Raw genomic sequence first — 70,567 nt, 5'->3', positions numbered from 1 at the left:
GACTTGGTAAACGGAGGGTAACCGATTCAAGTCCAGCCATGACACGGAGCGTGGACTGGAGGTTGCAGACTATGTGGCAGCCCCATCACTCTGGCACCTCTCCATAACTAACGCATGTGCGTGCATTTTCTGTGTGTGTGTAATGAAAACAACAGTTCAAACGTTTTATTTTCCCAAGAGTATTTGAACAAAGTACTTAATAAAGTAGTAAACTACAGGGGAAATTATGGAGACATTTCTGTTTGTAATTTGTTGGTCTGAGTGCACATGAACTGTGATGATAGCAATAGCCTTCTCCTTTAAGATGCTTTTGAGATCAACTCCAGTAGAAAAGTTGGTAAGTGTGTGTGCAGTATCATCCTGGGTGAATGATAATACTGACTATACCAGTACTACTGCTTTCAATGCTATAAACTAGTACAAATGTGTCCCAACTTTTCAGTCTGAAACCTTCACTTGAACAGGACATTGATGTAGAGAGAATTAACAAATATAAAAAAATTCAGCAAACTAAATTCTAATTCTTTGACCAAACGCTGCTCCACTTCAGCATTTTGGTTAAGAGGCTAGATATCTTATTATGTCTCTCTTTGAAAACAAAGTCACATTTAAAACATGTAGACTTCTGTTTAAAACATTTAGAAAATCTGTTTATAAAGTTTTAAGAAGGTCGTATGCACAATGTATTTTAATTCTGTTGAACAGAGACTTTTGTTACTGCCAACATAAGTCTTTGCTGGATTATTACATGTTACAGTCAACTTCTGGTAAGAAGACAATTCAGGTCTGCTCCCAAGTCTCCTCTTCAGTAGAAATTTCAGGGTGGCTCTTTTGCTGGTGTGTTTTCAGGTTTCTTATCCAGGCGAATCCCCTGCCACACATCCCACAGTTGTATGGTTTCTCCCCTGTGTGAACCCTCTGGTGTTTCCTCAGGTTCCCGGCCTCGGAGAACTTCTTCCCACACGTGGAGCAACTGAAAGGCTTCTCCCCTGTGTGGACGCGTTGGTGGATCTCCACCTTTTTGGGACGGTTAAAAGCCTTGCCGCAGTAGTTGCAAACAAACAGTCTTTCCTTGGTGCCCGTTCGTTGGTGCACTTTGCTGCTGTCACTGAAGGGCTGGGATAGGGGGAAATTGGGGCTATGACGGATCCAGCCGTTAATACTGGAGGAGGTTGACGGGAAATCAGCCGCTGCCATCGAGTATGAACAAGACGGCTTCCTCCCTTCCACTCCCACCCCAGAGTGCTCGTCAAAAATCTCCTCAACCAACAAGTTTGCACTTTTATTGTTGGCACACAACACGTCAAATTGTGAATCATTGCTGCCGTCATCAATATACTGGTGTGGGTTTATTGTGTCCTGCAGTGAGTCTCTGCCCTCAACATAGGCACTGAGTTCACATTTAAGGAGAGGAGAGGAGTCACTGACCTCCACTCCTCTGCTGCTGCCGGGATGCCTTGTCCTGCTGCTCTGGATCTGGGACTGTCTGGAAGAAGACTGGGTGTCATGCTGTCCCGCAGGTCCACACTCCACCACTCCTTTAGAGAGACGACGGGGGGCAAAGAATGAAGATAAAATAGAATAGTTAATACTTTAGTCTCTTGATACAGACCAAATTTCTTACACACAAGATATACATGCTTTGTATTATTGATTAATCAATTAATCATCACTCATTAATAGCTTTCTATGGTTAATTCATTATAATGTACATTTCCAAAGCACTACTTCAACTCACTTTCTGTTAACAGAAATACTGTTTTCATTCTCTAATTATTTTCAGTGATATCTATTTAGCCATTTCTTCAATCACTGTTAGTTTACCCTCTATAAACCTCAGCACCTCATGCAGCTGTTTCACTTTAAAAGGTCTATTAACAGCTCAAAGGCGATAATCTCTGACCTTCCTGGAAGCTGTTTTTTGTTTAAGAAAGACAACCAGAGAACTGCAAAGTGGTCTCAAATAGCCTCTTAAATAAAGGCCCAGTTCTCTCTGCAGTGGAGGACAATAAAGGCCTGCCACTGTTTGAGGATTTAGGGTAAACCAAACTTGCTTGACTGTTTTCCAGTCAGTGGCTCAGTACTGGAAAAGTATTGATTTCTATTACTCAGCCTTACACACATGGTAATCTGTCTGTACTCACCATCATCTCCTATAAGCGGCACGTCTTCCTCGATTTCTTCAACCCGTGACACGTTTGCCTCCACCTTCTCCTCCTTCACCAGCATCGCCTCTGGCTCCACGTCTGGAGACTGCACAACAAGACCGGTTTGTCAGCAAAGGTCAGTTTCATATGTATGTAGCTATAGTACATGCACTCACCCAGAACAGCTGCCTAGTACAAACAGAACCCTCTGCTGCTTACAGACAAGTTACCTTTCTAAGTATCATTGTTCAGCAGCCAATCTGTGCCATCCAGTTTGTTCCCAGAACTCTGATTTTCAACATCCATTTGTGTCTACACAAATCACAGTCCCCTTCCCTCCCTTGTGCAGTGCTTACCTTACTCTGGATCGGTTCAGAATGGATCGGCCTGCTACTTGCCTCCCATGCAGCAGCTCTAGCAGACCACAGAGCCACATCCATCCGTCGGTCGAACACACCACCTACACAAAAACAAGAAACATTTCTATATGGAAACACTGACAGTACAATTCAAAGGTCGCTATTGTCACTACAGTGGAAGCAAAGATGGAAAAATACACAATAGTATGTGTACTGCCCATCATAACACAGTTGTCTTTAAACAAGTATCCAAATAAAGCCTTGCATAGGAATGTTTATCAATATTTTAAATTTAACAGTCGATCAACTGTCAACAAATTCAACAGAACAACTTTATAAGCCGCTGGTATTGTGCAACTGTCAGAATCTTAAGAAATTTGTTTGTGTTTTTTTATTGAAAATATTTAAAAAGTATACAATTTAAAAGTTAACTTCAGTTAGAACGTCAGTTCTCTTGGACTGTAGAAGAGGAGGAGAAACTGGTGGAGTAAACAAGAGTGCCTCGTTGGAGTGTCCTTTCATTTGTACCAGGATAGAGTGGAGAAGAAGTGGACACAAATTGCTCATCTCTTGACATCTCCTGTTAGTATGACATAGCTAGCTAGAATAGGGTTGGTTGCAAGCTAATGTTAGCTACAGGAATGTTTGCTATTAGCCTACGAGCTAACCGTACGTTTAAGTTAAAGATTGATAGCTTAAAATCATATGAATCTGGCTGCAGTGCTCTCTTTCTCCCCTTGTCTCAGACATACACGGGTTTTGATTTATATGATGATTGAAGCTAACAATCTTAACTGAAATGTACGATTAGGTCGTAGAATAATATTGCAAGTCGACCCGTTCGGTACAGTTGTAGCTTGCTAGCTTATAGGTATGTCGAGTGCTGCAGGAATCTTTTTTAGTACAAATGTGACACATCAAAGAGACACTCTTGTTCACTTTACATCCAGTTTTTTCTTCTTGTAAAATTCCACCAGGAGCAAAATGGGAAATAATCTCAAAAGCAATCAAGTTGTAGTCTTGGTAATAGATTGTGTGCATGTGACGTCACGCTTACGTCCCAACCCGTAAATCAGCCATGTTGGATGATATACACAACCAAGACGGCGCCAGTTCGCGTGGGAGTTGCTGCAACGCTTCGTAATTTTCTTTGTATTTAAACGTCTTAGATTGAAAGAAAATGCCAATCGTGTGCACAGTGTATAATTGTGGTCATAACGCTACTCGTGACCCAGAGAAACGGTTCTTTAGATTTCCTAAAATCATCAAAAACAACAATCCACAAAAGAGGGATGAATTGCTGTCTACCGTAAACTGTGGTTTAGCAACATAACTTGTGAGGATTTAACAGAAGAAAAAGCACAATTCACCCGTGTGTGTGGCGTACACTTTATATCTGGTAAGAGCTCATGCTAAAGCTATGTTTTCAATGTTTACGTTAAACATTTGTGCTTATGATATACCTGAACACTGTAAGACCTTACTTCTCCATATCGCTGACTGGTAAATAAGGCACTTTCTTTACATGTGATGGCAGCCATTTGCTCTTTTCTTCTGTGCATGTTTTTGTTTGGCTTATTCTTGAGACTACTTCACTTGCGAAAAGCAAAGCACCAATGTGAGAACATGCTTCGCTTAATCCAGCCATACAATCACAGTGTGCGAGGATAACATCGCCGCTGTTCTCACTCACAAACCACGGCTTGAGCGGTGTATCTCGAGATCTTTGAGAGTGATTTACACGGGCATGGACGAGCACCCTGTCATCTTTCAGTGGTTTGGTAAGAAGACTACCAACCCAGCCAGAAACAAAGACATTATAAGCATCTAAGCTCTTGTATGCCTTCATTTGTGCGTTGGTTGCCCACGACGTTTGTAGCACAAGGTAGTTCACAATATCCAGATATTCAATCGGCGGTAATGAATCTAAATCCTCAATATAATCCGACGGCTTTAGCGTGTACGGGTCACGGCCGCAAATTTGGACCTTTTCTCTGAATCTTGCCTTTGCAGAGGACTCCACAGAGTCACAATACTTTGAAGAAGTCGGAGTTGTATTGCTGTTGTTCGCTTTAGACGGCATTGTTGATTTGTATATCATCCAACATGGCGTCGCACGCATACGTCACACAGTTTTGTTACGCGTTTGCACACTATCTATAGTGACCCTGTAAGATAGTTGCACAATCATAAAGTATGTGGTTAAAAACTCTGTGACTTATGGGCCTCATTCAGCAACAATCTTTAACCTTTATTTTTCTCTTAATTGAACCACTGATTGTCATCCTAGAACTACTTTTACAGTTTGATTTTACAGTGAGCATTAAGTATAAAAGGTTTAAAACATTTTTTTTTTTTTTTTTAAAGGTTACGGTGAAAAGACGTTCAAAACTGGTTAATGTGTAGTCACAGCTGAATGAGGCTCCCTTCTCTGATGTGTAGGGTGTAAATAAAGCGGCAAACTTCGGGAAGAACTTCCCTCACTGGCAGAAACAGGAACTGTTGTAAGTGTTCCTTACCATGGTTACGTTTTAGCATCTCATGGGGAAAATAAATAAATAATAGTTAACCTCCAAATTCTTTAGTGGTATTTCTCTCACTTCGTAAACCTTTTCTCGTTTTTAACTCTGATGTTTATAAGTTTCTTGGTTTTTTCCAAAAGTCCCTGTAAATATACAAAGGCAGGGGAGGGCCGGGTGGGAACTGAGCCTCGGAGTCAGTTCACGGGGACGTACAGTGAGGCGATACAAGCCACATTTTAGTTACATTTGAAGTTAATCAGTTGGTTTAACTACTATGCAACACACGTATTCCACCCAAATACATTCTGGCAGACAATAGTTATCAGTATGAATACATTTCACACACTGATATTATGTTGAAGTGTTTCTCTCATGTGAATGCTGAGTTTAGTTGGCTGGCTGGCTCAGCAAATAGTTTGTTCAACTTGGCAGAATAAACGTGTTAACCTTATTAAAAGGTGTGTTTGAATGAAAAGACGGACATGGTTTTATTCTTAAGTGATGCACTCCCCTGTGATAGTATTGTCGTACCGGTGGATGGTGAGCAGTCTCGGAGCCTGTCGCTGGTGTTTATCTGCACCCTTGATCGACTGCTGTTCATGGCGCTCTCCCGGAGCCTTCTCTCGGCGTTTCCCCGGGCCATCTTCAGCTCCAGCAGATGCAGCTTTCTCTTCAGGCCTTTATTCTCTCTCTGACATTGCGACATTTGTAAACTCACCACCGCATAGTCGTCGTCCACCAGTTTACATATTTCCGCCACTGCTGCATTAGCCAGGACCTCCATGATGGAGGCCAGCTGTGTCTGGAAGGCCAGACGGCTGGACATTCTTCCGACAGTCAGTGGCTCGCTGGTTGATCCTACGTTTTAAAAATGTCAATGTTTAACTCCTCTTTCAGAATTAGGAGATGTTGGAGGTTTGGTCAAACCATTACAGTTATAGTGAAAATTAAACGTGTTTTAATGTTGAGCTGGTAAAAAAAAAAGGTAAGACAAAGTAGCTTCTCCTATACTCAAGCTCCGACCGCAAAGATATGAAAATGACGCTGGTATGTGACGTAATTTCCGGTTTACGAAACGACTCTTCCTCTTTGGGATTTTACGGCATCCGACATTGCTGCCACCTTCTGGAGCTAGTCATTTACTGTGCCATCTTCATTCTAATCTTTAACTACACCAGTGTCTCTCAAGAAGACAAACAGCCATTTTTTTCCCATTTCCCTTTACCGTCATACTCTAGAATACATTGTAATGGTACATTTCATGATATGCTTTTTGTGCTCTTATATGCATATATTGTAGATGAGTTTGTCTCAGTAGTTTTCCACTGTACCAGTCAGGTACTTTCCACTGTGCTAACAGGAGATTCTTAATTGTATCACAACTTCTTTTGGGAGTAGGTTTCGGTTGCATTAAATCAGTTTCATTAATATGATTTATGCGCACCCAACTACTCTGCGCAGTTTCTGTTTTGTTTCATGTGCTGATAAGCTGTATGACTCTTCCACCCCTCCCTCTCTACTCACTGTCTTTAAAATGCATGAACACGTATATATCTTTGTTCTTCCTCACCCAGACTGCTTGCACTCTATATGACGATGGAATCTTCTCTACGCAGAGAATAAATACTTCAAAGACAAGTTTATTTCTCAAGAATCTTCATTATAATATTGATACAAGACTTCATTCAAACCCCATTTTCCTCATTTCAGTTATCATCACCTACCTCCTACATGACACAAGTAGATGCTGGACTGTCTGGCTCGCACAACTTGCTTCATCGCTTCCCCGAGATGAATAATGTGCTGCTCAGATTGACGTGTTCCACTCTGGGCAACTTTACCTGTCCCCCTATCCACTCTGCTTTGTAGAGATAAAGTTGTCTCGTTTTCTTTTATGTAGTGACTTTTGCTAGTCAAATGAAAAATGAAAAATTTGCTTTATTGGCATGACTATAATGACATACAGTATTGCCAAAGATTTGTGTGAATATTTATAATTACAGCAAACATAATTACATATACATGTTTTAACAATAGCAGAATTAGCATGCTTTCTTTAAAAGGAAACCCAAGTACTTTTTATTTTACATGAACAAAAAAATAAAAATGATAAAAGGAATCATATAGGTAAATGAATGATAATCGTATACATTTTTTACGTGGTTTTATCTGTTCAATCTACTGGAGTGCCATCAAAACAGCATATAGCTCTGCTGTAAACACAGTCAGGTAGTTGGATGTTCTTTTGTAAAGACCCAAATTCAGCCCCTGGACATCCGATAGCAGCTCCTGTTGCATCAGCTGCTGGATCCACCGTTTTATCCCTCACTCTGGCCTTGTGTAGATCCAGATCAACTTTCGGGGTCTTTAGCCGCCATACTGGCACAGCTACAATACTGCAGGGCAGAATTCTTGACCAACATCCCTTGCCATTAAGACCCAAACCCACGCAAAACCAGTGGTCTGTTCCACCCTTCTCTCCCAGCTCTGCCCAAAGTACTTCAGTATTTCTTCATATGAATTCATTATTTCTTTCAGGTAAACTAATTCTCTCTATAAAGGCTACATTTTTCGTTGTATTTAACAAAGTATTCCTAAAATATAAACTGTTATTTCCAATAGTATTTATATGTAACATGTTCAACTGTGAGTTAATGAGCAGGGACAAATCTTCACAGCCTGTAGTGCCCTGTAGTTGCCACGCCAATCAATCTTTTTACATTAACAATTGTGACGTCTTGAGAGGTCGGGAGCTTTCCTCTGGGAGCTCTCGAGGTACGGTGCAGGAAATGAAGACAGCCAACACATAGTTGTCAAACTTAAATCCGGTGTATTTAGTTTTCTTATACAGGTTAACTTATTTCTCTACAGACAAACAAAACAAAACAGGTATTCAAATCAAAACCTCTAGTTGTCTTCTCTTCACCTCAGGCACTGTCTCTTCTCGCTCCACTGTCTCCCTCCCCTTTTAGCTGCCATACTAGGGCACTCAGCTGATATGGTACAGCTGGGCAGCAAACCTTGTGCTGACTGCCCTGCTGACTGTTGGTTTTGCAGTCTGGTGGCTTGTAATCCCTGGTGCATCCACCGGGAGGGAATGTATCTCCCATCTATGACCCTCCCTCTCATGACATCACACTTCCCCCTCCCCTGGCTTGAGGCCTCCAGACGGGTGAAAGAAGCCCACAGGACATCTCTTCTGGATAGGGCATCTGCATTCCCATGGTTCCGACCTGCCCTGTGAACAACAGATAAATTAAATGCCTGTAGGCTGAGAAACCACCTTGTTACTCAACCGTTTGTTTCTTTATTCCTTGCCATCCACTGCAAAGGGGCATGGTCTGTGACCAGTGTGAATTTACACCCTATGAGACATCAAAAATCAGCCAGACATTCTTTTTCCAGTGTAGAGTATCTTTTCTCATAGGACAGTAGCTTCCTACTACAGTAGAAGATTGGGTGCTCCTCCCCCTTCTGCACCTGGGAGAGTCTGTCCCAAGACCTACCTCTGAGGCGTCAGTCTGAACAACAAACTCCTTGTTGAAGTCTGGGACTGCCAGCACTGGGTGGGAAACATAAGGCCTTCTTCAGGCTTCAGGCCATTTCACCTTTCGGGTTTCTCTCTTAGTTGTCAGATCTGTTAGGGGGCAATCAAATCCGAAAAGTTAGGAACAAAGCGCCTATAGTAGTTTGCAAGGCTTACAAAAGATTTCACCTGTCTCTTTGATACCGGGCGTGGCCAATTTTGGATGGCCCTCAGTTTAGCAAATAGCAATTGCGCCACTCTTTTTCAATTGACTTCCTTAGCATGGATTTTAGTGTCTTGTTGAACCTCTCTAGCAGACTGTCCGTTTGTGGGTGGTATAATGATGTTCTGAGGTGCTTGATCCTTAGGAGAGAGCACAGATCCTTGGTGACCCGAGACATAAAAGGGGTCCCCTGGTCTGTCAATATTTATTTTGGGATCCCTACTCTACTGCACAGGAGGAACAGTTATTTGGAGATATGCTGGGCCGTAGCCTTTCTGAGGGGAATAGCTTCTGGATAACAGGTAGCATAGTCCACCAGGACCAGTATAAACTGATGCCCTTGAGCACTTTTGGGTAGGGGACCAACAATATCTAAACCAATCCTTTCAAAGGGGATTTCAATAATTGGGAGTGGGATTAGGGGATTTCTGTATGTGGGCCGGGGTGCAGTGAGCTGGCATTCTGGACAGCTTCAGCAATAATTCTCAACTTCTTTGTGAATGCCTGGCCAGAAAAAAACTGCCGTTCTTTCTGCTTCCTGGTAGATTCCTTGAAGCTCCTTGCTCTCCCCTTCAGAGGCTTCAACAGTCTCACTGGATGATGCCGCAGCGCCAAATAAAGCGCTCACTGGAGAAGAGGTTGAACTAGCCCTGGACATAATCTTAGAACCGCTTCTCTTATGCTTGCTCTTACCCCTGGGCTGTGATATCTCCCTGGATCGTCTCTCTTGTATTTCCCTTCAGAGTCCGTGGAACAGGGGGCAATCTCAATCTATTAGGAGTGGGACTGGCAGGGCATCCCCCGCATTGACTTCACACATGCCTTGTGTTGTGACCAGCTTCAAAGTACTAGTAGGGTGCTGGCCAGTGTCACCATGTCCCTTTCTGTGACTCCCCAGTCAGGAACGTGGCTAGGATACCGACCCACTGGTCTTTAGGCCATTTTCCTCTGGTAGCTGTCATCTCAAACGCAGGGAGATAGGACTCTGGATCGTCGGTGGGTCCCATTTTAGGTAAAAAGATCACTGGCCCGGATTATGAGGTTGGAGGCTGATGGCCTTGCTCCTTGAAGCTGGCTCTTCTGTAACCTGAATTCCTCTTCCTTTAACACATTTGATTGTATTTGCTCCTCCAACAGAGCCCGGCTAGTCTCTACTTGGAGCTGGTTGCTTTGAGCCAGCATCTTCAACATTTCCTCCATCTTGTTTTCACTGATTTCCAATAGTGTAAAGGAAATGGTCAAATCCGTAATGGATATTCGTACTCTTAATTTCTCTAAACCATTTGTAACTTCTTCTTTGCATAATAGTAACATTTGAGTTTGTCGGTATTTGACCATTTTAGATCCCAGCGTGTCGCCACAGAAGCATCATCACATCTGATGGGAGCTTATTGAGAACATTTATTTAGATTTTTGTTGTAGACGCCTGTTTGTGCCAGAATACAGAAAAGTAAACTAGGGGGAAGAAGAGAACAGAAAGACAATTGATGCCTTTCAAAGTAAAGGTTGCCTTATTTTGTTTCAAACTAAAAAATAAATAAAGAATATTAAAGAATGATATTGTCCAGATTGACGCTGAACAAATGGCACATTTTAGCAGAGCATGCCATCTACATTTTAGAATGAAACAGGAGACCTGACTGAACTAAAGACAAACACAATTAAAAGGTGTCTTTAATTCTAATTGTAATTGTTTTTCTTCCTGACCCTTATTGCTCTGTGTGTGTGTGTGTGTGTGTGTGTGTAAAAGCATCAAATAATAAAATCGACTGCTCAGCTGTTAGACACTTGTAGTGTGAGTGAAGTCTGAGATAACAGCGGTAGCATCTACTGAGTCATATTTACGTTTTGTGATAATCAGGTTTACACATGTATCCATTTTGTATCTTTTGTCACTGTAGAAAAAAACTTTCAGTCAAGTCAAATTCAAACATTCATTCTCTGTCAATTGTAAGACAATTTTCCCCACAGAGGAGTCTAGATGCTAAAGAAGTTCCAGTTCTTTACAGTATATATGATATTACACCACAGAAATGATGCCAACAGCACAGCCAAGTTCATTGCAAACGTTTTACATGTTTAATGATACCAATACATTTTTAAACACATGTCTCAAAAGAGTACTAAAAGGCAAAATATGTGTTAGCTGTGCAAGCTACAGCTAGTGCCAATTACATACAAACACCTACACAGACAAACACTCTGATATATAAGTTTTTACTTTACATCTTTTTACAGGCCTTTGTTCTTTCATTTTTAATTAGGAAAAAATATGATTGACATTAAAAAAGACTGTTACACCTCAGGCTGAAGGGGAATTAAAACTCTGCAGGGCCTGCATCTACTGGGCTTTGGGTCTAAAAAATAAAACATTCTGATTCCAATTCTGGAATCAGACCAAGAGGTCATCTTCTGGACAACAGCATGTTCCCGCTTCTATTCTTAAGAAATGAGGAGCAAATAAATATACTGACAAGAACAAAATCATGAACACATGAATCGTACATAAGAAAGTGCAGGCCTGCACCACATGATTTATTCAACAAGTGCCAACATCAACCATTCAACATCGGGCTGCCTCGAGAAGGCCACTCATAAAGGATACCGTAGCAATATGAGTAACAGAGTAGACTATATATGATCAAAACATAAAGAAAAACAAATAGTGTGTTAGCACTGCCTCCGTTTTTTGTCCATAGCTTTAATGACATGGGAATATTTAAAGTGCTTTAAAAGGAAAAGTCTGACATGTTGCAGATTATACTACTACTTGTCTTCTTACTTGTCAGAAAAGAAGAAGATATGGTATTTACAGATAGGTCCAGGGCGTGGTTAGTCTAGTTTAGCACAAAGACTAGAAGCAATAGCTTGTTAGCAAGGTCGTCATAACTTTAAAAAAGAATTCCCAACAACTCCAAAGCTGCGTTATTTTTATGTTGTATCTTATTCACTAGCACTTGACCAATACATCTCAAGCTGGGGTTCATAGTAAAGACGGTGCTTAAGACTTATTTATTCATGATTTCAATTGGCTTGATTAAGGATGCTGGGACAGCTGACGCAAACACAGTTTTCTAAAGTAAAACTAAGAAATGTTGTGTGCTGTCATTGTTCAGCTCAGTAAAGGCTCTGTAACACATATCCGTATGGCGGAAACGTATACGGAAAATAGCTCACAATTTGTCAGAGTCCAAATACGTCCAACTTTTCATCGGATCGGAAAAGTGAATGTATACAGATATGTATGTCTAACCTATTGATAAGCGTATCACTTACTTATACAAAATGTATCAGATGAATGCCCAACGAATGCATAACGTATACAAAAATATGGTGTATACAAAATATCTGCAACACGCTGGTGTACGTTGATATAAGGTAAGGCATAAGTAGTATTTGTTAAGAGCACGCTGTGTTACGCTGGAGTACGTTGTTGAACGCTGAGTCTGTGAAAATGTTTTGAACGTGTTCAAACTTTTCGGACGTACCCAACGTGTGCTTCATAAGTTATGCAGATGTTACACATAAGTTACGTTACGTTAGACATACGTGAATACGTTAGAGGTACGTTAGATATAGGCTACGTCGGCTGACGGTGAATCCTACAGCCAACTTATTGATAACGAGTGGATAACCTATTCATAACCTATGTTAAACATATGCCTGACGGAGGAGTAACTTATTAAATGTGTTTCTACAGTACAACTAGCGTTTTGGGGACTTATTGGGGTTTGAATATAGTGCTCATCCTCACTTCAGCACGTCTTGATGAATACATCAACCCATCATCAGAGAGCATGGAGGATGCTGAGAGGCTGCGATAAGAGTACATTCTAGCTGTTCTCCAGCATCAGCATGACGTGAACCAAATGGCACTTTTCCAGCTCCGTTGGCCAGACGCTCTGATACGTTTTGTATAAGTAAGTGATACGTACACTACATATGTTGACATAAAATACAACATGCCACTAAGACAGCTTTGGAATTGTAATATGTAGCTGTTTCCTGTTTGAATGAGCTAGGATAACCAAGACATCTCAGCATCCTTTGATATTGCACTTTGCAGTGTGAGAAATTAAATCTTGTAAAGCCAGCTGTCCTAAAAAAACAACAAAAGCTGGAAGTGTCTGGAAATTTGAATCTGGATTTAGAAATCACAGTAGAATAAGGCAATAATAGATTTTTGTTTCTAACACGTGATTAACGTCTGAGGATTTAAATGTATTTTAAGTCAATTTTATAAGTTCATCTCGTTATATAAATTCTATAAAAAAAAAAATAGAAATGGTTCTGTTCATCCTGTTTCACAAGGTGATCAGTGGACAGTGCAGGTACACCGTGGTGTTAGCTATGTAAACACAAACAGACCAATGACAAATTGATGTATAAAGTGTTATCAACACTGTATCAGGCACTCTTTTACAGTCTACTCTGTGATCTTCTCTCAGTTTGAAACAAGGAGTAAGATAAGGTTGAGAGGACTTTAGGGGAAATCCTTTCCTCCACAGAATTCACATATTACTGCTATGATCTAGGACAAATATCAACTCTACGTGCCATGATATCACAGGATACAGCTTGCTTCTTTGTTTGTGCTGCTAATAAGATGCTAGAATTCCCATGTAAAGAATGTTGGTCTGTCTACAGGCCACACTGGGACTGCTGCCGGTGTCTGCGAACGCTACACATTTGGCTGAACGACTGTCCGCATCGTGAGCAGCTGTAGGGTTTCTCCTGCGTGTGGACTGTACGATGCCTCTTGAGGTGGCTGGAAGAGATGAAAACTCTTCCCGCACAGCGTACATCGATAACGCCTCTCCCCAGTGTGAATAAGGAGGTGGACCCGCAGGTTGTTGGGTTGGGCAAAGCCTTTTCCACAGTGGGGGCAGGAGTAGGGCCTCTCTCCTGTGTGCACCCGTTGGTGCTGCTCTAGGGCAGCTCCGCTGGGGAAGACACGTCCGCACACAGCGCACACCACAGGCTCTTTAGCAATAGCAGCGCCGCTCCTGTAAAGCCGCCTCTGGCTGGTCGTGGTGGCAGAGGGAGCTGTAGGAGGAGGAGGTGGTGCAGCTACGACAGCAGCAGCGGCAGCGGCCATATCAAAGGAGGCAGCAAAAGCAGCCATTTCATGAGCGCTACTTGTGAAGAGCATGGTTGGAGGGCCATCTAGACTGTCTCCCCCTCCCTGCGAGGTGAAGGAGGCGGAAGGGTGGCTGGTTTCTGTGTTCCCTAAACCCAGCTGTGCTACTGCATATGCTGCACCAAGATGGCTGACCCTCTCCTGCATCCAGGCCAGGTCCAGGCCCAGACTGTTGAGGCGGTCGGGGCTGGGCTCATCTGAGACTACAGGGGCTGACAGCTTGGAGGTATGAAGTTCATCTTCTGTAGCATCATCTGTCTGGATCTCTGGCTTCAGATCACCGTCTGTTAGGCTCTCTCCAAGGTCCCTGCAAGGGGCTTCGGGGGCCGTGACTCCTGCACTGCTGACTGTCAAACTGTTGCCCAGAGGCATGGTGGCTTTGCGTTTCGCTCGAGACCTGCAGGTTAGGTCCATTGTGGCATCAGTGGGAGAAGAGGTGGGCTGGGTGGTGGAGGAGGTGATGTTGGTGACATTGGTGTCAAGAACAATTTCACTTGGGGGGGGATCCTCACTGGGCTCCATGGCTGAAGACGGACAGACAGGCAAAGGGACACAGGGACACAGAGTGAGTGGAGTTAAAGGAAAAAAAGATAAAATCAAAAGGGATTCAATCAGAAAACATTATTTCTGTTGGATTTTATAAAGCCAGACAGAAAGGTGTGATGAGGGTTGACAGGAACAGTATCAATTTAGGGAAATCAAAAATTTGAAATAAATCCAATCCCAATCATGTGATCTGGTTAGCCAGCTAAAAGAAGAAAGCCATGGTAAAGTAACTTCCTGTTGCCAGTAGGTGGCGCTATGACTATTATTCAAATCTGGAATGTATATGTCTTCAGGCCTTTGACGTGTGAAATTTGGAAAAGATTTGACCATGAGGAGTCGAGTTACAATGGTTTCTTTTGTTATGCAGAAAGCGCCGCCCAGCAACGCCGTTCAACGAAAACTCAATCTTCTCTACGAAGAATCCAACGCGTCTGTTCAATCTGCGAGGAGGAGGTTGTAAAAGTACACAACCTGTAACTTCCAGTTGCCAGTAGGTGGCGCTATGACTATGAGTCAATTTTGGCATGTAGATGTCTTCAGGCCAGGACTCTTATCAGGCTTTGGAAATTTGGGTGGGAAACATTGTTTGCTCAAGTTACAACAACAAACTCCTCCTGGACATTGAGCGAGGCGACGGAGTGATGACTGCAGACAGAGACAGGCCTGGCCAGCGCATTTATATATTTTATCAGCAATTGGATTTAAAAATAAAGATTCCGGTCGTAAAACAGCTGAATATCGCAGCTGATATTTGGTCGATCCTTATGCTGTGTTCACACCAAACGCAAGTTTGACTGCGGCATCATTAGTGTTTAGTACAACAACAGGTAATTTAGCAGACGCTCTTATCCAGAGCGACTTACAGTGAACTAACTACAGGGACACAGTCTCCCTGGAGCAACTCAGGGTTAAGTGCCTTGCTCAGGGGCACAATGTTGACAGCCCTTGTATTGAACTCACAACCAGTTTATTTATGTCAGTTGCGCTAGTGGCTGGAGAGTAGGAGGGGCTTACCTCTGTGTAGTTACCAACAACGTTTCATCGTCCATAAACAAAATAACCACTATTGCTGCACTATTGCTGCTTTGTATAGTCCCAGATACTCAGGAAAACCAAACGCCGTCGTCTCTTAGCTCTAGGGGTGGGCGATATGACCTAAAATTTGTATTTGTATTTTGTTTTTTGCAGTGACGCAATTATATCACAGTTTTACAAAATTAAAAGAGACATTCATTTCAAAACAGGATTCTACTTTTTTTTCAACTCTATTGGCAATGCAAGAAAACATATCTTAATGAGTTACTGTAATGTGATTCATTCTCAAAGTTAGTAATAACAGCCATGCTGTTGTTTTGAGTTGTGAGTGAAAAATCTGTATCTTGAACATCACATATCTGTTGTTCTATTAAGTTTTTTCACCTCTGACATAAAGGTGCCACATCATATGTGATCTTTTAAACTACAAATATTACCAGCCTGAAGAAACTGAATGCTGACATAACCTTTTACATACTAACTCACATGAAGAGTTTGAAAAAAAAGACACACTTTGCGCAGCGTAGACGCTGTTGGACCAGTACTATAGAAAAAGAGAGCAATAAACCGTCAGCAGCGTGGTCCTCAAAATTATCTGTTGAGGGCTAGCAGTAGCAATGCTGTATGTATGGACACCACAAGGATACAATCTGCAGCAGTTTGTGATGATGAAATATGTGTACCGCCCACCCCTACTTGGTTCATAACTTCATTCGGAGGTGCACACAGCTCGGTGAATTAAATAAACTAATCAAACAGCTCACCTGATCAAGGCCAAAAAAAACTACTCGGTGAACATTGAGTTTAGATTGTTTTATAACAAAAATGTCTGCTGTGTATAAAGGTGTATTAACGTGGAAGATTGACTGATCATCTAAGGTGTAAACCTTATATCAGCATATTTTGCTTTGTAAACATTGAAACCATTCAGAGCCACACTCACCAGTAGAAAGCCCACACTCTGCCCTGATGTTGACCTCAACCTTGAGGTCCAGGTTGCAGTCATCTCTTTCCATTTTCTCCTGCTTCACCAGTGGCAACACATTGGTTTCCTCCTGCTGTTAAACAATGAAAAGCAGATGGAACATGACATAGACATATTTGCACTTATGAGATTTAATTTAACATTTAGCGACCATGGCGTATGCAGATTTATACACTAGCCAGACCACACAAAAGCCACAGAGGTGTAGTGACCGCTCCAGTAGGAGGGAGGAGAGCAGAGATAGAAGCTAAGCTAACCCAGCTAGTACCTAAGGCTATTCCACTATCCAGCCTGCTCCTGGCTGATGTCTGGTCGTATAACATGGAGAAAAGATGGATGAAATAAGACTCAGGCTAACCCGGCACCGTCTGAGACAGTTGTGCCCACATCTTACAGAGACCTGGCTCTATCGTGGCATGGTAGAGTGTGGATGAAGGTGGTGTTTGCTCCCAGTTGTTTTCAAATAGTTTAATATATTAGGGCAAGTTTTTAGTGGGGTTTTTTTTGCCGGATTTGTTCAAAGAAGTAGCCGGGGAAACCCTGGTATGTTTGTCCAATTTACTTTCCTGCCAGTAGCCGTCTGCTCTGCTGCATCACCCGGCTGGTCTCAGCTCCACTGACGATCCACCTCTTTGTTCCATTTTGAATTAGCCGGGATTTGGCGGAGTCACCACTAGGGGTGGGCGATACTGCAAAATGCAGGCCCAAGTAAATACAGGGCCAGTATTGCCGATTCCGATACCGATTCCGTTACCGATACCAATTCCGATACCGATACTTTTTTTGAAAGGCCTCTGCCAGTGACTTCTGTCTCAGTGCCGGGGGTCTGTTTGTGTTTTGGGCATTCCCCTCCTCCTCCCTCCGTTTACTTTGCAGCTCGGAGTTCTCTTTTGGGTGTGTTTTTAGATGTTTGTATAAATTTGTGGTGTTGCCACAGTACCTTATTTGTTTTCTGCAAACATCGCAGCTTGCAGTATTTTGGTCTGCAGCTATAAAATAACACCAAACGGTGCTCCTCTTCTTCTCTGCCATCATGCAGCCAGCAGTGCACTGTTGAGTGACGTGACTGCATGCCGGCAACACTCACAGTATAGCAGGGGAGGAGGGGGAGGGGGGCAGAGTGAGCATGAGCGAAGTGAGTGAGAGGAGCGGTGTTTGCACATGCACAACCATGATGATTTAACGGGAGTTGTGTACTGAACGTAGAGAAGAGAAACTTGATATCGATACCAACATTGGTATCGATACATCGATATTTTAGATCGATCCGCCCACCATTAGTTACCACTGCCAAGATGGCAACGGCTAGCATCCACGGCTCTTTAGAATGCTACGGGTACATCAATGTTTCATACAGTCTATGCTCAGCAGTGTCTTTCGCCTCTGAATTAGAGGGAAGAAGGGATTCCTTACATACCGTAAAACCCTGTGAATCTGTAGACTCAATAGAAACATTCTGCTGATTAATCCTTACCGTTGAAATTAGATGGAGGGTTTTGTCTTCAGAGGCAGCAGGAAGAGGCAGCACCATAGGCTGTTGGTCGTCAGCTCCTGAAAAAATAGCACAGAACACTGAGCAAGTGTTGTCCACAGGACTTTGTCTGCGTTATAATTTAGCATTAACTACTATCTCTTCAAAGTTATTCCTTAGCTTCTGAATGAGCTCCTATAGCTTCAGAGTGCTTCAAACTGTCATATTATGCTATCTCATTTCTAATCTTGATTGGTCTGTTCTTATGTAAAACATATTATCCGATTGGCAGTCTGTGACGGAGGGGAAATGTAGTGATATAGTAGTATAATAAACATATACTAGCATACATCTAACCATCAATTAAAGGGAGAAGAGAGTGCACCAACACTGCTTAGGGTTGCTACGCATCTATTCAAGTATTTTTATACATGTAGAAACTAAGAATGGATTTATGGCACAAGATCTTAAGATCTCAAGATGTTTACAGAACATAACAGAATATGGAAATGAAGATAGGGCAGCTGTGTCACAGGAGGTCATCCACTAATCTGAAGGTTGGCCGTTCGATTCCTGGCTCCTCCGGGATCGCATGTCCGCATGTCGAAGTGTCTTTGGGCAAGATACTGAACCCTAAATGAGTTTGTGTGAATGAGCATTAGATTCTATGATGAGCAGTTTGGCACCTTGTATCATCAGTAGGAATGTGTGTGTGAATGAGTAAATGGTAACATGTAACAAAAAGCGCTTTGCTTAGTCAGAAGACTAAAAAGGCACAATATAAATGAAAGTCCCTTTACCATCCATTACCATGGGGTATAAGGCCTGTAGGATATTAATACACAAGGACAAAGGAGAGGATCTTAAAGATACTATTAAGCTATGTGACAGCTGTCTCCAGTGTATGCAGATATTATCAACACCTCACTAGAGACATGCATACCAGCCTGCCTCAAAACCTCCACCATCACCCCCTTCCCTAAAGACAAGGATCACAGGACTTACCCCCTACAGCCCCGTCGCCCTGACCTCTATGGTTATGAAGTCTTTTGAGCGCCTTGTCCTGTCCTACCTGAAAAACCTCTCGACCCACTCCTGGGTCCCCTGCAGTTCGCCTACAGAGCCAACAGGTGTGTAGACGACGCAGTCAACATGGCCCTCCACATGGCAGGAACCTATGCCAGGACTTCAGCTCCGCCTTTAATTGCACGAGCCTGACACCACCTGCAGGTGGATCACAGACTTCCTCTTTGACAGGAAGCAGCATGTGAAGCTGGAAAAACATGTCTCTGACTCCTGGACCATCAGCACTGGTTCCCCTCAAGTCTGCGTTCTTTCCCCTCTGCTCTCCCTGTACACCAACAGCTGCACCGGTCCGTCAAGCTCCTGAAGTTCGCGGACTACACCACCCTCATTGGACTCATCTCTTGTGGGGATGAGTCTGCCTACAGGTGGGAGATTGACCATCTGGTGACTTAGTGCAGTCAGAAAAACTCAGTGCTCAATGCTTTAAAAACATTGGAGATAGTAGTGGATTTTTGGAGGAATGCATAAACTATTTGATCACCTCTGGCTGCAACACAACACAGAGACGTCTTTGACATAACGTCAACACTGTTACCTCTTCACACTCTGTTGATAATGTTAGTTCATTGTTTTAATATGTTAAGTTTAAATTCTGGCAGATCTTACACATTGAACCATTAATGATCTGTCCAAGGGACAAGATTGACTTGCTTCACCCTTTTTTTCCAGGACGCCACAACATCCGATTGAAAGGTCAGAAAGGTTGTTTTGACTTTGTTTAGTTGAAGGCCCTGTCACACATATCCATATGGCGGAAACAAATGCCGGCGTATACCAAACATACGGCAATACGCTGGTGTACGTTGATATAAATTAAGGGTAAGTTGTGATCGTTTGAAGGACGCAGACGATACGCCGAACACGGCAGACATACGGCCCTGTCACACAGTTCCGTATGGCAGAAACATATTCCGGCGTATATGAAAAGTAGCTCAAAATGTGTCAGAGTCCAAATACGTCCAACTTTTTCACAGCGGTGTTGTAGCTGACTTATACATAACAAATTATTATACGCAGGTCTAACCTATTGATAGCGTAGCACTTACTTATACAAAACGTATCAGAGCGGAGCTGGAAAAGTGGCATTTGGTTCACGTCATGCTGATAGACTAGAATGTAGCCTAGAATGTACTCTCGTCGCAGCCTCTCAGCAGCCTCCATGCTCGCTGATGATGGGTTGATGTGTTCATCAAGACGTCCTGTGAAGAAGTGAGGATGAGCTACTCACAGGGACCCTATATACTATATTCAAACCCCAATAAGCTCCCAAAATGCTAGCTGAACGCTATCTGTATTGTAGAAACCCGTTTAATAAGTTACTCCGTCGTCCGGCATAAGTTTAACATAGGGTAAGAATAGGTTATCCACTCGTTATCAATAAATTGGCTGTAGGGTTCACCGTCAGCCAACGTAAACGTAACGTACCTCTAACGTATTCATGTATGTCTAACGTAACGTAACTTATGTGTAACATCTGCATAACTTATGAAGCACACGTTGGGTACGTCCGTAAAGTTTGAACACGCTCAAAACATTTTCACAGACTCAGCGTTCAACAACGCACCCCAGCGTAACACAGCGTGCTCTTAACGAATACTACTTATGCCTTACCTTATATCAACGTACACCAGCGTATTGCTGATATTTTGTATACATTATGCATTCGTCTGATATGTTTTGTATAAGTAAGTGATACGCTATCAATAGGTTAGACATGCGTATCTGTATATGTTCACTTTTCTGATCCGATCCGCTGAAAAGTTGGACGTATTTGGACTCTGACAAATTGTGAGCTATTTTTTATATGTTTCCGCCATACGGATATATGTGACAGGACCTTTAGTCAGTCAGGCTTACTGCTAAAAGGAATCACTACTTCATCAACATTGTTATTGCAGTGCACAGGTTTTAGTTGATTAGTAAAGTCAGGCGCGACAAGAGCGCGATCTCTCAAACACTTTGGATAAAAAGATGAAAGTGGCAGGGCTGGCTTTTTCCACCCGTAAAATTGCAGTAAAAGTTCTCTTTTGCAGCATTTAATCAAACATACCCTTGAAGGCATTTAAACTAAGTTTTGTGTAGGAGTTTGTGTGATTTTAATTTTTACTGAAAATGTATGTTGGTTGCAAATATTGGTTATCGGCCTGTCGGTCTGTCCGACCCTGGATCATGGATCCTCCAGCAGTAGCTCTTTCTGAGCTTTCTTCCATTTTTTCCAAGTTAACGTTATTTTGAGGAAGGTTTTCTTTATCTGAATCAAAGCCTCAGGACAGAGGGTGTTATATGTTGTACACATTGTAAATCCCCTCGAGGCAAATGTGTGATTTGTGATACTGTGCTATATAAATAGAATTGTCTTCAAAACAACTTATGAAGACACAGAGCAATTCATTAGGAGTGGTGTTTGCGTCCACCTGATGAATGTCATTACTTTATTACTACATTATTTCAGAAAATGTAACAAACTGAGGTTTGTTTATGAAACGGGAAGACTACCAAGAATGGGTAGCAAAGGGAGTAAACCAGTTGAAGGGACACATGGGCCCATTGTTGATCTCATTTTTCAAAATATGGCTCTGATAGTTTAAAAAGTGTACAAGAATGGTGTGATGAATGTGTTTTTTCCGCAGGAGGGTCGTTAAGTACGGCACAGATACGGAAACGAGGCATGATCTCCAATGTTATTTTATACTATTTTTTAATTCTGCTATTTTTATACTATTTTTAAATTCTGCTATTTTAATACTATTTTTAATGGTACTTCACACTCATTTACATTTACTCTGTGATTATTGTACTGTAAATGCTCTTATTCTGTCCTTGTACTAATTGTTGTGTTTTTGCTGTGAAGCACTTTGGGCTGCAATTCTTGTATGAAAGGTGCTATACAAATGAAGCTTATTATTATTATATTATTATTATTATTACAATATTTACTCTCTTTTAGCTGTTTTTGGTCTCTGCAAACTCCTGAGGGAAATATCTGGATGTTCACCAGCTAGTATCTAACTGTGTCTGTCTGTTTCATTAGAGCCTTGTCACTGAAAAGAGCTGCCTGCTGCTGCTGTAAACAAGGCTGCTGAGAGCCATGAGACTGAACCAGAAACATTAACTATTGTATTCCTCGCTGAGCTCAAGTGGAGGTGGTAGTCTAACTCAGACTGTACAAGTCTCATATTAGCTTCATTTGAAGCTAATATGAACGAGGACAGAACGAGGACTGTAGATATTGTCCTCCATCTATTACACTTAATTTACTTTACTTTAAAAAGGGATGTCTTTGCAATCAGTATGAACAGGAAGGACAATAACACTTTCAATGTGCATGTGGACATGTGACTGCTGTTTGACTAGTAGGAAAAATGTAAACCTATCATTTAAAGGTGGCTCCTGCTTTATTGCCTGATTTTTAGGCTTTGTTTTAAACCTTATCAAAATCTAGTTTTATGAATTTCATTATTTTATTTTGTGCTTATTACTGTTTACTAAAATTACCGAGACAAACAGAGGCCAGCTTCTCCAGTGGAGAAAACTGTACACATTAAACAGAGTGGAAGGAATAGGGGTTAGTAGAGGGGTCATGAGGATATCTCCACATTTGGACAAATGAGACCAAAACTATCTGCATATAAATGTAGTATAACTGTCATTAAGGCCAGCCTGCCACATGGTGCAGTGAGGTGTGATATAATGTGTGCCTGTAAGATGCAGAGCTCCACAGTGGAGCACAGTAGTGTGTGTGCTCAGTTATGACAGCACAGCTGGAGAAGTTAGAGCAGTATAGAAACAGACTGACAGCCACTAGAAGCTACTGCATGGTCTCATATTCATCAAAGACTGAATGCATCAACTCATTAATAAGCATATTACTGTATGAGGTCATGTCTGTGTCATGACTCCTTCACACATCATGTGGCAGTGATGGTGCAACGCAGCAGGCCAGCTGCAGCCCTGCCTCTTGCCTTCTCCATCTATTTACCTTCGGGTGGCCTAAAATTAACGGCGTGCATTTCCTCCCTCTGACTCCGTCTCCTCATCTTCCTCTCGGAGCTCCGCATCTTCACGTCTATTTCTCGCAGCTTCTGCCGCAGGGCATTGTTCTCCTTCTCGCTCTTCTCACGCTCCTGGTCCATCTGAGAGCGCAGCGCCGCGTAGCCATCGTCCACCAGTTTGCAGATCTCCGCCACTGCCGAATTGGCCAATATCTCTATAATCGAGGCGATTTGCGCTTGAAAGCCAACACAGTCCGCCATCATCGCGAGCTCTGCCTGTCAGTTCCTGTACGGACAGATGCGCGCGGCAGGCGGCTACTGCTGCTGCTGCTGCTGCGGTGCACGGGCGTGAACAGATCCACACTCTGATATGTGACTGCTGAGTGTTTCTCTCACTCTGTCTGCCTTATTTTATGTGCTTAGAATGTTGTGGCTCTTGAGGTGCGAGAGTCGCCTCCTGATGACGTCAGTTTGTTGTTCATCATCACTTCACAGACAGCTGTGTCATTCTTTTTTGTCAGTATAAAAATCTCATTTAAAAACAATCATTGATGCTACAAGGTTAGGTCCTTTTTTGTCAAATCCCAAAAATATTTTGGTTTAAACTGTGCCTTCTGTGACTCCCACAATGACACTATCGTCCATCTGTTCTGCAAGATTCACACTTCATATCCGTGCTGCGGCGAGACATCTGTAGGCTATATTTATCGTGGAAAATGATAATTTTCCAATATGTCATTTTGAACTGTGCCTAACAAAAAAAGTTTTAAGCTACATATATATATATATATACATATATGTATATAAACATATATTTTAATTCTGCTATTGTTATACTATTTTAATTCTGCTATTTCATACTATTTTTAATCACACTCATTTACATCAACACTGTGATTATTGTACTGCAGGGGTCACTAACAGGCGGACTGCGGTCCGAGTCCGAGTCCGGACCCAGACCCGGATATTTTTTTAGCTTTGCGCATTCACATTCGCTCCGCTCTGTATCACGAAGGGCGGCGCTTTGCACACACCTACACACACACACACACACACACACACACACACACACACACACACACACACACACACACACACACACACACAGAGGGGAGGAAAGGAGAGGAGTGAACTAGAGAATCACCGCACTCGTTTTTACGGCACTGGTTTAGCGGTTCAGGAAACTCACAGACCAATTACATGCGAGTTAAGCCTACCCACGTGATGCTACGCAGCCAATCAAATCTGTGCATTCCAACCCGCAAACATTGCGATTCTGAATACAGACAGATGAGAGACGAGAGGTGCGTGACAGACGGAAAGACGAGTTAGCGATACAGGGAGAGAAGACGGAGAAAGGGAGAGAAACACTGAAGTTGAGACGAGTGAGCGGCAGACAGGTAGAGAACAATAACTACTCATGGCGCTCTCCAAGAAGAGAAAAGTCAACAGAGCTTTCAACCCAGAATGGACTCATTCATGTTCATCCTTCCCACTGGAGCACAACACCAGCGTCTCATATGCTCAGAGACCGTGGTGCTCATTAACAGTGGTGATGTGAAACAACACTATGAGACAAAGCACAACGTTATTGACCAAACATATCCACTCAAGTCTGAACTGAGGGCACAGAAAATAAGCAGTCTCAGAGTCCAATATGATGTTGATTTGTGACAAAATAACGCAAATAGGCCATCTGTCAGCATCATCAGCCACAGAGAACAGTTTAACCTAGGATGTGCTAGTCTGAGTTAAACTGTTCAATTGTTAAAATGTGTTGAGACTGATTTATTCTAACATTGAGACTGTTAAATCAAGATGTGAAACAGTTAAAGAAAAAGGGAAACTCAAGCTGCTGCTACACTTTATTTTATGTTTCTAAGATTAAGCACTTTATTTTAAGATGCACAATTTTATTTATTTTCTCAATTTTATTTTTAAATGCAGCCCGAGAAGAACATCATACATATCTACAGTGTGTGTGTGTGTGTGTGTGTGTGTGTATATATATATATATATATATATATATATATATATATATATATATAGTTCAATGTTAAGTGACAATAAATATTGTCAAAGTGTTTTTAAATTGTACTTTCTTAATTAGATTTGACAGTCAGTTGATGACGTGCAGACGTTGATACAGCTACTAGGCTACTTCAATATATATATACACATCACACTAATTCATAACCCAGGTTAGACATTATGATGCTCTGGACCTTTGCTCGCAGAAAATTTCTCTAACTGGACCTCTTAGAATTTTAGTTGAATACCCCTGTTGTTCTGTAAATGCTCTTATTCTGTCTAATCTTGTACTAATTGTTACGTTTTTGCTGTGAAGCACTTTGGGCTGCAATTCTTGTATGAAAGGTGCTATACAAATAAAGCTTATTATTATTATATTATTATTATTATTATATATGTATATATACACACATATGAGTATTGTGAGTATTAGCCTGGGCTTTTATTTGCTTCAGTCCATGAACTCAACCAGCCTAGTTTTGTGACGGGTGTCTATACGAGACAGGCCTTCAATTCCTTTCACTCAGCAAAGATGGAAAATACTATAAAATTGTTTATTTAAACCAGAATGTATTTTACTTGTTTAAAAATGAGCTCAGTCTCTTTGATCTAACGATGTGTAGCATGTCTATATTGATCTGTGGTTATTAGTCAAAACGTGTAGCCACACCCGTCGAGTAAAAGGATAAATAAAAAGGTAATGTTTTTTATAAAGAAGAGAGAGGAAGCTGTATATTTTAACTACACTGTACCTGTGAAAGCCCAATTAGGGACATTTGCAATAGCTATAAACTCTTTGTGTAGCAGATCAGTTTCATCGTCTGTATTGGAACTATAATAAATTGCATAGACGCTATCAAATAAAAATGTAACTTAATTTTATTCATGCTTTTAATTATTTTTAATGTATATATTATTATCATATATATATATATATATATATATATATATATATATATATATATATATATATATATATATATATATATATTATTTAAAAAGTATTATTGTTTTATTCTTTCTTTTATATTCACTTTTAGTGATTATTTAATGTATAATACAATTACTCCGTTTTTTGTTTGGTATTATAATGATGTCTGATTTATTCTGTGTGACGTATGTTCTAATAAAGTTGGAAAAAAATCTAGAGGCAGTTTTGTTTGACATTTTATTGTAAATAAATAATGTGTATAAATGTCAACAGCACAGTCTGCTACATTATTTGGACAGACATTATGATGAGCCCCACTGGCTTCACATTACACCTCTCCTTCAGTCCCTTCGGCTTACCTCCGCCAAGGAGGCAATGTTTTTGGTTGTTTGTCAGCAGGATTACGGAAAAACTACTGGCCTGTTTTTCATAAAAGTGTTGTATAAGGGTGAAGGGTTGACTAAGAACCCGTGACATTTTGAAGCGGATCCGAATCACAGGGCAGATACACGCATTATTCTTCACTTATAGAAACAGCCTTGGCAGAGGTGTGCGCTCTCCGAGTGCCCTTCTAGTTTTGTGTGTGTTCATTTGCCGATGTGGATGCTCTGGTGGCGGACCAGGTTTCCCAGCACAGAGAAGCTCTTGCCACACTTGGTGCAGCTGTAGGGTCTCTCTCCGGTGTGAACGGTCTGGTGCACCTTGAGGCTGCAGGCCTGCGAGAAGCGTTTCCCACACAGGCTGCAGCTGTAGCGCCTCTCCCCGGTGTGGACGCTCATGTGTCTCTTGATGTGGCTGGACTGGGAGAAGCGCTTGCCGCACTGAGAGCAGCTGAACGGTTTCTCTCCGGTGTGCACCCGCTGGTGGGTTTTCAGCTGGTGTGGGTGGACAAAGGGCTTCTTACAGAGGTGGCAGTGGTAGATCCTCTCTCCGGCGTGGGAGTGCTGGTGTACCACCAGTTCTCTGGAGGTAGAGAATAGGCAGCCACATTGCTGGCAGCTGAATGCTTGCTCTGTGCTGCTGGGAAAGCTTCTGCTCCTGGAGTCAGGTGAGGCATCACTGAAGGAGGAGACAGTTAGAGAGTCTGACTTGGGAGAGTTTCCAAAGCTGAACTGGAAAGGAAAAGATGAGGATGACAGGGGCTTCTCCATGCACGTGACTCTGTTTGTGGAGTGTATGTGAGGAGCTGTCAGAGACCTGGCCACCTCCGGAGAGGAGAACAGGTCATCGAAGGAAGAGGAGTCCAAGCTGCTGGCTTCCAGCTCTGCTGCTTCACTCTCTGTGTGGTGACTGGTAGTGTTAGTTAATCTGCTGTCACTCAGACACTCATTTCTAGTGACAGAAACTAAAGGAGTATATGTCATAAAAGCTTCGGACCATGAAGGTTCAGCCTCCAATTTGACCGGTAACACTGCCTCTCCCCTCCAGTCTGCTGCAGCACCACACTTCACTCCAGTGTTTGTATGGGACAGCTCTGAATCCAGTGTCTTTATCACTGTAGCCTCTACATCAGTAACTTTACTACTGCTGGACTCAGCAGACAGACAGACACTGGAATCCACAGCGTGTTTGTCTTCTTCTTTGGTCAAGCCTGTCATTTCTCTGTTTGGACCACCACCTCTGTAGATCTGCTCTGCTGGATGAGAGAACCAACACTGAGTACTAGCCTCCTCCTCTCCTTCTTTCTGCTGCTCAGTTTCAGGTCTGGCAACATCCCGGTTTTCATACGGACCTGAGACACTGACTCTGGGGAGTTCTGCTTCCATTCTCAGAGGGCGGTCGCTCTCAGCAGCAGGAGAGAGAGACTGAGGTCCGACTAAAGAAAGGACGGAGAGAAAAAGACAAGATTATATCAATCTTCCATCATAATCGGCATCAGTTCACGCAGCTATACCTTCATACCACAACCTTAATCTAAAAATGTGAGACAATACACACAGTGAGTTTTGAATGCTGATTATTATATTATGTAGACTCAAATTATTGAAATGTAGTGTGTATTAAATGTTTGGTCAAAAACTGTTAAGTATCTTTAAGTCTTTCACACATACTGCTGATGTTAGGAGCTGCATGATGGTCTTCCAGCAAACTGCACCCTGTCAGCTCTTCCTCCAGCTTTTCCTTCTTTATCACAGCCACCTCTGGCTCCATCAGCTGCTCCGTAACAACCACCGGCTGGCAGAGAGAAAACATGTATGGGAAGACATTACTGCTGCGGCACTAAACATCTAATCACTTTATTTATCAGCAGCCATGCACATGCATACGTTGTTCATTGTCCCTTTAACACAACCTTTACTTTAACTAGTTATATATTAGCTAGCAAGTTTTAATTTCTCACCTCTATTGTACATGGACATTGACAGTAGACATAAGTAAGACAAGCTGACAGCAGCACTAACCTGTGTCTGCTGAGGGTCAGTATTCTCCAGCATGATGGACTTGACTTTTCTTTTGGTAATGGCAGAGCCGTCTGCTCAAAACAAATCAGAGGAGTTTGTTACAATTTGTTCACTTTTACACTTTCACGTTACATCTCCTCTTTGCCATGTGCCTGGTGATTAAACTTTAAGTGTCTGCAATGGTATTGTTTTAGTTTTTCTAATTGTAAATCAAAGCTGAAGTCCAGAACTTTTGTTGTTAAAATATCCAATTTCCGTCTCCTGCATGATGGAGTGTTGTTGGGCGTTAAAGTTTACATGTCCAGCTGTTCAGTCTCAGTAATTTTCTTATAACAAAATATATGTCACCATACACACTACTTTATTGTGTCATTGCATCACCTCTTACAATAACATTGATGTTACCAGCCCATGCAGCTGGATACTGTATTTACATTAACTATTGTCGCCCAACAAGTCACAACACCGACTGCTCTGCCTCCTTTATATTAATTCAAACATTATTCTTATCAGATTTATGGATTTTTGTATTATATTTACATTAAGTATGAGAAGAAACTAGTTTCCATCTTTAAATGTATATTATATTAAGTAAAGCATACGGTTCTGACTTCTGATTTACCAAACCAAGAAGTGGTTAAATACCTTATTTTGAGTGTCTACATCAGGGAGCTGTAAGTGAGGGGAGATGCTCAGGCTGCAGGAGGTATTTCTACTGTAGCATAACAAGATCCTGTTATAATGACATTTTTCTTTTATTACAACATATCAATTTATTTCATTTTAATAATACATTGACACTACATCTACACTCACTTGAACAAGTAGTGGTATGTGGTTCAGGACAAAACACTTTAATAATAGAAAAAAAGAAACGAAATAACAAAAACTAGTCAATGTCTGCAGATAACACTGAGCTCACTATGTGCACACTGACACACTTTCATTTCAGTAAATTACTGTCAAATTCATCAAACAGAACATGGTAAATAGTAACCCTGAAACATATTAAAACACAAATTAGCCTACATTTTAAGGTCAAAACATCACCTCATTTGCATTTTTAAGAATTGAAAATTGTGGATAACCTTGTTTGTTAGCTTTTCCAATGATCAGAAAACCATACTGTTGTATAACATATTGTATCTTTTTTAAGGAGGATAAATGTGTCTTAAGTTGACTGGTAAGCAAATAAGGGTCATTAATATTTTGAACTTAATAATTTCACAGCCTGCAGTTGGATATTACCTTTTTGCACACATCTGTATTGTTAATTTGTAATAAAGTTTTGCAGTTGTGAAATTATTTTGTTCATGTGTGGAAAAAGTTATTATTTGCACGTTTCTAGCTGTAGAATAATTGTGTGCATGTGTGAAAACGTCTTGTGCACAGAGATATAATTTGCACATGTGTAAAAACATATCAAAGCAGGCATTATTATTATAAGGAGAAATGTGCACCATCATGTCGAGGCAGAAGTGGTATTTCTGCAGTAAGACTCTTTAGAATATTATGCTGTTAAAATGTCTAATGAGTGGAGCTTGGTGTCTAGTCCTCCACACAGGACACGACGCTGGGTTAGTTTCGGATGGAGCACGCTCACCTTTCCTGCTACAGATCAGCAGCAGATGCGGGGGGGTTGGCTCTCTGTGGTACTGCTCTCCTGAACGGATCTCCATCAGCCGCAGTCTGCTCTTCAGGGCCAGGTTCTCCCTCTGGTTCCGGGATACTTCCAGCCTCAGGGTGGCAAACCCGTCGTCCACGAGCTGACAGATCTGAGCCACCGCCGCGTTAGCTAACACCTCCATGATGGAAGCCAGCTGAGTGTGGACATCCACACAACTCGCCATCCAGCCCGGACGGTGCGGGACGTTTCTCCAGCGAAACTACTACGCTGTTGTTTGCTGAAATTTATGTCAGCCTCATATGGTCACACATGAGACATGTGAGAGGAGACAATATTAGTAATTCTCTGCCTTGACTGCCGGTATAAAAAAACGTTTTTTATCAATGACAATTTGATTTATATGTATTTCTTCTTCTGGTGAATTTTGCAGTAGACTAGAGGAAGCAAACCCGTATTGCTGCCCTCCACAGGTCCTTTGTAAAACTCCACTGATAGTTAAATCCTGAAGTAGTCATTATAGCTTTTATTGATTTACAACCTTCTGCTGTGATTAGAATATTGTAATAATCAGTGTAGATCTGTTTATGATGATCACTGACTAACCTGCATCTTTTTTCTTGAAGCAATCTAATATGGAAATCAGATTTTGGCAAAAGCCATGGCAGAACAGGTGACCACCAGCATACTGCCAGGCCCCAAGACAAATCTTCCACTCCGATCTCTTCCCATGCTCTTTCACCCAGAGAATTAATTAGACGATGATGGTGCAATTCACATTCATACTTTTATTATTACGCTTCTGTGACTGGCATGACATGTCATTGAGTGGTAGGATACACAGGCACTCCAAAAATAGACACAAACAAATAAAAGGTACCGATAAAAACAAAAAGGCTAATACAGCCTAAGGAGAGGTTTACCCCTTGTAAGATAGGTGCCGAATATATCTATATTAAAATATATATAATTATGGTCAGAACAACATATGGATGGGGTATTTGATATTGCAACAGAAAATGGGTGTCACTTACATAGAATGGGCTTAAATAACCTATGAGTTATTCAACAGTTATTGTTGTTTTACATTACCTGATTTGGGTTACTTCAATTGATTTCTTAAACAGGATTAATTAGGTTAATCACCTTGTTAATTACATATACAAATTTGCTTGCTGAAGTACTGATGTACAGTAGTACTTGTTTTAAACTTAATCAGAGTACATAATTGTTGGTACTCATAGTCACCTCATTATAAGCATTATATCAACATTTTTGTTCTCAAGAAAGGAGACAACTCTTAAGCCTTAGGAGTTGTCTCCTTTCTTGAAAACAAAAATGTTCTCCCCTTTTGAGTTACCACATACCTCCTCTTCACACACAGTTTCAATCGCCTAACACCACTGTAAGTGCAACTGGGCGGTAAGAAACAGAGAAAAGAAGATATTCACTACATAGAGCAGGTTGTACTAATTGGAAGATCAGCGGTTAGATTTACCTTTCACGTGGCAGGTTGCCACTGATAAAGTTTACGTCAGGATCATGAATCGTGACAGCGCCTGCTGCCCTGGTCCTGCTGGACACCGGGAAGCCTTTTTGACATTTTCCTGGATTCATCCAAACTTTCTCTTTTTTCAACACAACATAATTTCTGTCAAATGTTGTATTTGTACTATGTTGTTTATCCTGTAAACACGACATCTATTGCACGTCTGTCCGTCCTGGGAGAGGGATCCCTCCTCAGTTGCTCTCCCTGAGGTTTCTTCCATTTTTCCCCCTTTAATTTTGGGGTTTCTTTTAGGAAGTTTTTCCTTGCCGGTTGTTACAGCAAAGCTCATAACTTCCCTACCTCTGTTTGTGGTACTAAATTAAGGCAACTTTTGGGCCAGCTCTCTCTATTTGCTTTCTTTATAACCCTCCTGACCTTTGACCTGAGTTTCTTATATTCAATTGCATGGCTTTCCAAGGAACTGTTCCTCAACCGCCTGAATGCTTTATACCAGGGGACTTCAACGTTTTTCAGGCCAAGGACCCCCAAACTGGTGTAGCGTGGAGCAGGGACCCCCTACTGTATATATTGTATAGAAGAGGCTGAAAGAGGTGGGGCTAGGGGGTTATGCTTGAACAATTAACCCTAACCCTTTTCTTTTAGTTCACCCCTCTCCGTTCCTCCGCTCTGTCTCTGACTGTAGATGTGTGTGTCGGGAGTGAAGTCCCGCCCTTCGCGAAACACAGTGGAGGAGGGAATGTGAATGCGCAAGGCTCTCCTGCTAGCTAACGCTAGCTCTGTGCCACCGTTAACCCACTGGACAATGGATCATTATACTCCGTCTCCGATCTCCACAGCCTCAACCACCACCCGCCTCCAGACTGCATCAACACTTTCATAGAAACTGGAATATTCCGCAGAACCCATCCACCATACAGAGGCCGTTTCTTCACTTAAAACTTCACATCCCCAAACTCCATCCCGTCACTGTGTTCATTCAGTCGCATCACCACTTCCGCATTACGTCACCACAACAAACAGCACGTGAATTTGTCCAATCTCCGTCTCCTCCCTCAGTCCTCCCAACCAATCACAAAATAGCGTTATCTGAAACTGGCCCTGCTCTTCACAAAAGTTAAAATTACTTACTTGAACAATGAGCAGCAGCATTTATTAAAATATCTAAAACATATTTTAAACAGCAAAAAAAAAAAAAGTTCCTGAGGATGGATTGCAACGAGACCCATTAAAAGAGTCTTTGTGCGTTTGCAAAAAAAACTCTTAATATTTGTGATGGGTGGACTTGCTCAACAATAAAACCCTCATTTTAAATTAATTCATCACCGACCATAACCTGGACTTCCTCTGTCTCACTGAAACCTGGCACAAACCCATGGACTATTTTTCACTCAATCAGACCACACCCACCGGATTCACATACATCGATAAACCTCGTCTTGAAGGGCGGGGAGGAGTTGTTGCTGCAGTCTATAGAAAGGACATTAAAATAACCACCATTTCCACTCCTGCCGCTCCTTCATTTGAACACCTCGCTCTTGAACTCTCTGGTTTCACTCCCCGTCCCCCAAGCCAAACCCCTCCTTTGTATCCGATCTCTCGGACTTTCTGACCCAGCTTTGTGCAATTTCACCCTCTGTTCTCCTCCTGGGGGATTTCAATATCCACGTCGACGACAACTGCAAACCTGCCATAGACTTCCTGGAACTGCTCTATTGCTTCAACTTCACCCAACACATCAACTTCCCCACCCACAGCCACGGTCACATCCTGGATCTAGTCTGCTCAACTGGTCTGACAATTCACCAACATTCCAGCCTCAACCTCAACATCTCCGATCATCTGGCAATCACCATGGACATGGACATCCCAATCCCCAACGAAAAATGTAAAATAAGCTTCACAAATATCAAATCTCTCTCTCCGATGCCATTTCCAGTAAACTGTCCACCTCCCCTTCCCTGCTGTCTGATAATCCCACAGAACTGGTTCATTGTTATAACAACACACTCTCCCTCTGTCTTGATCAACTGGCTCCCATCAAAACCAAAACTGTCACATTCACCCACTCAGCTCCCTGGTATACTCCTGAACTCCACACAATGAAATTCCGAAAACGGCAACTTGAAAGACTCTGCAAGAAAACCTCACCATTCTCATCCTCTTCGACCTTACTGCAGCTTTTGACACCATTCACAACACCATCCTGCTCTCCCATCTCGAAACCTCCCTAAACATCACCGGCACTGCTCTCTCCTGGTTAAAGTCATACCTCACAAACCGGCAACAGTTCATCAATATCAACAACTGCACCTCCTCCTCCTCCATTTCAACAAAATCCATCACCACTGCAACCCTCTCCACTCTGACCAACTGTCTCACTGAAATAAAATCCTGGATGCAAAACAATTTTCTAAAACTCAACTGTGATAGATTTGACATGCTCATTATCAGTCCCAAATCCCTCAGCAAAAAACAACAATAACTTCTCACTTACCATTGATAACTCCACTCTGTCTCCCTCCCCAAACATTCAAACCTTGGAGTAATTTTCGACAGCAACTTCACCTTCACGAACCACATTAATCAGATCACCAGATCTGCCTTTTTTCATCTAAAAAATATAGCTTGTCTCCGCCCATCACTTTCCTTCCCTGCTGCCGAATCCCTCATCCACGCCTTCATCTCATCCAGACTCGATTACTGCAACAACCTCCTCTACAGCACACCATCCAAACTCATCAAAAAACTTCAACACATCCAAAACTATGCTGCCCGTCTCCTCACCCACACCCGCTCCCGTGACCACATTACTCCCGTCCTGCAGAACCTCCGCTGGCTCCCAGTCTCCCAACGCATCCATTTTAAAATCTTCCTCCTCATCTACAAAGCCCTTCACAACCAGGCCCCGTCCTACCTCACCGACCTGCTCCATCACCAGTCCCTCTCGCACCCTCCGTTCCTCCGACACCAACCTCCTGTCCCAGCCACAAAGGACCAAGCTCCGGACCTGGGGTGACACAGCCTTCTCCATCGCCGCCCCCTCCCTCTGGAACTCACTCCCCAAACACATCCGTGATTGACTGTACCGATCTCACCATGTTCAAATCTCAAATCAAAACTCACCTCTTCATATCTGCTTTCAATGTGTAATTACTTTCATGTATTTTTATATTTTAAATGTTGATGTCCTGTTTTTCTTAACGTCATTTCAAATGTTATATGTACATGTAAAGCGTCTTTGAGTACCTTTTAAAAGCGCTTGATAAATAAAATGTATTATTATATATATATATATATTTTTTTTTTATTGCTTTATCTACAAACTATTTTGCGACCCTACTGACCTCGTTGAAGACCTATGCAGGGGTTACTAACAGAAGAACAGTAGAAAGGATCACGTACATTACATTACAAATTCAGAGATCCTTTTAATGACCGGATGCTATCCAAGACTTCCCAAACATTTTCCAAAGTGAATCCAAAGACAAACTGAGTGACATGGATGAGTACTTCTCAACAGCACTGACATCAGACCTGAAATGGCACTAAAAGTAAAATGTTTACGTTCATGATGACCAAATGCTGCTGAAATGAAGAACAGACACATCTCATCTATCCACACGAATATAAACAGTTTCATGTCATAAAATAGTTGTGGACGGTTGTGCTGATTGCATCATATTGTTCATGTTCATTTGTCCCTTTGTGTATATACAGGGGGGTTTACAAAGCCCTGTGGAACTTGCTCTATTTGGCGGTGTGCAGAGCCTGGTGCCTGATGAGATTGCTGAGGAAGGAGAAGTTCTTGCCACACTTGGAGCAGAGGAACCTCTTCTCCCCGGTGTGGACACTCTGATGGACCTTCAAGTTGGTGGAGGTGGAGAACTGCTTCCCACAATGGGGGCAGGGGAACGGTCTCTCCCCCGTGTGGACCATCTGGTGGCGCTTGAGGCTGCAGACCTGGGCGAAGCTCTTCCCGCACTGGACGCACCGGAATGGCTTTTCGCCGGTATGGACGCGCTCATGGATACGCAGCTGGCACTGGTGGGCATAGCGCCGTACACAGAAGGTGCAGGCATAGGGGAGGCTGGGCAGCTGGGACTGAGCGGTTCCAGACTCCTGGTTCTGATTGCTGGATTCTTGATAAAGGTGGTTTTGACTGGAGAAGTGAGCGTTGTCCATCGGCTGGATTCCAGACCATGAATGCTGGCTTTGCTGTTGCTGGGCATCCACTGCCCCTATGCCAACCAGGGGGTTGTTAAAAGTATAAAGGTTGTAGGCTGCATTACCTTCAAACTTCACGTCACTCGATGGCTCATTGATCTGAATACACAGCAGCGGCTGATACTGCGACCTCACACTGGTGTTGTCCTGACCTATGACAGGTGTCACATCTTCAGCTGCGTCGTCCGCACCTCGTCCAGACAACAACGTCCTACCGCAGCTGTCCTCTGCTGCGCGGGGAGGTGAGTTCAACACAATGACATCAAGCTTAGTTACAGAGCTTGCCTGGTCCATGTCGCACTGAGGCCTTTTAGAAACAGTGGGGAAACTAGAGACAAGGTTTGTCCTTACATGGCTAAATGATGAGTTTTCTGCTACAGTTTCTGCCGTGCACGTGGAACAAGATGGCCACTCTCTACCTTCAGTCTCACTGCTCTCCTGCAATCCCAGCAGCATTTGGGAAGGACTGCGGTTCTCTGGGGAAACACCTGATGAGCCCACAGCAAAGAAAACAGAGGGTGAAGTAAACAACAACAGTTCTTCTTACTTATATTGGCTCAAGTAGAAGTAAGAGTACTCATAAAAATAACTACTTGTGTAAGAGTAAAAAAATATCTTGTATTGAGTAACTTCAAAACAAGAAAATAACGTACTGTTGGACAATCCCTGTTGTGCGTGAGCTCAGCTGAATATACAAATGATTTATAGCTAAATGTATCAATATAACTAAAAGTAGGGAGACGGGAGTAGCCCAATGTAACGGAATAGAAGGACATACATTTGATCGCAAATGTACTTAAGAGTAAAGAAGTACATACATGTAACGTAGTAAATGTAAAGCTTACTTCCCACCACTGGGTGCACATCACTTTAATAAATGTTGTGAAAAAGTACAATATTTGTCTCCAACATATAGTGGAGAGAAAGTATAAAGTAGCATAAAATAGAATTACCTACGTAAAGAACAAGTACCACAAAATTGTACTTAAATACGGTACTTGAGTAAATGTACCTACTTTTAGTTACTTTCCACCACTTGTGTCTTGGAGCTTCATTGTTGTCCAAAAACTATTGAAACACAAACGATCCACTTGTTTGCACTGGGTAACCTGTTCCACCATGAACACACACACTGCTGCCCCAAACACTCACTAGAGCACCACATGTGGATTAATCCGCCACTGAAAATAGTCCTCAAACAAATACTCAATCTCCTCCAGTTTGATAAAAACTAGTGACCGGCTGTTTTAGGAAATGACTGAGCTGTTTTTATTTATTTAATGAAACTATATATATTATAGTCTTCAGTAGAAACCAATGAGCCACCGTCAAAAATTCAGAAATTATTGAGGAACAGATCTTTGGTTTTGGAGTGTTTTATTGGTATTTATTGACTCTTATTTATTTGTATGTCTGTATTTATGTTTAATCTATGGTTTTATCATTAGCATTATGTTTTGTCATCTTTTTTAAATACATCAGTTATTGCCGTTTGAAGTTGGTGTAGGTTGAAAGGATTGAATGGTATTTCCACCACAGGAGACGATGTGACAGAAAAACAGACTGATACCTTGCACTTCATGCATCTCTTCCTCCCTGTGCTGAGCGCTGCTCGTGCTTTTCAGACATCTCTGGCCCTGGAAAGAGGAGGCAGGCATTTAGCTGACACACAGAACTCAAGACGCTCTGACACAGTAATACTCATTATTTCAGATAGGAGTCATTGGGTTGATGTGTTACATATATGTTGTATGTGATAGATATAACAACATAATTTTATGGAGATTTGTTATTTACTTTGTGTACATTTTCTTTTCAACTGTAGGACAGAACTGCTGCTTCCACTGTGACGAGAACAGGAAATAATACAGGAAATGACATCATACAATCAAAATATGATTTATTGGCATATTTACACTACACCGTATGTATGAGTACAAATGCATGTAAAAATGTCCCTGTTCTTTGGTGAGCTCATAGCTCTGGATAAATGATACATTTAAATGCTTAAACATGCAGTCACATCTGATGACAGAAGGTCTCCACAGAGCTCAATGCTTTCCTGCTTCAACAACATGAGGAGATCTTCAGAATACAAACTGCTCACGTGCAGTATCCACATACTGCATTCTTGTAGTAAACCGTAACATCACAACTGTAAACATACTTGGTTTATATGAGGAATGGAGAAACAGGAATTATTAATAGAAAACTAAACATGTGATGATATGATGAGAAACTCATCTGTCTTATTCAAATCATTATTAATTACGTGGAAGATAGAATGAAAAAGAAGCCAAACAGTTGGCATGAACTAAAGTTGAAAATACTGCGAGGGGGAAACATTCTCTCAGATCTGACACGAGAAGAAGTTATTCACAGCTTAAAATGAGCTCAATCACATTTTTCATGGTCTGATTTATTTTATTTTATTATTGTCACTGAGTGACACATTGGTGGCCATTGTGACTTATATATACACACACACACACACACACACACACACACACACACACACACACACATATATATATACACATATATATATATATATACACACACACATATATACATATATATATATATATATATATATATATATATATATATATATACACACACACACACACACACACACACACACACACACACATATATATATATATATATATATATATATATATATATATATATATATATATATATATATACACACACACACACATACATATATATACATATACATATACATATATACACATATATATATATATATATGCATTTGTGTCAACTGAAATGATATAAATATTCATACATGTCATACTCCCTGATACTGCTCAATAAACTGAACTATTAGGGTTGGGGTTATAATCCTTCAGATTTTTATTATTATGTCAGACATTTTAAAAACCATTTATCAGTCATTTTCTATATTGTAGTTTTCCGTAGAGACGAATGAAGGTTTGGATGATGAAACAAACTGGAGAAGCATTCAGATGGGTCAAAGGACACAGGTGCTGTGCTGGTTTTGCTACATCATATTTGATTTGGATTACTGCATTTTATTTTAGTCTTCTCTGAATTTCTTCCATCTCTTTCTATTTCTAAAGATGGAGTGCTAAAAAATAACCCTCAGGGTCAAAAAGTGAAACAGTTAGTATTGTGTTAAAAAGCCTCGTCTCATACTCTTCTTCAAAACTTTGGTGCAGCAGTGTTGTGGGGGGTCTGGTCTTTGTGTTCAGTGCTGGATCTTCTGGTGCCTTTTCAGGTTGCTGGGATGGGAGAAGCGTCGGTTGCAGATGGAGCAGCTGAAGGGCCTCTCTCCAGTGTGCACATTGCAGTGGATGTCCAACTGGCTCTGGCACACAAACCTCTTGCCGCACAACAGGCAGGTGTAGGGCTTCTCCCTGGTGTGCCTGGCCATGTGTTTCTGCAGGTCGGACTCTAGGAAGAAGCGCTTGGTGCAGATGGTGCAGCCATATGGCCGCTCCATGGTGACTGCGTGGTAGAAAGCCAGGTGGAAGCTGCTGGAGAAGGGCTTGTAGTGGCTGTGGTTGTGGTGGCTTGCAGGGCGATGCAGAGCCACGGAGGAGTTGATACTGGAGGAAGTTCCACCACTAGATGTTCCTGGAATGTCATCGCAAGGTAGAACAGACCATTTCTGCAGAGATGACTTCACCGGCACTGACCCGTGTCCTGCTGATTCCAGCCCAGCACACTGAATCCTGAGTGATGTTGTTTTTTCCTGTGTGTCTCTCCCTCGGCCTGCTTCTCTCTTTGTGTGGTCTACATCTGACAACTCCCACTCCTCTCCCTCTGTGTCTGACGTCGCCTCTCCATCAATGACTATCACCTCTGACAGGGAGGACTTGGAGTTGTCTAACGCAGCCTCATTATCCTTCCCGCTGTCCAATACTTCATCACAAGAAGCTGGCACGGCGACCCTGCTTGGCGCCATGCCAGCATGTGCGTTCAGCGGCTCACAGTCCCCTGCTCTGACATCACTTCCTGTTAACTCCAGCTGGGAACTGTGGGTGGCGTCACTGCTGCTGCTGTCAGTTTCAGCTGTCCTGCCGACAACAAAGGTGACGATGTCAGATCCACTGACCTCCTTTTCGCTATGGCATCTGGCGGTGTGTGCGTCTCCTCTGCTGCTGGTGCAGACCTCTGCTGCCGCCTCGTGGTTGGGGGTTCCGGTCTCCATTGTTCCCTCCACTTTCACGATTAGCAGTCCCGCCTCCTCCTCAGGTTCTGCTGACTGAGAGGACAAACAGATTAAATACAACTAATGTGTGTACAAATAGTTCCTGAAGTAAAGTTAACAATAATGAAGCTGCTGTCTATAGTGTTGTACTAAATCATAAACAATGATAAAAGACGGGACGGGTGTTCTGGTCTTAGTCAACAAAGATGTCTTTATTCATTTCTTATTTCCAAGAAAATTATAAACACATCTGTGGTACAGAAGATATAACACAAGATTTAAAGTGGTTTTACAGCTCAACTAATTTTAGTCAACTAAGAATTTCTTTAATTGAGAATGACCAAGAATGTACACAATCAAGTCAGGGACTCTTCAAACACTATTTCCTGTATTTACATACATATACATATACTATTCATTCATTCATTCATATCTATCTAGCAAACAACATGTAGTGGAGAAATTATTGTTTTCCATATGGAACTACATGTCTAAGTGCCTTTGGGCAAGATACTGAACCCCAAACTGCTCCTGGTGGCTGTGTGCTGTGTGAGTGTATATGTATATACAGTAAGACACTGTGGGAGCTTTGTACCTTATTTCTGATGTATTCTGCACATGGAGTATGTATACTTGACTAATGTTTATTTTGTTTATTTATTGTACTAAAGAAGCGAAGAGAGCTTGTGGAAAGTGGCAGGCTCCCTGTTCACACAGCTGATCTCCCAGCTGATACTACGGGAAGGAAGGGTGAAGGTGACATCTTCAAATATCTTGTTTTGTCCAAACCCCTAAGAGATTCTTAAAGGATGTGTGAATGGTTGAAACATTCTTTTATTTTACTTAGTTGATTAATCCACTATGAATATTTGTGTGACTATGGACTGCTGTGACAGCAGTCAGATGCCTGCAGTTTCACTGTGTACACTACATTACACATTGAAATTATTTGGTAACCGTCTCATATGTCTGCGTAAGAACATTTATAATTGCAAAAACTAAAAAGGCCTATATGAAGATGTGTGCACTGTGGAATAGCTACCTCAGATTTGGTGGTGGTGACAACCTCCTGATCAGGATCCTGGTCCAGGTTGATAGGCTGGATCTTCTTCACAGACTGAGTCCCTGGGTCTCGGTTCAGAAACCTGGTCCTGCCTTGCAGAGTGGGGCCTGCTGGAGAATTAGAAAGACAATAATTGGCCACTAATTACCACTAAACTTAAATTTAACATTCACTGTAAAAAGAACATATGAAATTGTCACCTAGCCTGTGAACATGTAGCATTTCTATTGAGACAGTATCTTTGTACAGAGTTAAAAACAACAAAGCAGCACAGCTTATGGGTGAGCTGGGCTGCAGAATTCTGCAGTTTAACACTTAAAGGCTGGGTTCACATTAAATCAGGCGGTCCAGCGATTAGCTGCAGGGTTGTGCTGCGGTGTGGGTCACTAGATGGCCCATTACCTGTGATGTTGTGTTGTGAACTTTAGTCCCTTAATGTAGCACAAGTAGACTGTATATTTCACAAGTATTGTCTTCCGTCATGGTGCTTTTATGATTTTTTAAAATGCTTTTATGAAGACAACTTCATTAATTTCCCAGCAGCGAGACAAGAAAAGACAGAGGGACTGAGCCTTGTGCTGGAGCTTGTTGCAGCAAATTCCCCAGCTGTTACACGGTTAGCGGTTAGGTGCTCGTTTTTGTCTTTTTTAGACTTACTTTCTTGTACCAATTTGGTTTGAGAGGCAGGGATGGTAACTGTACCCAGTGAACATTTTTCCAGTGAAAACCTTTATAAAATTTCATCCTCTACATTGTGAAAATAATATAATCTAACCGAGAAACCCCTTCCAAAGTTCTCAGTTGAAAGTCAGAATTGCAACCGTTGAAATATGGTCTAAATGTTAACCTGTAATCAACGTCTTCAAATAGTCGGTGAAAATACTTTCACTTTAGAACCTTTTTTAAAGCCTTAAAAATGCCCACTGTTAAATTAAACTGTAAAACTAGTAGTAACTAACCAGAAGCACATCACATTACATACTTAGTCATACTAATGCAACAGTACAATATGTGTATTTATTAAGCCACAATTTAAATATAACATCAACAATGTTCTTTAAAGACAATTATAATGAAATATAACAAATAGATAAATTGTTACAAGGAAAAATAAATAACAAAATAAGAATTGAAATAAGACTGTCCAAACATTAACACAATCTCCCTTCCTTTCTTCAAATACCAAAGCCATATTCTATACGGTCAGCCATGTGGTGGACCCCTTAAATAAAACAAGTAAAATATTATCATCAGTGAGGAAAGCGTGAATGTCCACCATGTTTGTATGCTGCTGTATACCAAACCACAATGTTTTGGCTCTCTTGTTTGCACATCATAATGTTACTTTGTTGTATTCACTCACTCTCCATCCAAACTATAAGGTTATGTAGCCCCCTGGCTTTATTGTGTTTTATATGTGAAATAGCCTAAAAATGTAATTGTATAGGCTACAGCGACAGCCTATAAAGCCAGTCTCATGAGCAAGCCAACACACACACAGGTGTGCTAAGTAAAATAGTCTGGCAGCATGTTTATGTTCTCTGTTGGTCCACGCCGCAGCATGCCACAAGCTAATATGCTATAAGCTAGCATGCTAACTAGTGATGCAAATTTCTAGTTAGTTTTTTTTAAATACAGTAGTACAAGTATTTACAAAGTATATAGTTTGCGCAAAGCCTCGCTCCACAAGTGGGTATGGAGTAGGGTCTCTTAGTTGCTTATGTTCTGAGTAGTCGAAGTTGTCCAGCAGCCTGAGCCCAAGTTCTTGTGCATGCACGTTACAGCAGTTAGCCCAATTACTTATTTTATATTGATGTAAAGAACTGCTCCCATTACAATGTCTTGGAAGCTTCTTGTTGGCAGCACACAGCCTATGTAGTTAAATATTTATGACATTTTATATGAAACCTTAAATGCGTTGAAATTACGTCTTCACACACAGTAGACCACATTTCGCCGACCAGTGCAATATGACTTTGGAGACACTAATCAATATGGTCTCTCTTTCAACCTAAAACTGAACATGAAAATGATTGAACAAATGAGCGTTTTGTGACACATTGATGTTGTAACCACATTTTAGCTGGTTGAACAGAGGTCTGAGAAGTTCAGACCGCATATCACCCAGTTTTCAAACAGAACGTTGAAATCGCGATTGATGTGTAAAACAGGCTATGCCACTGCTGAATCTCGTTTTATTCCAACTTTAACTCCATTGCCTAGTTTGACAGCTTGGTCAAAGTTCTGTGAGCCAGCCACGTAGTGCGAGATAGACTCATTTGCATAAAGTTGACATTTGTTAACTGTATGCAAATATAGATACAGACCCCCTCCAAGTAGCAGCAACACTCCCAGCATGCACTGCGCGACTGTTTTCCTGCTCGTCATAGGAAATGAATATAAAGTGTTGAGCCGGACCTGGTGGTCATGTACCGTCACTCTTGTTATGGCAGGTTAACAGAGTATAAAAATGATCTTCTATGGAAATATATACACATGTTAAACTCTCTCTGCGCTGCTAGAAGTGGAACTGGTCTGATTTTCTTTTCAGAGTTTATATAAACTTAATTAGTTTCTTTGTAAAGTACAATCAACAAAAACAAAAGAGGAAAAGTGATATGTTTACATTGCACAGTCATTTAATCCATTGTTGATATAAAAATGCTGAGTTGCACAGGCTGTGCTCCCCTTAGCAGCAGTTGAACATGGTGAGAACAATGAGAGTGTTTCTATCCCAGTTGAGTCTTATCCTGTTCTTGATCACATTTGGATGATGGTTATTCATATCCCTGTATACATGAATCTAAGTTCTGATCATCTGTGTGCAGTTGTGTCATTCCTCACCCTCACAGCCATTATGTTCTGTACAAACAAACAACCAGGATAATCCAAGCCCTGATCATAACCTGGAATGTAGACTCTACAGCAGGGGTGTCAAACTCTTATAAAGTTCCTGTCTGTGTTACGGTGCTTATTACATGTTCCATCTCCAGAGCTTTACAACACAGCACTTCCTGGTGTATGATGCAGTGATACACCATCAGCTGTATCTTCTCCTGCATCCTGACCACTAATCCGCTCTTTTTACAGCGCATCGCAGGCGTCCCATCAGTTTGTCCCGGGGCAGTTTAATTTCTCACACATTAATGAATTTTCCTGTGGTTGTGCCATGCATTGATTTAATTACCAAAACCGGCGGGCCAGTTATGATAGACATATGATATTTTCTCGCGGGCCGGATATAATTACCTTGAGTTTGACAGCCGTGCTCTACACCTACATGTACATGTAGACTCTACACCTACATGTAGACTCTACACCTACATGTAGACTCTACACCTACATGTAGACTCTACACCTACATGTCTACATGTAGACTCTACAGCTAGGTGAGGCTCAAAGGCACAACAGTGTCCAGTGGTCTACTGTTAAAGCAGGGAAGACATTGTTTAAAGTCAGGCGCTAACAAAGGCATCTACAGTAAGTTGCTTTACTTTACAAGCTGCCAGCCAAAACATATACAAGAGGGAACACATGTGTCTCTTTCTGTGACAGAACCTTTTTCTAATATCTCCTTCCACCAGATTTAATTATTATCACATATAATATAAATTATGTGGCTAATAAACAGAACACACTGTGAACAATCATGCTGGATTCTGCATTATGAACACATTTTGGTTAAAGTTACTTACCCCCCAGTGAGTCCCTGTTCTGCCGGTTGAGGAGGCGGACGCTGGCGAAGCGGCTGCCCATGAAGCCGTCCGCTCCCTTCACTCTGTCCGCTCGGTATCTGGCGATCTGCAACTCCATCAGTTTGATTTTCCTGCGCAGAAACTCGTTGTCTTTCTGGCTCCGGGACATTTGCAGATGTACCACCGTGTATCCGTCGTCCACAACTTTACAAATTTCCGCGACGGCCGCGTTAGCCAGCACCTCCATAATGGAAGCAATCTGAGAATGGAAGTCCATGGCAGTCGACATTGTCACGGCGAGTTTGAAACACTCGGCCTGTTTGATAAAATAAACTGACTTTTTTCCTTACAAAGACACGGATAGTTCTAAAATGTGCAGTGCTATCTGAAATGCATAACTAGGTGGTTTTATTTTCTCAAAACATAGGAAAATATAGTGCACATCCAGGTTGCGTGCTGAGTGTTGTTGATATGATGGCTGCACAATAGCACTAATTTACACGGTATTTTTCCAGGAACTACACTACGACAGCGCCCCCTGAGTTCGGGAGCGGAACTGCCTTACAGTACAATACATACTGTACATACTGTAGGTATATTTACTGGTGTAACTTAGTGTAGTGGCAGATAATACGAAACTTTATGTATGTGGGTAAAATGGGTCACAGGCAGCTCCAACAAAATGAAAACAAGGTAACACAAAAAGTCAAATGAAGTGTGACTGAAGCAAATAAATACAGTGCTAACAGGAACATGTCAGCTATATATATATATATATATATATATATATATATATATATATATATATATATATATATATATATATATCACACATACTGTGATACGTCTCACCACATTGTGTACATACAGACAGAGACGCATCTTTGACTTTCATAGGAGTCATAAATGCTACAATGGAAACAAAGTCAAAGACGGGAAGAATACAAATAATAGTAAAAGCAGCAGCAAATCATCTGAACATTCATGAACTAACAAGGAAGGAGGTAAGCAAATACGTCAGTACTCAGGCAAGCCAAGACACATCCAGAGTGGGTTAACAATATTATGGTTCTTCTTTTACAATCGAATGCAAGAAGTTTAGTGGCAAACAGACAAGAGCTAAAAACACCATTGATCAGTTACCACAGGGGTCGGGAACCTATGGCTCGCGAGCCATATATGGCTCTTTCGATAACGCGATATGGCTCGCAGACAATTTTGAGCTGACATTTTTTAACTTAACAAGTAATAAATAATTATACTGTGCCATTTTAATGTAAAACATTTAGCAGCAGGATTTGTTTTTAGTTCTCCCCTCTCCTTTCCTCCGCTGTGTGTGTGTGTGTGTGTGTGTGTGTGTGTGTAGGGGGCGGAGCCCCGCCCGTCGTGAGACTGCGCAAAGCAAGCAGTAGACCGGGGGGCCAACATTAAAAACTGGGACTACGTCGAGGGCCAAACACGGTCCACATGTATTGAACAGGATACACATAAAGTGCAAAAAGATATGGAACATATTTAAGTCAACTGCAAACGGATTGCTGAGCAGTTCAATTAAAATATCTGAGCAGCAAAGTCGGCAAATGCTCTCAGTTGATCAGCAGAATGCTGTCGGGAACACAGTGGTGGAGATGTTTGTCAGTGTTTGGAAACACGTAGTGACCAAAGTTTCCTTGCTGCATCCGAGTCTCCCACAGGCAGCTCGGCTTGGAAAGCTCTCACTGCATCACACATGTCTGTGATCACACTGGCCCTGAAGCTGCAGGTTTAACAGTGAGATGCTTCGTTATGTCGCACAAACAGTCCCGCTCACATCGTCCCAGAGATCTGTGGTGTCTTTCCCTTTGCTTTCCAAAAACTTTCATTCCATTCACATATTTAGATACTTCCTCAAATGTCTTTCCCCGTGGTTGTGCCATGCATTGATTTAATTACCAAAACTGGCGGGCCAGTTATGACACACATATGACATTTTCTCGCGGGCCGGATATAATTGCCTTGAGTTTGACACCCGTGCAGTAAACACTGAAACGTGCACATAATGAGATAAATAACGTAAGCGTTTAGTTTATTTAATAAAAGAGCACCTGTTCAATGCAACACTGATACCTCTATTAGTACTAGGATACGTGTTATTCTTAAAAAATGCACGCATAAATTTGCATTCCAATTTATATATTTTTATATATGGCTCTCAAGGAAATACATAAAAAAAAATATTTGGCTTTTATGGCTCTCCCAGCCAAAAAGGTTCCCGACCCCTGAGTTACCAGGAAGTGGTTTGTGTTCATGAAAGTTGGCTGAAACCAAGTCAATTTAGAATCTCTAATTATGTTGTTGTTAGTTGTGATAGAGAGGAAGGGGTAGAGGATGCGCTACATTTATTAAGAAGGATATGCCATCTAGAGTTGTATAGGAAGAATAGCCTATATAGTAGTAGCAACATGGACAAATGAAGGACAGTTCAACTTTAACTTTATAAATGATTATAACCCGTGCATTTCTGGTATGGGGATTTTAATTCATATAGCACGGTACAGGGAGAAAAAAAGAAAGATACAAATGGGGAGGTAATAGAACAACTATTAGAGGATAGTAACTTGGTGTTTCCTAATGATCGGAGAGGGTCAAGGATAGACACACAGGCAACTGTTCAGCTCTAGATTTGACACTGTTATCAAGAGAGGTGGCAGGGATATGGGAGTGGGAATTATAGGAAGACTCAACAGGTGGTAGTGATTGGTTGTATCAGTAAAGCATAATGGGATTCATTTGACTATTTGTGTGAAATGGAAAGTAGGAAGACCATAAAAAGAAAGCAGGGAGGAAAGCAGGCCCATGGTGGACAGATGAATGCAGTACAGCCATTAAAGGAAGGAATATAACTTTAAAAGCATTAAAGAGAACACATTATTTAAGTATTCATTTTTTAATGAATTTCAAAGTTAAATATAAAAAGGCACAGCCACAAGTAAGGAAAGTTGTGAGAAAAGCAAAGAAACAAATATGAGGGAATTCTGTAACAAAATAGGTAGATCAACTCTTATAAGTAATGTATGGGGAATGATAAGAGTACCCTGGAGAGGAAACATATATATATATATATATATATATATATATATATATATATATATATATATATGTTTATAGACAGACAGATTGTTGCAGTTCTTTTTAAAATGTTTTTTTTATTTAAATGCAATGGGGGTAGAGTATGTATACAAATTGTGCATGGTTGTTGAAGAAAAAAAAAGCAGAGTGGAAAAAAGAAACTATGAGTCAGATGTTATTGCTTTTGGCAGGAAAGATTTCCTGTATCGGTTCTTGTGACAGCAGAGCTGAATCAGTGTGTTGGAGAAAGAGCCAGTCTGTCCAGTAGTAATGGATAACTATAATGAATAACAGTTTGTCCAGTCTCCTCCTCTCCACCACAAATCCAAAAGTGTCTGGTTTGCAGCCAATAAGGGAGCCAGCCTTCTTAATCAGCTGATTAGCTACAGTAAAGAACAGTGCCCTGGCCACAACAGACTGATAGAAGATTTCCAACATCTTGTTGCACACATTGGGAGGATCTCTGCTCCCTCAGGAAATAGCGTCAGCTCATCCCCTTCTTATATACAGCATCAGTATTGGTCTTTCAGATCATTTCTTCCAGCCCACTCCACAAAATCATCTACCAGCGCTTTGCACAGTTGTATTGAAAGTATGTGGTGTTGGATAAAGCAGAGACGTTCACTGAAATTCATATTTCTGAGAATCTAACAGAGGATGGAAGACAAGTGAGAGAAGAAATTAGAGAAGCATATCAAGAGTGCACAAGCTCTTACAATGCAAGAAATTAGGACAGCTATAACAAAAGCTGGACTAAAATCTCCAGGAAAGTATCAAATTTCTTATATATATTATATATTGTTTAACATTTAGAAGTACAGACAGAAATCAGAATCAGAAATCCTTAATTAGTCCCACGACGGGGAAATGTACGTTGTTACAGCAAAAGAACAAGAAAGTAAAGTGGCGAGTACACAATAATGAAATAGAATAAAATCCAGTAACAATAGTATAAGTACAGAGTCTTGATAAAAAGTTGTAAGTGTGAATATTGCACATGGCATTGATAATTGCACAGTGGTGGAATAGACTTTTCTTGGTGTGGTGGTCTACCAGGGGCCGGGGTGATTGTACAGTCTGACCGCTGCAGGAAGAAAGGACCTACGGTATCTCTCCGTGAGACACCACGGGTGAAGCAGTCTGTCACTGAAGGAGCTGCACAGTGTAGACAAAGTGTCCTGGAGGTGGTGGGACATGTTGTCCAATAGAGAGGACAGCTTGGCCGTCATTCTCCTGCCTCCCACCACCTCCACAGTGTCCAGAGGGCTCCCCAGGACAGAGGTGGCCTTCTTAACCAGTCTGTTCAGTCTCTTCCTGTCAGCAGCCGAGATGCTGCTGCCCCAGCAGACCATTCCATAAAAAATGGCTGATGCCGCCACAGAGTCAAAGTGCCCACTGCACTCCAAAAGAACTCAGTCTCCTCTGTCCCTTCTTAAACAGAGCAGCAGAGTTATCTGACCAGTCCAGTTTATTGTTCAGGTGAACGACCAGCTACTTGTAAGATTTTCCAATCTCAATGTCCGTACCCAGGACATTCACTGGTGTTGGGGGAGAATGATGACACCTCCTGAAGTCGACCACCAGCTGCGTTGAGCAAGAGGGCAAAGTCCTGTGTCAGCTCTCTGTACTCCTTGTCATCCCCATCAGAGATGAGGCCGACAATAGCAGAGTCATCAGAGAACTTCTGCTATAAATCAAGCTATGCAGTAATTATACCTATAATAAAACCAGGAAAGGACCCGACAAGTCTAACAAGCTACAGACCAATTACACTTGCTTCACATGTTGGGAATAATGGATCCAGTAATTTGTTTGGAGACAGAAATTAGGAAAACTCAAATGAATAAAGAATCCATTATGGCTGTGTTTTTTGATGTAGAGAAAGTGGGAGTATTGAATCTTAAGAAAATATTAAGTCTTGTTTGAAATGTTTAAATGTACTGGGTTAGTAAAGATAATTTAGTAATTGTTTTTGTGTTTTTTCCTCCTAGTCTAAATGGAAATAAAGAACTGGGGTCCACACTCCTGTATAGTAGATGGCAGTAATGCTTCTAAAACGCTAGTTGCAACTCGCCATTAAACAAAAAGAAGAAGACGACAAGGTCGGTGGCACGCGCGTGAGCTGTTAGCCGGCAGTGACCAAAGCAGAGCAGTCAGTTAGTTAAGCATTTTACAGGAGCAACGACAGAGCTCGTGCGTTAGTCCGGTTAATCACTAAAGCAAAGTTCGTCTCAGACATGACCAGAGGAAGCCGCAGCCGTCCCTCGGCTCCAGCCAGGTAAATACATTTGCTATAACTTGCACAACGGACTCAGTCTGTGGTGTTGGGATATTGCAGATGGTCTCATGTGTTCTATTTGAAGTGCAGGGAGAAGCACTAATTCAGACTTAAAAACCGATATGACATTGACATTATAGTCTGGATAGTTTATCTGTAGTCAGTCTAATAACTACATTACACACCGGACTGCAGAGCTACACGGTCTAATTATTGTTGCGTCATACGTCATGGAGACCATGTCAAGTCTAAACTTAAATTAGGTCTCGGCAAGGTCACTACTGTATGTAAATGATAAGGTTTCTTTCAGGTAAGTTAAGATAGAGCTGCTTAAGTTTGTTGAGCCGTCAAGTTTTCGTTTTTGATTGGAAAAGGAGTTGTGAAAGCTGGAAGCTTTCCTTGGGTTGTGATTGGGGTGTTTGGTGTAACAGAAATGTAACTCGCAACTCTTACTCAACACAAACGAATAGTTTCCCGTGTAATGTTGGCCTAAGTATCTTTCTGCTTTGTAGAGAGCAACACTGACTATATTGTATATAAATAAAGGCAACATATATAAAAAGTAACACATGGAAATGATTTGACAATACAGAATTGGACTTTGGAAGGTTTTATTTGAAGGCTATCACACCAGCTTGGTTTACACTCAGCTCTCTACTGTTACTGCAGCTTAAGACAATTAGTCAATTAATCATTTATTCTATCATAACTGATTGCAATGTGATTTTTTTTGGCTGAGGAATTTATCAACTAACTATCATCACAATTACCTGGTTCCTACTTCTCTAATATGAACATCCTATAACAATTATAATGTTTGTTATTATACACAGGTCCCTTGAGACCTTCACTGTAGCATTTGAAGGCATCACTGTCTGGTACCTTGTGACAGACATTTGACCTTATTTAGCCCTGACTAAATAAGACTATTATTATGTTATATTATGATTATGTCACATATAATAATATTATGTGTCTAATGCCCTTGAAATGGACTGTTTTTTTCTTTGTTTGTAGCCCAACTCTATCCCATGCTCCGACCACCGCTCATTCACCTCCTGCAGCCCTGGCTCCGGCTCCAGCTCCAGCTCAGTCCCAGGGTCCGGGCCTCATGGCCCAGATGGCTACCACAGCGGCTGGGGTGGCAGTAGGCTCCGCTGTGGGCCACGTCCTTGGCAGTGCCCTCACAGGAGCATTTAGTGGCAGCAGCAGCGGCAGCAGCAGCAGTTCAGAGCCAGCCAAACCTACATACCAGGTAAGAGATGAAGTATAATCACACATAGGATTAGGATGGTGGGACAACTGATCCTAGCTGGACTTTAACTCGTCAAATAAGTTGTCACTTTTTTTGGGGATCTTGTACTACTGTCTGGATTTGTTTTGAGTCTGACTTGTCTTGGTGTTTTTCCCCTGCCTATCTGGAACTGCTCAAAGGCAGAAATGTTCTCCACCTGGCCCAAGAAGTATAGAGCTCCTGCAGATCAGTTTACTAATTTGTCAAATGATCAAGCAGCAGCATCATCATTATTATTAGAAAATGGAGATCATTTGTTGCCTGCTTTGTGCTTATTTATCTTTAGGGTTGGATGAGTCAGTAAAAACACTGGTACGTGTTTGGTTTGCTGCACAACTGACTACACAGAGCCCCACTGACTTACTGTCTGCTAACCCGCACAATGATCAAACCATGGCAAAAAGCGGAGCATTAATACTAATGCATACCAACATGCACTACGGGTACTTACTGTCTTTTTTCATATGGTGTTGGATTCTCTAAAACATTTTAAATCAAATTTAAAAAATGTGCACTGCGACCACACAATGAGGTAAGCATTAATCTCTTAAAGTAAAAGTAATGATTGAAGGATTAAACACGTCTACACGTCATTTATTAAAAATAAATTGATCTCATAAGTAAGAAACAATAAAACAAATTCTTAGGAAAACATTGCATGGTTGCCAAAATATTACACTGCCGATTTTGTTCAAATTAATTTATTCATTTAGATATGAGAACCATGCTAGATGCTATGAGAACTTTCTCATGTTTTTATTATATGGAGAGACAATAGATTGGGCAGCATATCAATTATCAAAAAGTATCAAAGTTGGCATGAATTGTTCAGGTCATATTTCTAATCTTCTTTAATTATTATTTTATCAGGTGGTTCCCAATTTAAATCATAATGTTGCTAATGTTGCCTTATTTTATTAAGGGAAAATCTTTGTACCGCTGATTGTGTTTTGTCAATTGAAAAACTTTAGCTTCTTTAGTTAAAAACATTCAGGAAGATGACCTCTACTCCAAAGTGTGGCTGGAAACTGCAAACTGCAGCAGTTCCAGAACAGCAGTAGGCAGGGTCAAAATGTTGAAATGTTTCTTTTTGCTTCATGTATGTACAGGATGTACAGGTACTTTGGATAAACTAGTGATTTACCAAGTAACTAATATTTGAAACAATTTGGATACGCGTATTGAAAATTCATTTTTTGCTTTTTGATTGAAAAAAACATAAAGATTGTTGCTTGTATAGTTGTGGCCAAACACAAGTTAACCACTAAGGGTGACCTCAAACATGAAGCTAATTTCTGACTTTCTAGCAGCTCTGCTGTCAGATTCTAACTCAGATGTGTTCCTTTCCTTGCTTGTGTCATCCCAGGAGCCCCCCCGGCCTGCTCCAGCCCAGCCAGGCCCTTGTCACTTTGAGGTCAGACAGTTCCTGGACTGTGCCACCAACCAGACGGACCTGAGTTTTTGTGAGGGCTTCAATGAGGCACTCAAACAGTGCAAGTACTCCCACGGTGAGTCTGAGGGTGAATGATGGCGAGAGCCACATAATACAGCACCGCTCAAAGCAAGCCACAAGCACCTTTCCAGAAGTGTTGTCTTAACATGAGGCACCTGAGACAATTCTTCATGTAAGCTTCATGTAACACACTCTGACTACATTTGGTTATCCTGGCACATGATCATGAACTTTTAGAGTTTTATGATTTTAGATTTGGTGACTTCTCATAAGGAGCTACAGAAACTCCTTGCACATTAGTTTAAAACAACATATGATTTAAGTTTGCATCATTTTGACCTCTTTTGTTTTCTGTAGGTGTGTCATCACTGGTGTGAAGGATCGCTGTCAGCTGTCACGACGGACATGGATTCTGTAGACATGACCACATATGGACACAAAAATGTGAATGGTGTACCCTAGGCAGTGGGCCTGAGGTACACAGGTTTTGTTGATAGTTGACCGTGTGGTGTATGAAATGTTTTTGGTATGTACAGTGATGAACCTTTAATAAATAGCTGCTATCTACTTGCCCATTATGTCAGTGTGTATTGTATTTCTATAATGTCTATGTTGTATTTCTATAATTTATCAGAATTATTTTCTACTGTAATATTTATTATAATTGTGTATTTGATAATGTTTCATTTGTTTTGTAATGAATGAAATGGACCAGTAGAGATGCTCCAATTTGGTTCTGCTTCTGCTGAGGAGAACCTTGCCCGTAGCTGAGTTACATCCCGTTCTGATTTCAAAACCAAACTGTAAATTGGAGAAAACAATGTGAGGTTGCAAAATTGGAAACTATTGTATCTTTCCAAATTGATCATTGCGATTATTGTTATGTGTTTGGAGGAGTTTCTGTGTCCCATGACTAAAGTAAGACTGATTATAACACACTTGGTCCAAAAAATATACATCCTAAATTATAAGGTATTAATATCACCAAAATAGGAAAATTTGAAAGCAGAAGAAGTTTGGCTTAATCGCTTTAACTCAACATAAGTATTTTGTAAGTTACACCCAGAAGATGTAGGCTACGGCCGCTGTCTTTTCACTGGGCTTTCATCCTCGTCTCCATACAGAGGTTAGGGAAGTTTTAAAGCGGTCCACAGTAGGCAGTGATCACTTCACAATAGTAATTAAGATTGGTATAGAGATGCAACTAGGTGGGGGAGTGAGCACACAAAGACAGAAGTTGAGTAAAGCAGACTGGGATGTATTCCAAGTGTTAAGTGAAGTTAGATGGGCAGAGCTAATAGGAAAGGATATGACAGACATTGGTTACGGACAGCAGAAGAAACTATTCTATTCCACGAGTGTACCATGGTTGGATGATAACTGTAGTGAAGCAATTAAAAGGAGAAATAAATCATTTAGACAACTAAAAGCTCACCACACACATTTGTGAAGATGCACAGCTCAGAAAAAACCCTTGCACAAAACCCAGGAGTTACAGCGAGAAGGGTAAAATCTTACAAGTACCTGGTCGTTCACCTGAACAATAAACTGGACTGGTCAGATAACTCTGCTGCTCTGTTTAAGAAGGGACAGAGCAGCTTTATCTGCTGAGTAGACAGGTCTTTTGGAGTGCAGGGGGCACTCCTTAAGACCTTCTTTGACTCTGTGGTGGCATCAGCTATTTTTTATGGAGTGGTCTGCTGGGGCAGCAGCGTCTCGGATGCTGACAGGGAGAGACTGACCACACTGGTGAAGAACGCCAACTCTGTCCTGGGGAGCCCTCTGGACACTGTGGAGGTGGTGGGAGGCAGGAGAATGACAGCCAAGCTGTCCTCTATTGGACAACATGTCCCACCACCTCCAGGACACTTTGTCCGCACTGTGCAGCTCCTTCAGCGACAGGCTGCTTCACCCGCAGTGTCTCACGGAGAGATACCGTAGGTCCTTTCTTCCTGCAGCGGTCAGACTGTACAATCACCCCGGCCCCTGGTAGACCACCACACCAAAACAGACTATCCCACCACTGTTGTGCAACTATCACTGCCATGTGCACTATTCATTTTTACAACTTGTATCAACGACTGTGTACTTATACTACTGTTACTTTATTTTGTTCTATTTCATTATTGTGTACTCGCCACTTTACTTTCTTGTTCTTTTGCTGTAACAACGTACATTTCCCCATCGTGGGACTAATTAAGGATTTCTGATTCTGATTCTGATTACATCAGAAGAAGAACTACAGTAGATTTACCATTTCATCTATTTGAATTAAGGAGAGCTAATATCTGTTACAACATGCTAGCTCAGAAAGATAGTGCACTTGAAGCAGATTGTTTAACATGATATGGGATATAGGCATAATACAGTCAGTATGGAAGCAGTCAGTTATATAAATCAAATCAAATCAAATGTATTTATATAGCCCAATATCACAAATTATACATTTGTCTCAGTGTGCTTTACAGACTGTACAGGTTACGACACCCTCTGTCCTTAGACCCTCACATCGCACAAGGAAAACCTTCCTAAAAGAAACCCCATAATTAAAGGGGGAAAAATGGAAGAAACCTTAGGGAGAGCAACTGAGGAGGGATCCCTCTCCCAGGACGGACAGATGTGCAATAGATGTCGTGTTTACAGGATAAACAACATAATACAAATACAACATTTGACAGAAATTATTTTGTGTTGAAAAAAGAGAAAGTATGGATGAATCCAAGAAAATGTCAAAAAGGCTTCCCGGTGTCCAGCAGGACCAGGGCAGCAGCCGCAGCCACGATTCCTGATCCTGACGTAAACTTTATCAGTGGCAACCTGCCACATGAAAGACACAGAAACTCTGGGGATGATGCCCTGGATGATGAGTTAGTAACATACAGGTAAATCTGAGCCAGCCCTAACTATAAGCTTTATCAAAAAGGAAAGTCTTTAGCCTGCTCTTAAATGTGGAGAGTGTGTCTGCCTCCCGAACACAAACTGGAAGCTGGTTCCACTGGAGAGGAGCTTGATAGCTGAAGGCTCTGGCTCCCATTGTGCTCTTAGAGACTCTAGGAACTACAAGTAACCCTGCAGTCTGGGAGCGCAATGCTCTAGTTGGTTTATAAGGTACTATGAGATCTTTAAGATATGCTGGAGCCTGACCATTAATTGATTTGTAAGTCAGGAGAAGGATTTTGAATTCTATTCTGTATTTTACCGGGAGCCAGTGCAGTGCAGCTAATACAGGAGTAATATGATCCCGTTTCCTAGTTCCTGTCAATACACGTGCTGCAGCATTTTGGATCAACTGAAGAGTCTTAAGCGACTTTTTGGGACAACCTGATAACAATGAGTTGCAGTAATCCAGCCTTGAAGTAATAAATGCATGGACTAGTTTTTCTGCATTGTTTTGAGACAGGATGTGTTTTATTTTTGCAATGTTACGTAGATGAAAGAAGGCAGTCCTTGAGATTTGTTTTATATGGGAGTTAAACGACAGATCTTGATCAAAGATAACGGCAAGATTCCTTACGGTGGTGCTGGAGGCCAAATTAATGCCATCCAGAGCTTCTATGTCATTCGAAAATGCGTTTTGGAGGTGTTTAGGGCCAAGTATAGTAACTTCAATTTTGTCTGTGTTTAACATCAAAAAGTTGCTAGACATCCAAGTTTTTATGTCCTTAAGGCTTGAAGGCCAATTGATTGGTTTCATCTGGTTTAATTGAAAGATATAATTGGGTATCATCCATATAACAATGAAAGTTTATAGAGTGGTTCCTTATAATATTGCCCAAAGGAAGCATATATAAGGTGAATAGAATCGGTCCAAGTACAGAACCCTGCGGAACTCCAAGACTGACTTTGGCTGTTATGGAGGAGTTATCATTAACACGTACAAATTGAGATCGCTCAGATAAATAGGACTTGAACCAGCTTAGTGCAGTTCCTTTTATGCCAACACAATGTTCCAGTCTCTGTAGTAGAATGTCATGATCAACAGTGTCGAAAGCAGCACTGAGGTCTAACAAGACAAGAACAGAGACAAGTCCTTTGTCTATGCCAATAGAAGGTCATTGGTAACTTTCACCAGTGCCGTCTCTGTGCTATGATGAACTCTAAGTCCAGATTGAAAAACCTCAAATAAACTATTATTATGTAAAAATAAATCACACAACTGTTTTGCGACTGCTTTCTCAAGGGTCTTAGCGAGAAAGGGAAGATTAGATATCAGTCTATAGTTGGCTAAAACCTCAAAAAAAAAATCAAGACTAGGCTTGATCCAGAGTACCAATACTTAAAGCAGGTAAAGATTCATCAAATCCATAAAGCTACAGGCCATCGCACTAACATCACAGTTAGGTAAAACCATGGAACGCATGCTAACAGAGAGATTATCACACTTTCTAGAAAGTGAAAACGTTTTCTTTACTTATAGTGGATTTTGGAAAGGACGAGGGATGATGGATTCCATTTTACTGGAAATGAAGTCAGGAAACTTAAACCAATAGAGAAATGGTGCAGTGTTCTTTGATGTTGAAAAAGCTTACAACATGTTATGGAAAGAGGGACTCCTTATTAAACTTAATAAATTAGGTATAAATGTTCAAATATACAACTGGGAGTCAGATTTCCTGTTTGGGAGTACAATAGAGGTTAAAGTGGGTACAGAATATTACATTAAGTATTCAGTAGAAATCGGAACCCCCCAGGGCAGTGTGTGTAGTCCGCCGTTATTTTGGTGTTGAAATTGAACGTTTATCAGTCTGTCCACATAATCCTCTTTTATCAGATCTTTTTTTTTTTTTATAACTTTTGAAGTCTTGTTACTGGATTTACAAGCCAGTAGGCAAAATATCCTACTCTCAAAAGTGCTGTAGCTGAATTTAAGGAATTTCCATCAGCACTTAATTCAATACCATATCTCAATATAAATGTAACGGAGGACTCCTATGCTAACTTTACTCACTCCCAAATGAATTATCTTGTTGTTAGTGCTGCAGACGCTGCTGCAAATAACACTCGACTCTGTCGCTCCTCTAAGGAAGAATATAATAAAACAGAGAAAGCTCCATGGCTTAATTTACAAATCCTCAAACTAAAACAAAAGTCGAGAAATCTTGAAAGGAAATGGCGTTCCACCAAACTGGAAGAATCTCGATTAGTTTGGTTAGATAATCTTAAAATGTATAAGAACGCTCTGCGTAATGCCAGAGCAGCTTATTACTCTTCCTTAATAGAAGAAAATAAGAACAACCCCAGGTTTCTTTTCAGCACTTTAGCCAGGCTGACAGAGAGCCACAGCTCTACTGAGCAGTCATGATCCAGAGTTTTTAGCCAACTATAGGCCGATAACTAACTTTCCCTTTCTCGCTAAAATTCTTGAGAAAGCAGTCGCAAAACAGTTGTGTGATTTTTTTACATAACAACAGTTTATTTTAGGTTTTTCAATCTAGATTTAGAGTTCATCATAGTACAGAGACGGCACTGGTGAAAGTTGCCAATGACCTTCTATTGGCATCAGACAAAGGACTTGTCTCTGTTCTTGTCTTGTTAGACCTCAGTGCTGCTTTCAACGCTGTTGATCATGACAGAGACTGGAACATTATATTGGCATAAAAGGAACCGCTGGTCCAAGTCCTATTTATCTGAGCGATCTCAATTTGTACGTGTTAACGATAAATCCTCCATAACAGCCAAAGTCAGTCATAGAGTCCCGCAAGGTTCTATACTTGGACCGATTCTATTCACCTTATATATGCTTCCTTTGGGCAATATTATAAGGAACCACTCTATAAACTTTCATTGTTATGCGTATGATACCCAATTATATCTATCAATTAAACCAGATTAAATCAATCAATTAGCTAAATTATTATACTTGGCCCTAAACGCCTCCAAAACGCATTTTCTAATGACATAGTAACTCTGGATGGCATTAATTTGGTCTCCAGCACCACTGTAAGGAATCTTGGCTTCATCTTTGATCAGGATCTGTCTTTTAACTCCCACATAAACACAATTTCAAGTACTGCCTCCTTTCATCTACGTAACATTGCGAAAAATCAGACACATCCTGTCTCGAAATGATGCAGAAAAACTAGTCCATGCATTTGTTACTTCAAGGCTGGATTACTGCAACTCATTGTTATCAGGTTGTCCCAAAAGTCCATTAAGACTCTTCAGTTGATCCAAAATGCAGCGGCACGTATATTGACAAGAACCCAGAAACAGGATCATATTACTCCTGTATTAGCTGCTCTGCACTGGCTCCCGGTAAAATACAGAATAAAATTCAAAATCCTTCTCCTGATTTACAAAGCAATTAATGGTCAGACTCCAGCATATCTTAAAGATCTCATAGTAACTTATAAACCAACAGCATTGCGCTCCCAGAATGCATTGTTCCTTTTGGTTCCTAGAGTCTCTAAAAGTACAATGGGAGCCAGATCCTTCAGCTATCAAGCTCCTCTCCAGTGGAACCAACTTCCAGTTTGTGTTCGGGAGGCAGACACCCTCTCCACATTTAAGAGCAGGCTAAAGACTTTCCTTTTTGATAAAGCTTATAGTTAGGGCTGGCTCAGGCTTGCCTTGGACCAGCCCCTAGTTATGCTGCTATAGGCTGAGACTGCCGGGGGACACCTCTCTTTCTCTCTTTCTCTCCTCCTCTCCCTCTCTCCTCCTCTCCCTCTCTATCTGTATGCATTTATGTAAATGTATGTTACTAACTCAGCATCAGAGTTTCTGTGTCTCTCATGTGGCAGGTTACCACTGTTAAAATTCACATCTGGATAATGAATCCTGGCTGTGCCTGCTGCCCTGGTCCTGCCTGACGCTCACGTTAATATTTTTTTGGGAGACACCGGGAAGCCTTTATTATTACATCATCCTGGATTCATCCTTTTTTTAAACATTTGACCACACCATCACTACTGTCACATGGATGTTGTATTTTTTACTATGTTGAAGATGTTGTATCCTGTACAGTCTGTAAAGCCCACTGAGAGAAATATGTAATTTGTGATATTGGGCTATATAAATACATTTGATTTGATGATTTATTTAACATAATGATTAATGATATTTTTTAACATGTTGAACAAAACATAGGAACAGAATGCAGGCTGCAGTAGAAAAAGTGGAAGAATGGGCAAACAAATCAGGATAAAAAAATTAAAAAATCCCAAATCACATCCTTCGCCAAACGCTATAAAGTAGCACCCATGAAATGATATAGACTAGTACTCAAACAGGTTGAGGTGATTATATTTCTTGGAGTTCTATTTCATGGAAAGCTTACCTGGTATCAACATAATGACAATGTTAGAAATATACGTAAAATTTACATTATAACCATTAATAATTTACTGCGATGTCTGTCAGGGCGAGATTGAGGAACAAGCAGGACATCTTTATTAAATATCTACTGCATCACTTATACTGTATGTCTGCAGAAACCAATCTTAAAAAACTTGATGTTGAACAAGTTCAGCCTCTCCAAATTTGTAGTGGAGCATTTAAAACATCACCGGGATCTGCAATGTAAGTTGAAATGGGGAGGGTTGAGCTATTGTTGGTATATTGGACTAATCTACAAGGATATAGTAGATCTCACCCCACACAGACCATCTAACAGGAGTGTTGGGACCATAATGAGTCTACATTTAACAGTTCTGGGTGGATGGGGAATGCTAAGGCACAAAATGTAGGTCTGTGTGATGTGGAAGTCAGCCCCACTGTTCCCTCATCAGCTATACCTCCCTGGAGATTCTTTATGACATCAATAGACACAAGTCTGCACCTTAAATTGAAAGAAAAACCTAAACTGATACCAAAGGGAACAATAGCACAAAACTATATTGACCAACACCAAATTAAAATGTTCATATTCAAATTGTCAGACCACCTTTCAGCAGAATTACTCGGGATATGGTTAGCATTGCAATGGGTTGAAATCATTGATGATGGCAAATCATTGATCCAGTATCATAACAGCTTCTGATATCTTGGCAGCTCTTTCAAGCCTTAAGTCTGGGAAGTCGTCATGCAGGCAGGATATTGTGTATGAAATTTTGCATCTGCTTGTCAGATTACATTGAATGGGATTTTAAATCTCCTTCTTTTAGGTTCCTACTAATGTAGGGTGAAAGGAAATGAAGATTTAGACACACTAGTTAAACAATCATTAAAAGTAAAGCAGAGGTTAAAACTATCATAAAGGACTATACACGCAAAACTTGGCATGAATACTGGGGCGTAAGTGACACAGGAAGACATGTAGGTGGAAGACGGAGCAGGAGCACCAGGGCAAGAGATGGAGACTACCCGTCTGAGAATAGGAAACACATGATTAAATCAAATACTCCACAGAATAGATAAGCACCCCACTAAAGGACTATGCGCACTGTAATAACAAACAAATAACAAACATGTACTAATAGACTACGACAGGTATGATGTAGAAATAATTAATGTCAGGATTAACTGATGAAAAACCCATTGGGGAATTATCTAGGAAAGACATCATAGAAAGTAAACAGTCTTCTAATTAATTTAAGAGCAACTGGAATAATAGAGATAATTTAGTTGTATCTTTTTATCTACGAATCTACTGCTCCACCTTCCAGTGCAGCAGGTGGCGGTAATATCAAAGCTTTGGTTGCCAACCACCAATGAACCTCAAAGAAGAAGAAGAAGAAGAAGAAGAAGAAGAAGTCTCCATACAGAGTTGTCAGCAAACTTGATTCCAGTAGTCATTAAGATGCCTTTCATCGATTTACAGAGTAATTTACCGGCCAGTTCATTCTCGGAGGACTTTCTGAAGAAGCTGTGCTCCTGCACCGCAGCTGCTCTGGGAAAACCAGAGGACGTGAGTACATTTCAGCTGCACGTACAAGCTGCTGTGCGCGTGCAACGGTGCTAAAACACAGGTGGTCTACATTAGTTCTGCCTTACAGTTGTGCACATGCGTGTCAGTATGTTGTCATGTTCCTCTCTGTGCAAGAATTAACACGTCAACCCAGCTTTAGCCTGTTTAATTATTGGAACAGATTTCACCAGCCCCAGAGAATTGTTGATTCTAACTGGCTGGGAGGGTCCGTACAGTTTACCAGCACACACATGAGCCATGTTTTTGTTCGCTTTTCTAAATGAATGTGCCAGTATGTCGATAAGGACAGCGACAGTGGGGCTGAAAGACTGACCGCTTCAGCTGAACATGTGTGTGTGTGTATACATGTTTAAACCCACTTCGTGCAACATACACATATGGACAAAAATATTGGGCCACTCCTCTTAATCATTACATTCAGGTGTTTCATTCAGTCCCATTGCCATAGGTGTATAACATCAAGCTCCTAGCCATGCAGCCTTTACAAACGTGTGAAAGAAGGGCTCACTGAACGTGGTTCTGTAATAGGATGCAGCGTTGCAACAAGTCAGTTTGTGAAAGTTCTTCTCTCCTAGATATTCCAAGATCAACTGTAAATGGTATTATTGCAAAGCAGAAACGTTTAGGAACCTCAGCCATGAAGTGGCAGAGCACGTGAAGTTACAGAGCGGGTTGCCGAGTGCTGAGGTGCATTGTGCGTAAAAGTCACCAAAGATCTGCCGACTCAATAACTGCAGAGTTCCAAACCAGCTCTGGCATTAATGTCAGCACCAAAATCTTAATGCTTCATCTTCTTATCTTAAGTCATTTTAGACAATTCTATGCTTCCAACTTTGTGGAAACTGTTTGGGGAAGAACCTTCTCTGTTGCAGCATGACTGCCCCAGTGCACAAAGCAAGGTCCATAAAGGCATGGTGTGATGAGTTTGGTGTGGAAGAACTTAACTGGTCTGCACAGAGCTCTGACCTCAACCCCATTGAACCTTTGGGATGAACTAGGACAGAGATTGCCAGCAGGCCCTCTCGTCCAACATCAGTGTCTGACCTCACTAATGCTCTTCTGGATGAACGGGACACGCTCCAACATGTTGTAGAAAGCCAGAAGAGTGGAAGCTGTTATAACTGCAAAGGGGGACCAATTTTATATTAATGCCTGTGAATTTGGAATGGGATGTAATAAAACCTCCTGTAGGTGTAATGTTTGGTGGCCCAATACTTTTGTCCATATAGTGTATAACACACAACGACACGTGCAGCCTGTGTAACAACCTCATGACATGACACTGACAACTGTATGTGCACACACAAGTAACTACATTGATAGTTGTATACACGTGAATACTTTATTAAATATGATATAAATCATACAAACATACATGAAGAATTGTATCTACTATACTGTGAGAATATCAAGGCTGCATGTCTGTAAAATGACTTTTCAGACTAGAGTTGCTCAGTAAACATGATGATTGGTTATTTTCTGGATTTGATTAGATTTTTTCAAGATTCCCTCCCTCACATGGTTAGAGTAAAAGCTTTGTCAGCATAGAGTTCTATGTGTTGCTCAAGAACAGCCCGGCAGGCTTTGACTCACAGGAGAAAGAACTCTGACCATGTGGTGGGGTGCTCTCTTTGTCTTTGTTGATATGGATTTCAAATGTAGTTCTGTGTATTTTCGCTCAGTCTTCCCTCTGTTGTGTTGATCCATATTTAACTGCTACTCCTTGGCTAATGTTAGTCATTGTGATCTTCTTTCAGAGGATGAATTTGGTGGTGAAAGCCGGGTTGCTGATGCTGATAGCTGGCTCTTGCTCTCCGTGTGTGATGCTGTTAGTGTCTGCTATCAGTGTGACCGACACCGCTGACAAGAACAAGGAGCACAGTGCCAAGATCTTTGAGTTTCTGACTAAAGAACTTGGTCTGGCTGAAGACAGGTGAGGTCATTGCTCTGCCTGCCCTGCGCACATATCATCAGCTTCCATAGAATATGAGGAGAAACTGGAGTAGTATCGATGCTGTCTTCAAAGCTTTTGTGTAATAACAAGGCCTGTACCTGTTTCCTGTGACTACCTTCAATCACCACCACACACAATTTCAAACACATTTTAAAGAGACGCAGCAGGTCCATCAATGAGCTTTCTCGTGCATTCCCCTTTTGTTGTAGAGATTTGTACTTGTTTATCAAGGACTGTGCTTTTTCACTGATAACCTTACAAGTAGAAAAGTAACTTGGTCAGGCTGCTGACGCCTTTGTCAGCCTCAGCTTGCAGGTCTAAGGTCATTAGAGGGTCTCAACTCACTCACCACATAGTATTTGACAGTAAAAGAGTTAATTTAAGAAAACACATGTTTACCATCCACTCTTGTCTGATTACTGACTGCAGATCATTCTCTATTGTGGAGCAGTTTAAACCCCAGCAGAGCAAGGTTGTATAAAGGTGCATGCAGATAGCTAATACATTAGCTTCCTGTAGTTTGGACTCTGGCACTCAAAGTTCAGCACTGCCAAGATGGTTTCCAGTTGGTCCACAGTGCAAATGTGCTTGAGTAGACTGTCTTCGTTAAAACTACAACACACATTTGCATCAAAGACACTACAGTAACACCCTTGAAACAGCACACAGCAGCAGAGCTGCCGACTACCCCTACAGAGTGTGTTATTCTCATATTTGAATGAATGCACTGGGGAAAGGATTGACAGCTTTTTTCTGATTCACAGGATTGTTATTCAGTTCCACGCGCTGCAGCCTCACCAGGTCGGGAAGAAGGGAACTGTCATGAGCTTCTTGTGAAAGACGTTGCTGTGTCTGATACATCTCACCAAGTCGTTCCTAAAAGAAAGAGAATACAGAATAGCAGATTAGATCCGTATGAATCACTCACTGAAGTAAAGTAATTTTAAGGTCAGGTACTGTATTTTCATGTCTTATCCAAGCACGCTGTCCGCCCCATGTTTAACATATCTGCAGTTGTTCCTAAAGCTGTAAAATATGATGTTGATAAAAAAAAATTCTAATTAAAAAACCTGTCGCTGTTTTCAGTTTGTGGCATCAGTTTATCCCTCAAATAAAGTTAAAAAAATGATTTATTTGAAACTCCATTAATATACATTCTTTAACTTGAAATAGAAGAACATTTATTTTTTATTCTGTTGACTTCATGACAATTAGATTTTAAAGTCTGAGCTCAAGACATGACAGACATGCCATTTGACCTTTGACCCTCGGGTACTTACCTCTGATATGTGTATCTCCTGTTTTTAGTGTTCATGTAGATGTTTTTCTGCAGAGTTGGGTGCCATTTGACAATTATAATTTTTAAATACAACTTCAACAGCAGATACAGTAGATCCACTTAGTTTGGTGAAGTGCTGGTTTATAAATGGTTATGCAAGACAAACATGAACATATAGTTCATAATTTTGATGTTCTGATGTCTGTACTTGTATTCAATTCATTTTACTTAACTGATCTGATCATGGTTGTTAGTAAGAAGAATACTTTATTCACAGAGCCATACAATAATTCATCCTATTTGTATGATAGTTTTTTGTGTGAAAACATGTTGCATAAACACTTATGCATCCTTTAATGACAAACAGCAGGAACCTCTATAATTCTGAGTTATATAAGCCTTTACATAAGAGTATCGCCTTTCACCCAGTGCTACAGTATCATGTCTGATTGCCAAACTTTTCACAACTGGAGACCAGAGAGTACAAATATGAAGCAAGAGGATTCACTCTTCAACCACTACTTCTACTTTCACTAATTTCTTGTGTGCCAGACAAATCCCCAGCTCTATTCTCTCAGTAAATGTTCTTATACTAGCAGCAGTAAGAGGAAACTAAAATAATGAATGGTGCCAGATGAATAAAGAGACTGTCATCACTTAACACGTCTGTATTAAACAAACGAGAGATTTGTTTTATGGCTCAACTAATACGACAAATGTTACTGAACTAGGTAACTTTACCGTTAGAAAAGGACCAGCAGAGTTTTAAGTCCCAAGTTATTGCTGATTGCTAGATCCTAACAGCAGTGATCTTTTGGCTAAATAAGTAATAAGTAATGTTATAATGTGACTTGGAAATGGAGTATTTGATGGAATCAACTTTTAATCGTCTCACATGTACACAGCACAGCATACACAGACTGCATTCAACCCACCCTAGTATTAGCTACTGTACAGCGCCCTGTGAGAAGTGTGGGGGTGCGGTGCCTTGTCTACACATGTGCCAGTCCACTCTGTTCTCGGTCTGCTCGGAGACTTGAACTGCCAATCTTTCGGTTCCTACAGACTGAGCTACCAACCACAACTGAGCTCAACGGTAACCTTTACTCTCGCTAACGTGAGAACATTATAACATTATATATTGACTGCTAAGCAGCTTCCATGCCAATCAAGCGTAAAGTTAACGTAACGACAAGGCTTTGGCCGTTGACCTGAAAAAAACTGCAAATGAGGAAGTGACTTAATTTATGACATTAAAAATATATTCATATATTACAGCAGGTTTGTTATTAATTGCCTGCCTATGGACCATAATACTGAATCTATTTAGGATTTCTAAATAAAATATATTGCTTTTGTTATATAATAGCCATTTAGAATACCAAAGACAGTTCTTACATATTATGTGCAAAACATCAGCAATATAGAGTAAATGCACAATAATGAGATTATCTTCATGATTGAAATAATGCAGTGTATTGATAGAAAAATACAAGGATTAGGTTCCAATTACAGCAAGTTTAAAACTTGACCCAGGTAAAATGGCTGCCATATGGTTCCCTCCCGTGACGGCAGGTATATGATCATATCTTCCCTCTTCCAGTAAGAATGACTCACCATTTTGTTGTAACTGTCAGTGTGTGTCAGTTGCTTCAAAGTTATTCTGCTTTCACGCTTTATACAAGCATCATTGGAATTTAGTAAATTACAGTAACATGTTCTTCAATTTATGGAATATACTTAGCCTATTTGGTAGATGTATCCATATGTCTGTCTGAGTAGATACTGCATATCTTGCTTACTGTTGCATTTCTCTACTATTAATTTGCTGTATGAGGTGCTCAAATTTGACTCTCAAGTACAGCAGTGATTATCTATATTATACATTTTAGAAAGGCGGATAAAAAAGGCTGTTTGAGGGAACAGTGTTTGTCTGAGGTTTGGGGTCAGAGGCTGGCAAGTGAAGGGGACGGCCCCAAACATGAACCGCCTCTGACGACACTCGCAGTCTGTCGCCGGAGAGACCGGAACTATCTTGGTCAAATAAAGGATCTTTGGTGCCTCATGAGCGTAAACGGGAGAAGTGAGAAGCTGCACTCAGGAGCAACGATGGCGTTAGAGCTGTACTTGGACTTTTTTTCTCAGCCCTGCCGCTCAGTTTTTATCTTCGCTAAGAAGAACAACATTCCCTTTGAACTCAAACATGTTTCGTTAATGGACGGTGAGTTCAAGCTCACATTCACAGTCTGGATAAAACACATTTACGGTAGAATTGTTGCCTGCTAGTCGTCCTCTGCTGGACTCTAAACGGGAATTTAGGAAATAGATAATGCAGGAAAGACAACGTTGTCCACAGTCTGTGTCTAGTCTGTACAGTAGTCTATGTCCAGCGGAAACCATTAACTTATTTGCACATAGAGTCACTCTTTATTTACGCATCCTGATGTTGGCAGGCTCGTTATTGTTCTCAGCTGTTTTCTATCAGGTCTCTTCTTCTCTGCGTTTTGTAGATTAATAAAAAGACTTAATATTGGAGATAATTGGTAGTTTTGTTTGTAAGCATGTATATCGATATTAGGATGGTATTATTGGAAAGTTTCAGTATCAGTAGTAAAATGGCTTAGTTTAATTTCGACACTGCTATTTTGATGCTTCAATTAAATGTTTTCTTACCAAAACCCTTCTTTCATTTTACATTCACGAGTGTAACTATTAGCTATTAAATAAAATAAATGAAAACAGGAAGTTTCTGCTCCAAATATAACTAGGGCTGGGTAGTGTTGGAATATCTTTAGTGAAGAAGTATTCAGATCCTTAACTTAAGTAAAAGTACTTATACCACACTGTAAAAATACTCTGGTAGAAAAGAAAAAGTCCTGCATTGAAAATGTTACTTAAGTAAAAGTATAGAAGTATAATTAGGAACATTTACTAAAAGTATTAAAAGTAAAAGTACTCAAGTTCAGAGAAGTCCTCACAGTGAAGAAGCTGGAAACATTCTTTCCATGAAAAATGACTGAAACGATCAAACATATTGTAATTGATTGATCGGTTAATAATCTCTGTACTTGTAGGCCTATATATATTGTTGGGTAGTTTAATTTATAACAAACCATCATATTTGATAAAACTCTCAAATTTGTACTTAAGTAAAGTACTTGAGTAAATGTACTTAATTAAATTCCACAATGACTCCTATGGACCCATTTCAGTTCACCAAAACAAGTTGTTGCTACTGCTGACTTGCCCCAGGTGTGTGTTTGTTACAGGTGAGCAGTATGGAGAAGAGTTTGGGAAGATCAGCGTAATTAAAAAGGTCCCTGCTCTGCGAGATGGAGACTTCTGCCTGACTGAAAGGTGCGTATTTAAATATTCTTCAATATTTCAACAGTGACATCTTCAGGCTCTTTACCCCATTTAGGGACAAGGGCGTCCACCAGAGCTTGTGATCCCATTAATGAATGAATGGAACAGTAATGACCCTGTATATACCCATGTGTCCTCTGTGCAAGTCATCACATATGTTTTCCACTGCAGCATAGCCATCCTGCTGTATCTGGCAGAGAAGTTTAAGACTCCAGACTTCTGGTACCCAGCTGACCTCCAGCAGCGTGCTCGCGTCAATGAGTATCTGTCATGGCAGCACCTTGCCATCCGTCTGCATGCAGCCAAGATGTTCTGGCTGCTGGTATGTTCACTGACACCTCACATGTCATGGTCTCCTGCTTGTTAAAGTGTGGGCTTTAACCTCCAGCTTTCCTCCAGACTGATGGCAAAGAGAAGTCAGCTGGAAGCAAAATGCTCGGAGAGCCGCTGATATAGGTTTCCTGCTGCTTTCCATTGTTTTGCTAGTGTGTGCAGGTGGAACGGTCGGGGCCTTTTCCTCACCCTTCACTGACACGGATTAACACACAGGTACTGGTTTCAAACTTCATGTTGAAACAGAGCTTGAAATTAGAGAGTTAGTTTCAAAGAAGTTTGTCTTGTATCCTATTTCATTTTCTTTTCATACTGTATCAGTGTGACATTAGATGTGCTCTGCTTTCTTTGAGATCAACATAATAGTTTTACATGGAACATGGAGAAACCTTCCTGTAAAAATCCCTGAAACATAATCCAGGTTTCTCTGTTTCTGTGCCTCCAACTGCTCCTTGTTTCGGCACAAGGTGAGTGAGTAGCAGTAACAGGAAGACAAAAGCATCACAATGTGATGTATAATCTTTGCATGACCAGTGTTAGGTTAGACTTTACACTTTCATTTCAGAAGGTACATAATTTAAAACAACCTTTTTGGCTTGTGGCGAGTGATCACAGTTTGCATGTCCATGATTTTGTAGCAGTTTAAAAAACAAAGGTCTGTGAATGAATATTTATTAGCAAGAATTGAATGACGCATTTAATTTGTTACTGAATGAGACATTATCTCACCAGAGATATTTTTCTCAAACGTTTGGTCCTTTTAAAATGGATACAACATGTGTTGCAAATGACTGGAAAAGGCTTCATCGGATGTCAGAATGGAAGACTTCAGTGAGCCTGTGAAGACACAGTGGCAGTCTCTAATCTCTATTGGCTTTAACATGAGTGTGACAAAAGAGTTGACCTGTTTCCTCCCCAGCTCTGTGAGAGAAGAGAACACTGTGTTCACAAGCTGGACCCTCTGACTTTTGTTTTGATCATGCAGTCTCAGGAAGTCACAAGGTTGGATGCTGTATCTTGATGGTGTCCTTGGCCGCCTTTTTAGAAAAACATTCACATGATCTGCTCAGTCATTGTGTCTGCTTTCATCTCCTGAAAAGGTTTCAACAAGAGATTGAAACATCATCAACAACAAGCTCATTGACACAGTTGAGTAATGTGATATTTCACGTGTACTAAATGGAGATTCAAATTGAAATCTTGTGTTTGTGCTGTAGATTATGATTCCCAAGGTTATGGGCGTGGACGTCCCGCAGGACAAGATGGACGCAGCCTTGGAGGACCTGAACGGCTCACTGAAACTCTTGGAAGAAAAGTTTATCCAGGACAGACCCTTCATTGCAGGAGATCACATCACATTGGCCGACCTGGTTGCCATTGTGGAGGTCATGCAGGTGAGCAGAAAGGGGGGGGGGGGGGGGGTGTTGTCCTTTAATATCTATTGGTCCGTTTTAATCTCCTGCTGCAGAACCCCTCTGAGCAGTGCACATCCCAATTCAACATAATAGCAAAGATAAATGAGCGTACATTACATTTACACAACATTGTTAATAGTCTCACGTTCACCCATGAATCCTTGTGCAATCACATGAGCTAGCTAACCTATGCTAAATCACTGTGGGGCACATATTTATAACTGTGAACTAGTTAGCTACGGCTAGCAAGTGCATTTAGGGCCTTTTGCTTAAATCTCGCAGCAAAGTAAGACGCAAGTGGCAAAGGGGTTGTATTTAGTCTCTTAATTAATAATAGGTGTGTTTTAGGCGTAACATGAAATTAACCAGTTAGAGTGTCATCTCTCCTTCCCTTTTCAAAAGCAAGGTGCAGTCTCCACCGTCTCCCAATCCTCTGTCTCTGTATTGTGTCTTGTCAAGAATGGGATGTTTTTATGTATTATGTCTTTTATGTGGACCACAG

At 41.1% G+C, this 70,567-nt stretch overlaps 7 protein-coding genes across 10 annotated transcripts in view; 3 read left to right on the top strand and 4 right to left on the bottom strand.

Moving 5' to 3' along the window:
• LOC115009263 (fez family zinc finger protein erm) overlaps positions 1-6,875 on the bottom strand; it is a 29,969-nt gene extending 23,094 nt beyond the window's left edge. The window contains exons 1-5 of the mRNA XM_029433144.1: positions 6,753-6,875; positions 5,560-5,886; positions 2,504-2,607; positions 2,145-2,253; positions 1,429-1,538 (exon numbers count right to left, since the gene is read on the bottom strand). Coding sequence (XP_029289004.1) covers positions 1,429-1,538; positions 2,145-2,253; positions 2,504-2,607; positions 5,560-5,886; positions 6,753-6,807 — 705 coding nt within the window. The 5' untranslated portion in view covers positions 6,808-6,875. The remainder of the gene's footprint in view (positions 1-1,428; positions 1,539-2,144; positions 2,254-2,503; positions 2,608-5,559; positions 5,887-6,752) is intronic.
• Positions 6,876-12,604: 5,729 nt separating this feature from the next.
• On the bottom strand, positions 12,605-23,397 carry LOC115009298 (zinc finger and BTB domain-containing protein 34-like). The gene is made up of 4 exons (XM_029433210.1): positions 23,020-23,397; positions 17,958-18,034; positions 16,442-16,556; positions 12,605-14,441 (listed from the first exon to the last, which is right to left on the bottom strand). Exons 1-4 carry the CDS (start codon positions 23,294-23,296, stop codon positions 13,459-13,461), a joined length of 1,452 nt encoding a protein of 483 aa, XP_029289070.1. The 5' UTR covers positions 23,297-23,397; the 3' UTR covers positions 12,605-13,458.
• A 2,826-nt stretch (positions 23,398-26,223) lies between these two features.
• Positions 26,224-30,454, bottom strand: LOC115009272 (zinc finger protein 2-like). 2 transcript variants are annotated; one of them, XM_029433165.1, is made up of 5 exons: positions 30,000-30,052; positions 29,042-29,129; positions 28,397-28,467; positions 28,046-28,169; positions 26,224-27,810 (listed from the first exon to the last, which is right to left on the bottom strand). In XM_029433165.1, exons 3-5 carry the CDS (start codon positions 28,427-28,429, stop codon positions 26,582-26,584), a joined length of 1,386 nt encoding a protein of 461 aa, XP_029289025.1. In that variant the 5' UTR covers positions 28,430-28,467; positions 29,042-29,129; positions 30,000-30,052; the 3' UTR covers positions 26,224-26,581. The 2 variants fall into 2 exon arrangements, with proteins under 2 accessions (XP_029289025.1, XP_029289016.1); XM_029433156.1 differs by lacking the exon at positions 29,042-29,129 and having other exon boundaries at positions 30,000-30,454.
• A 4,508-nt stretch (positions 30,455-34,962) lies between these two features.
• On the bottom strand, positions 34,963-45,183 carry LOC115009285 (gastrula zinc finger protein xFG20-1-like). 3 transcript variants are annotated; one of them, XM_029433185.1, is made up of 5 exons: positions 44,717-45,183; positions 41,001-41,128; positions 39,863-40,012; positions 37,325-37,391; positions 34,963-36,242 (listed from the first exon to the last, which is right to left on the bottom strand). In XM_029433185.1, exons 1-5 carry the CDS (start codon positions 45,003-45,005, stop codon positions 35,278-35,280), a joined length of 1,599 nt encoding a protein of 532 aa, XP_029289045.1. In that variant the 5' UTR covers positions 45,006-45,183; the 3' UTR covers positions 34,963-35,277. The 3 variants fall into 3 exon arrangements, with proteins under 3 accessions (XP_029289045.1, XP_029289037.1, XP_029289056.1); XM_029433177.1 differs by having other exon boundaries at positions 34,965-36,242; positions 41,001-41,131; XM_029433196.1 differs by lacking the exons at positions 34,963-36,242; positions 37,325-37,391 and having other exon boundaries at positions 38,541-40,012; positions 41,001-41,131.
• A 4,737-nt stretch (positions 45,184-49,920) lies between these two features.
• On the top strand, positions 49,921-53,424 carry chchd10 (coiled-coil-helix-coiled-coil-helix domain containing 10). The gene is made up of 4 exons (XM_029436711.1): positions 49,921-50,102; positions 51,120-51,357; positions 52,763-52,904; positions 53,207-53,424. The coding sequence occupies exons 1-4, from the start codon at positions 50,062-50,064 to the stop codon at positions 53,224-53,226; spliced, it is 441 nt and encodes a 146-aa protein (XP_029292571.1). The 5' UTR covers positions 49,921-50,061; the 3' UTR covers positions 53,227-53,424.
• An 8,047-nt stretch (positions 53,425-61,471) lies between these two features.
• On the top strand, positions 61,472-64,753 carry ddt (D-dopachrome tautomerase). The gene is made up of 3 exons (XM_029440992.1): positions 61,472-61,697; positions 63,476-63,651; positions 64,437-64,753. The coding sequence occupies exons 1-3, from the start codon at positions 61,590-61,592 to the stop codon at positions 64,507-64,509; spliced, it is 357 nt and encodes a 118-aa protein (XP_029296852.1). The 5' UTR covers positions 61,472-61,589; the 3' UTR covers positions 64,510-64,753.
• A 2,140-nt stretch (positions 64,754-66,893) lies between these two features.
• gstt1b (glutathione S-transferase theta 1b) overlaps positions 66,894-70,567 on the top strand; it is a 4,619-nt gene continuing 945 nt past the window's right edge. Inside the window, exons 1-4 of the mRNA XM_029440647.1 lie at positions 66,894-67,172; positions 68,221-68,308; positions 68,489-68,639; positions 69,868-70,044. Of these exons, the coding sequence (XP_029296507.1) occupies positions 67,016-67,172; positions 68,221-68,308; positions 68,489-68,639; positions 69,868-70,044 (573 nt within the window). The 5' untranslated portion in view covers positions 66,894-67,015. The remainder of the gene's footprint in view (positions 67,173-68,220; positions 68,309-68,488; positions 68,640-69,867; positions 70,045-70,567) is intronic.

This window comes from Cottoperca gobio, chromosome 1 (genome assembly GCF_900634415.1).
Source record: "Cottoperca gobio chromosome 1, fCotGob3.1, whole genome shotgun sequence".
NCBI classification, from domain to species: Eukaryota; Metazoa; Chordata; class Actinopteri; order Perciformes; family Bovichtidae; genus Cottoperca; species Cottoperca gobio.
The sequence above is the reverse complement of the archived record's forward strand: the minus strand, read 5'-3'. Positions and strand labels throughout refer to the sequence as shown.

Coding starts and splice junctions, on each gene's coding strand:
- LOC115009298 (XM_029433210.1), bottom strand. CDS start 23,296: ATGATGGCGGACTGTGTTGGCTTTCAAGCGCAAATCGCCTCGATTATA. Junction 18,035..23,019: donor TAATTTTAGGCCACCCGAAG/GTAAATAGATGG, acceptor CTATTTTTTCAG/GAGCTGACGACCAACAGCCT. Junction 16,557..17,957: donor CCCTCCATCTAATTTCAACG/GTAAGGATTAAT, acceptor ATTGTTTAACAG/CAGGAGGAAACCAATGTGTT.
- LOC115009272 (XM_029433156.1), bottom strand. CDS start 30,246: ATGGCGAGTTGTGTGGATGTCCACACTCAGCTGGCTTCCATCATGGAG. Junction 28,468..29,999: donor GCTGATCTGTAGCAGGAAAG/GTGAGCGTGCTC, acceptor TGTTTTGAGCAG/ACGGCTCTGCCATTACCAAA. Junction 27,811..28,045: donor TGCAGCTCCTAACATCAGCA/GTATGTGTGAAA, acceptor TCCTTTCTTTAG/TCGGACCTCAGTCTCTCTCT.
- LOC115009285 (XM_029433177.1), bottom strand. CDS start 45,005: ATGTCGACTGCCATGGACTTCCATTCTCAGATTGCTTCCATTATGGAG. Junction 41,132..44,716: donor GAACAGGGACTCACTGGGGG/GTAAGTAACTTT, acceptor CTAATTCTCCAG/CAGGCCCCACTCTGCAAGGC. Junction 36,243..37,324: donor AGAGATGCATGAAGTGCAAG/GTATCAGTCTGT, acceptor TGGGCTCATCAG/GTGTTTCCCCAGAGAACCGC.
- chchd10 (XM_029436711.1), top strand. CDS start 50,062: ATGACCAGAGGAAGCCGCAGCCGTCCCTCGGCTCCAGCCAG. Junction 51,358..52,762: donor CAGCCAAACCTACATACCAG/GTAAGAGATGAA, acceptor GTGTCATCCCAG/GAGCCCCCCCGGCCTGCTCC. Junction 52,905..53,206: donor ACAGTGCAAGTACTCCCACG/GTGAGTCTGAGG, acceptor TGTTTTCTGTAG/GTGTGTCATCACTGGTGTGA.
- ddt (XM_029440992.1), top strand. CDS start 61,590: ATGCCTTTCATCGATTTACAGAGTAATTTACCGGCCAGTTCATTCTCG. Junction 61,698..63,475: donor CTCTGGGAAAACCAGAGGAC/GTGAGTACATTT, acceptor ATCTTCTTTCAG/AGGATGAATTTGGTGGTGAA. Junction 63,652..64,436: donor CTTGGTCTGGCTGAAGACAG/GTGAGGTCATTG, acceptor TCTGATTCACAG/GATTGTTATTCAGTTCCACG.